The sequence below is a fragment of the Mizuhopecten yessoensis genome, unplaced genomic scaffold, assembly GCF_002113885.1.
Source record: "Mizuhopecten yessoensis strain PY_sf001 unplaced genomic scaffold, ASM211388v2 scaffold11047, whole genome shotgun sequence".
NCBI classification, from domain to species: domain Eukaryota; kingdom Metazoa; phylum Mollusca; class Bivalvia; order Pectinida; family Pectinidae; genus Mizuhopecten; species Mizuhopecten yessoensis.
The window spans coordinates 1,398,476-1,470,564 of record NW_018408852.1 but is presented as its reverse complement, the minus strand read 5'-3'; the positions used below and the strand labels follow the sequence as shown (position 1 = coordinate 1,470,564).

General features: G+C 35.8%; 2 protein-coding genes and 1 long non-coding RNA gene across 5 annotated transcripts in view; all 3 read left to right on the top strand.

Moving 5' to 3' along the window:
• Positions 1-716, top strand: part of LOC110465005 — a 3,371-nt gene extending 2,655 nt beyond the window's left edge. The window contains exon 2 of the mRNA XM_021520548.1: positions 9-716. Coding sequence (XP_021376223.1) covers positions 9-57 — 49 coding nt within the window. The 3' untranslated portion in view covers positions 58-716. The remainder of the gene's footprint in view (positions 1-8) is intronic.
• Positions 717-28,395: 27,679 nt separating this feature from the next.
• LOC110465041 lies at positions 28,396-42,968 on the top strand. Of its 2 annotated transcripts, none has more exons than XM_021520615.1 (3): positions 28,396-28,454; positions 41,162-41,248; positions 42,327-42,968. In XM_021520615.1, the coding sequence occupies exons 2-3, from the start codon at positions 41,182-41,184 to the stop codon at positions 42,662-42,664; spliced, it is 405 nt and encodes a 134-aa protein (XP_021376290.1). In that variant the 5' UTR covers positions 28,396-28,454; positions 41,162-41,181; the 3' UTR covers positions 42,665-42,968. The 2 variants fall into 2 exon arrangements, with proteins under 2 accessions (XP_021376290.1, XP_021376291.1); XM_021520616.1 differs by lacking the exon at positions 28,396-28,454 and adding an exon at positions 36,404-36,532.
• A 346-nt stretch (positions 42,969-43,314) lies between these two features.
• On the top strand, positions 43,315-58,990 carry LOC110465028. 2 transcript variants are annotated; one of them, XR_002464571.1, is made up of 3 exons: positions 43,315-44,187; positions 56,525-56,632; positions 58,784-58,990. It is a non-coding gene; the product is annotated as an uncharacterized LOC110465028 (long non-coding RNA). The 2 variants fall into 2 exon arrangements; XR_002464572.1 differs by lacking the exon at positions 43,315-44,187 and adding an exon at positions 51,898-51,995.
• The last annotated feature ends 13,099 nt before the right edge of the window (positions 58,991-72,089 follow it).

Here is a 72,089-nt window from a genome sequence, read left to right as displayed (position 1 = left end):
AGCTGCAAGGATTATCACAGGTCTAAGGAAAGGTACATCACACCAAACTCTATATAAAGAACTAGGTTGGGAATCCCTGTCTGATCGAAGGATGAACCATAAGCTAACTCAGATGTATAAAATAACTAACAATTTATCACCCACATACCTCCATGACATAATTGATCCTCTTACTCATAACCCAGAAAATGATAGGTATACTCTAAGAAATGTAAGAATGTTTAACCCACCACTATGTCGTACAGAATCCTATGCTAAAAGCTTCTTCCCAGTAATGTGCAACAAGTTCAATGGACTTGAAAATGATATAGTACATTCCCCTACTCTTAATAAATTTAAGGCCAAGGTGTATAATAAAATATGTTGTAATAATGATATCTCGGATGTATTTAAAAATTGTGAAAGCAGAAAGGATAACATAATCCTATGTCAACTGAGAAATGAGGCGAGTAACCTGAACTATGATCTATTCAAAGATCACTTGAAAGAGTCTCCATCTTGTCTGTGTGGTGATGCTTATGAAACTGCTACACATTATCTTTCACAATGTCCAATGTATACTAATGAGAGACAAACTTTAATAAATGAGATTTTTGAAGTGTGTCCGGTTAATCTTGATACTAAAACACTTCTTAATGGAAGCACTGTGTTAAACAATACTGAAAATAAATCTATACTTGATAGTGTTCTAAAATATATATACAACACAAGAAGACTTGTTTAACTAATTAAAACAATCTATAAATTTTGTTATATATAGTCATAAATGATAAAATTACTGTCCTTAAACCATTATGTGATTCTACTGATTGTTATATTTACATTGATGTTTTAATATTATACACCTAAGGGATTAAGCTTTGTAAGCTGTTTTTACTGATGGGTGCAATAAAGTAAAACATAAATGTGCTAAGTTTGAATGCTTAGTGTTCTGTGGTTTAATCTGGATTCTTCTCGAGTGGATGATATGTGAACGGTAAAGGCCGTTAGAGACTTTTTGTCTGAAACTCGATGGGATGAAAGATTTACACATAGAACACTGGCAATACATCTTACACATATACTACATTATCAAAATCTTCTAGCTGAATTGCCTCATTTTATTTTTTCATATTTTGATGTTGTTGTATCCCTTACTTTTTATCACTCCTACCAATGATATATATATTGATACTAAATGGTTCTATACTTCTAACTACTTCATGCAACAGCAGCAGGGTATGAACAGGGGGCACTAATGACTTGCAAAACAAAAAACAAAAAAACAATTGTAGCAATTTCTCTGTTTAATATATCATTAGGGCATTGCTTTCCTATTACTAATTAATTATGATTGACTTTTTAATATGAGCATTGTATAGCTAAAAATATCAATTAAATATTTATATGTAATTGAAACATACATGGAATTATCTCCCCTATACCATCTGCTATATATATATATATGTCTATGCTACCTATTATATATGATTTGCATCAATATTTTCTTACAAACCATTTCATTCATCTTTGTCTTTGTCATGTCAACCAAAGGAGAGAACTTATATAGGCCTAGCCTGCTGTTCAATCCTATTGTTTACTCAATAAAATATGATGAAATCTAAAAAACAAAAAATAACGATTTGAAAGCTAAATTTTGAGACAGTAAACTCCAATAATAGATAATAATAACTACACTACATTTCCCTTATGAATCCATATCATATTCTGAAATTTTACAAGAAGTTTATTTCTTGGTTTTCTAGTTAAATGGGAGTTATCGCCCCTACACTGTTTAGTAAAATGTCCAATCCAATTGACATTTAAAGTCAAAACAATTTGTTGAATTGAAATTGGATCTGTTTAAAATGATTGTGGCATGGCTTTTTCTAATTGATTTTGTTGTAAATACGAGATGGCCTCAACGGGGTCAGAATGGCGTAATAAAGCCAAAATGTATAGCCTTCATATGTAAAAACATTTAATGTACATCATTCACTGTATGGCACAAACCTGAGAAAACAAAACAACCTTTGCTTGTTGGTCTGTATCTGTATACTACTGGAAGACCTCGATTCCGAGTATAATATCAGGGCTGGAGGGTTGCGCTAGTGATTATTTTGTTGATAATCGACGTTTAGTAAGATGTTTTGACCAGATCTGGGAGGTTGTTCCAGTCAGTGATCGTTCGTGGGAAGAACGACGCAATTGCCATTACATGATTTATGTGAATGTAGTGAAAACCCTGAAAAACTATTTCAGTTGTTACCATAGTAACGATATCAGCCAGCAACATATACGCAGATCCCAGCTACATTGTTGTTACGACTTGAGGTCTCGCTGTGTTTTACTATAGGATTCTCACATTCGTAGTAATACCTGTCTACAGCGAAATAACAATTCTTTTAATGGGTAACTTAAATGTCTGGATATGATACCATTTAAACAATAATTTCAGAAAAAGGGTTGGACAGCACCGACTTTTTAATTAATTTTTGGAACATGTCGTCATATAATTTGTTTAAAGAAAAGTAAATTCAATTCGACAATACAAATATAAGTGCTGAAGGCACATTGGGATGATTGAAACAGGTTTAATTGCAGAGGATTCAATAACATTTCTTGCAACAAATTGCAATATTTCAACAGATTTTGTTAAAAGAGTCTAACTGTAGTAGCGCGGTCTGATTATGATATTGCTTACACAGCAATAACACTAAACTGCTTTAAGATGCCATTCATAGGCAATATATTAACATCTCTCCCTTCTTCAATTAAGTAAACTCTGGCTGCGTATAAATTAGCGTATACGCAATGAAAAAAGGCTCGGCGGATTTATATCTGTTTCAAATATGTTCCTGTAATGCAGTGAGCATTCAAATTGTCTATGAATTGCATCCTAAAGCAGTTTAATACTTATATTTACATTTTATTTCGTTTCTGTCCTTAAAATAAATAATTACGATATGAAATATTTGAATATCCCGCCAATATCTTCTGGAATGTTTACCTGTTTGAATAGCCCCTACGCACGCGCCTTTTCCTGTGATGGAGATTGCCCAATATAGTAAGTCTCGCTCAACCAGACGCTCCACTCGTGTTTCGATAGAGAGTCTTGTAAGATTCGTATTTGATTTTTGTAACCAGTGGAGGGCGCTGAAAATAACAAACAAATATGGCAACCCCCGTCAAACAACACGAGAGAAAAACGCTCCACGGACAGTGATAATGTGTTTCTTGTTGTTTGAATAACAAACAAAGGTCCGGGTTTTGACATTGTACACGCATGTTATTATTGCCACAAAAGCCTAAGTATTGAGGCAAATATAGGGACCTATATATGTTCGCTATGTTTTAAATTGCTAAATCGGATAAAAGACATGGACTGTAGACGTGCCGAGTTATTTGACAAAATAATGATGTTATCCCAGTCGTGCAGAGTGATGTCTGTGAAGAAGCGTGGTATGCAAACGCCTGGGACTTAAAGATAATAGAGGTCCCTGCCCCATGCGGAGTGTTTACAACAGAACAGTTCATGTAGTCAATAACGTCGTCATATTTTGTGACGTAGAAACTAGTTTATACGAAATTAACCTAAAAATTTAGAATAGATGTTATTGAAAGAATGAATATATATACAAACTGTAAATATTCGCTGATAATTTTTAGCCTGTACTTTTAGTTTTTAGGTTCTCTTAAAAAACAGCCAAAACCACAAACTAAAAGGAATCCATCCACAATATCGTTATTTCTAACTCCTTCAAAAAAAGAGACAGAAGGTCTTGCTGTTCCTTTATCACCTTTAAGAAACAAACAACAACAAGATTATAAATCTTCGAGGGCTTCGGGTAAAACAAAACAGAAACATAATGTCATTCCGATCCTCCCACCTACGTGAACAGTTGCTTCCAGTCATAAAGTCATTAGCAAATGGAAGTATTAGAATGGCATGTCCATTACTATTAAGTTCTACAGACACTGCAACAAAAGAAAATGTAAAAAAAAGGCAGCTCGAAAATTAATAGAAAAGGAATGCCGCATTTTTCCAAAGCAAACTATTGAAATAAATCTGCAAAAAAAGGAATACTTGTGAGCTGGAGAATTTTGAAATGAAGCAAGTTCAAGAGGATTTTGAAAATCATGCACCAATGTTATGAGCATGTGCTGTTCAAGCAGCAACCTCTGCATTCAACAAGACATTTAATTGTGTCAAGGTTTGTGCAGCTTTGTGTGTACTACTTCAGGGGCGATCAAAAAATCTGAATTATCTGCAACATGTTGTTGCCATAACCATGTATAATAACCAATTACAGACAGATGGAATCTTAGTGTTGCCAAAACTTGGATTTTGTGTAGCCCATACCACAATGAATGCGAAGTTGAACACAGCTTAAACATTTAATGATAAATTTATGAGAACATATCAGAGGAGTTCAGCAGACTCTATTGCTTCTAAAATTAACAAATGTGTTCAAAGGGTAAAAACCGAGCACTCATATGCTGGTGGACTTGATAGATCATCAAGTAGAATGAATGACCATTCATCTTCAACCTACCATTCAGAACTGCAACAAGACAGTGCACCTCTAAGCTACAGATTCAATCTTGATTATCTAGGTTTTAATATTAGAGTTCGGGAAATGACACAAGAACATCAAAATGTATCGAGACATTTGATGAATGTTGAAAACAAGGAATTTCTTCCAACTGTTGAAGAATAATACACACTGAGAAAAGACACGATTCAGGTTGTATCAAACATTCACATTGAAAATCTCGCTTGAGGCAGTCTCGAGAGAGGGCAAGAATCTGGGGAATGCGAGACTACAATATAGTCCGTGGAAAACAACAAAAAAGAGAAATTTCATGTCAATTCGTACAGTTTGTTTGGATAGTTTTCATTGTTAATATCATGCAAGTGCATTTTAAGCACAATAATAACATTAGGCTAGTGCTGATTAACATCGCATTTTGATGACGTCACACAGCAGAGGCTGTTTGCGAAATTCACAAATCAGTAATTCGGTCGCGATGGGAAAACATGTCGCCATCCAGTTATTTATTGAAATTGAATTCAAAACTGTTGAATGTTGAGCTGGCAAAGAACCCCGGAGTAGACCTTATATTGCTAGTAGACTGCATTGTGAATGCAGGAACAACAAACCTATCTTCATTCGTGGTATTCGAGCCGTGTGATATTGAAAGCGACATTTCAGACATCTGTTAATGAGTGTAGGACGGTTTGTTAGAAACAAGTCCAGTGTGTTGTCCCTTCTAGTCGTGAAAAGCGCTGTCTGGTCGAGGCCGCAGATTTGTGAAATCTACAGTTTATGGCAGCTAGGTTTTGGGTACCGACCACTAATGTTCAAATCAATATCTGGGAGGCTCAGGTCTCCTCCAATCCACATTACTGCATTTTTGTAGGTTTATAGGGGGGTGGGGGCGATATAGTGCTCCAACTATAAGGGACCCTCCTCTGTCGCGTGATAGTTTAACGAACACAGATTCGGTGTCATCAATAGGGGGTGCGATACGGTCATAGATAAGGTCCGTCTTAACAGCAAGTAAAACACCACCAAAGCCGTCAGTTCGATCCTTTCGGATTACATCGTAGTTTGGAGGAAAAAATTCGGCACTGTGAATGCTGCTGTTTAACCAGGTTTCTGTGAGAAATTATTGTAACCATGGATCAAATAGTAAAAGATAGAAGGACATACAAAAGAGATTAGGGATTATTTTGTCACAGCAACTCTTCTTCATTTTCGATCCTCAACATTCATCAAGCTATCGTCATACATTCTGTCATATTAGCTACGGGTGTACGTCATACTGTTGAAGTGGTCACTAGGGGAGATATGACCAAAAGAATGCCGTAATTGTCAACAAAAGCCTGACTTAAAATCGATATTACTAGGGGAAAATGTGAACAGAGAAAAAAAATACACAGACACTATTTAAAACTACAAGGAAAATAAGACTAGGTGTTACGGAAAGGTAAGCGTCATTTGCTTCATCGACGGCACCGGCCGTGTGAGACCAAAGCGTGTTGACATAGGGCATTGAGGAGAATGTTGATTATACAAAAAATAGTTAGGACCAACCGGGGGGAGGTGGACGTAGTATAGAGACCCTCTAGTGTTGTGTGAAAGGGGGCTAGTTCATTGTACACCACTTAGTGTTGGCATTGCGTGGTATTGTAGGGGATTTAAAAGGATTTGTAGATTGTACTACGAAGAAAAGGGATGGGTGTTCGTGGATTGATGGGACTAGGACATAGCACGAGATCTCGAGAGGATAAAGTATGGTGTTTTGAGGAATAAGGCTTTTTTAACGGCATCTCGTTAAACCAAAATATGGCGTAAAGGGGAATGCGGGGCGGGGACTAGTTAATGTAAGGAACATGTGTGTGAGGGGACACTTGTTAGAGCACGGGTCTTTGAGAGGTCATAGCATGGTGTTTTGAGGAAATTAAAGGATTGGTATACTGTCATGGACCTCTTGAGGATAAAGTGTAGGTATGGATCACGCGATCTAGTTTCCTTTGTGAGACATCGAGAAGACAGAGCGTTGTGTGTAGGGGAAGGAGAGGTCGAATTAGTGTACGGCACATCTTGAAAACAAAGCGTTGTGTGGTAGGGTACTGAGGTGTCTGTTTTATTGTACGGGATGTCGTTAAGACAAAGCGTTGTGTGAAGGGGAAGGAAAAGTCGGGTTTCTTGTTCGGAACCATGTGAGGATTAAGCCTTGTTTGGTAGGGGAAGGAGAGAGTGAGTTTATTGTTCAGGACCTTCTGGTGACGAAGCCTTGTGTGTATACGCGACTTCTGTGTGGTTGGGGAAGGAGAGGATAAGATTATTGTACGGCACCACTTGTCTATACACAAGTACACAGTAAAAACATCACTTTATTCTAATGACGTAAACCTCACAATCCCGATTTTCGTCATGCTGATGGAAGCTACATCAAAGTACAATCACTTTCCCGCCAAATGATCATACAATCGAGTTCTCAGTCTACTGCCATAACTGTTCATAGAGCTTCACCGTTCGGCAGATGTTTTTATGCACTGGCGGTTATATGTGAATTTACACCAGACGAGTAATCAAAACCTTCTTTGGCATAAATAATGTATGTAATGAGTTTCTATTTCCTTTGATATTGAAAAAAAACAAATTAGTCTAAAATTTGAATTTCTTCTAAAAGAGTTTAAATGAATCTTCGTGACGGTTTTCATAAATCTTTTATAAACGAAAAAGATTGAAATAATCTCTCTATCATATATTTGCGATAGCAAACAAAATTCACCGGCTTTTTGTCGTGACGTCACCTCGGAAACAATGGGATCATTGAGCCAATCACAGAATCATCAAGTGTTCTTAACCGTATTAACACAGTCATGGCACTGATTTCAATGCACTTATGTGATGAAAATGTTTTGTATCACTTCATTTCAAACATTAGTTTAAAACTATTATGTGTAGCCTAGGTCAAGCAGTCTGTATCGTATTTATCTATGTTCTTTGGCCATTGGCCTTCATCGTGGGCATCGATGCTATTGATTGTCTGAAAGTTGTTGAAATGTTGGATGTGCGCATATTTGTAACCCTTGCGCTCAGCTACGTAAAGATGGGGAAGTACTTTGCTAACAAGAAAATGTCAACGAATATACTGTACTATATAATAACACAGTGCTGACATCTACCGGAGACATCTTCCTCCCGATCTGGAACGCGACGTCAGAATATGGAATTGTAAGCAAATGATAATAGTATATAATATAAAGCAGATTCAAAACATCCAATAAATCACTATTTGAAAGCATGTTTTCAAAAAATCCTTGATTTAAGAAAAAATGTCAGATATTTTATCTGTATGTTGAAGAACTCACTTTTCCGTTTTTTCGTTCTCATAATTTGTCCAATGAAGATTCCATATGTATAGCCCACGTTTGATTGGCAATATGATTTATGTTAAGTATATAATGATCAACAGTTAAACAATATTTTTGAATATTCCTATATTAAGTATTACAAGTGATCGGGTAAGATACACGCATTATACCAATAAATTCCTTCACGTGTATTTGTTCACCTACTTATACAATGAATCGATTATCCCCGATTTGATATAAATATAATACTATAACCTGTTATCACTGATTACTTTACTGATTTCAGTACCGCTCTGAGCTGATCGGCACATACGCCATGTGTTGGTTCGCCAGTATTCCCTCTGCTGGGATTTCTCCCGGATCCGTTGCGACCCTTGCCCCAGGCCCACTGGGCGAATTATCCAGAATGGCGATAAGAGGACGGATAGCTGTAGAAGTTGGAAGGTATAATATTATACCTAGAGAACGTAGCTATTGTAAACAGTGTAACTCCCCCTCTGAAATAGAGGACGATTTTCATTTTTTATTAGTCTGTGCTAAATTCCAAAATCTCAGATCACGTTTTATCAAAAGCTATTATTGGAAAAAAACATATGTGTTTAAAGTCGTTCAATTATTGAGTGTCCATAATATTAAAGAATTGTGTATACTAGGAAAATTCATCTATGAGGCAAACAAATTCAGGGTATTATAATGGAATAGGATTGTCTTCATTCTCTGTACATTGTCCATGATTTGTATATAATATGTATTGTATACTGATGGGCCAATGGCCTAAAGTTCGAATAAAATTTGAAACTTGATAGCCGGAACAATGGCTAGTTACCTAACCGATTGCATAGTTGGTAGGTGTCACTAAAGTATATCCCCCCCCCCCCCCCCCCCATATAATATCCGGGCCATACACATATCTACCATTACTCTACACAGTTGAATACATTTTTATCACTTCACATAATAAAACTACGAGTGTATTAAACAAATAAGAATGGGCTTGCAGCAGTATCCGGTGGTCTATAATTTTGTTGTCTACAGAATAAATAGGCCAGTTGCGCATGTACCACACGCTGCCTCTTGCACCGTACATCAACTACCGAGGGAAATATGCCTCATGCAAGGAGGATACGACTTGTTGTAGGATACCGCATGGTGCGTTTTGACAGCGAAATGCATTCGAAAATAAAGCAATACATTTTTTCTATTTCCTTGTTTTTTCTTTTTTTCTTTTTTTTTTTCTTTTTTTTTCTTTTTTTCTTTTTTTCTTTTTTTCTTTACTCTGACATTTTCATCAGCTTTAAATTTTTGCGATTCAATTTATTGTGCTATACATACTAGACATCTACAAAAAATTCGTGTCAATGCAATGAACTGCTTGTCAAACTTCAATTTCATTTAAACAAAAAAAACCATAAGGAAATAGAATACAATAAAGATGTTTAGTCAAACGGCCTATAATCCGCAATTATGTAACGGTGGCAATTGTTACAGATCCAGCATGACCATCGTCGCGATTAGATGCACTTAGTTCATGTAAAATTAAAAAAAATCCATGTAAGTTTACTTATTTCAAAAATGATACAACTCAATACATCCTGCAACCACCTAAGAGGGGAAATGTTCATATTTGTTTTGATCAGTAAAATGATCTTAGTTTTAACAAGCGTTACACTGGCTTCAAAAACATGTAAGTTCTTTGAATTGGACTGGGTTTACATTTGCATTGTTCGTTTCTCTGACTCAAAATAGAAACAAGTGTCCCCTTGAAGAATCTAAAACTGAGTCCAGCCTTAAGAGTATGTTGATTCTTAACATGCTTTTGAAACGTTTGTTCTGGACATGACAGATTCTGATAAGTTTCTATATATATTTTGAATGAAATTAAATATTCTATGATCATTTGTCCTATACATTTATTTTGGTCTTTTTAGGATTACTGTTTGCCTGGGGAGTACCGAATTGTTTCTGTTTCAGTAGAATATATTACTCTGAAATAAAAAAAAGTACCATACTTAAATTCTCCTTTGGAGAGGCAGTGTTGCTTTCTTGAAAAAAAATAGTTAAGATAATCTAATTTTATATACTCAAAGAAGGCGACTGCATAATGATTTTCTATATGTATTTTGCATAGGGTTATGTTCTTTTGCAAGTGAACAATTTTATTTTACGGTAGTCTTAAACAAAATCAACAACACTCTGACCTTTTCATCAACAAATAACCCATCGTCGTCATGTCAAAAATGACGCATAAACAATTCCGTAATCTATTTTTTTGTACTTGATTAAATATTTCTTTACAAACGACTAAACAAAAAATACTCGCAGTGTTTATATCTTTTATTGTGTATAACGTATTTATACAGCCATATAATCCTTTACCTTTACTTATGTTAATGGCTTGTGAACTGTTCTCTTTAATAAACATTTTATTCTAATTCTCTTATTCTTACCGTGTTTCAAATCAATGAGCACGTTATGCAAGATGAAGTCCGAACTCGGATATCATAAGTGTCGAGGATATCATAAGTGTCGAGGTTACCATAAGTGTCGAGGATATCATAAGTGTCGAGGATATCATATTGATGTTGCCTTTGTCCAATTAAACAATGATAAACGTTGGTTTTCTGGATCTGGCGCTGAACATCATACGAGTGTATCACATAATTAGTGTAATGCCACACTAATTGTATAAAGATATATCCCCAATAGTCTACTCAGGACTGTTCATTTGGCAACACATCGTCTGTAACATTCGTCACTCTTCTCTGTACAGTACACTGCGCATGGCCGGCGTTCCTCTTCCATAGTGTGAATAAAGCATTTGTAGAATAACTTGCACTCCTCAAAGTAAGTTCTGTAATTGGAAAAGACCAGCCAAACATTACTTATAAATCTAACTGAAAATTTAAATCCAACTTATGTTGCTGAATGTATCATTAAATGCTAATTTTATCTACATGTGTAATGCATGACCAAAACGTTTAAGTAAATGAAAAGATCGTTTTGACAATTTCAACACAAAAACTATTTCAAATAGTCAGTTTTTAGCAAAATCATTGATCTAGTCAGTACAAATGGTATTTTCAACCTGTTTAAGGAATCTATTTTATGTGAAACAGTAATAAATACCTCTAAAATGCATCTGCTGGTCATAATTAAATGTGAAATTAGTACAATTTGTATTAGTTCTTTTAGCACTGATCCTTATATTTTCCATACCGAAGTTTTAACAAAACCGTAATTCGAATTCAAAATGGATTACAATTAAGACAAAATGGATGACATTAAGACAAAATATGAATCCAATGAAAGATGTACATGGAGACCCTCAGTGAAAGTACGAGGAAAATAAAACAAGGAAAAGCGTCTATCGCTGTATCGACGAAACCCTCCTTGTAATCCAGATCCAATCCATATAATGTAACATAAAAAAATAACAAGGCCCAATAATAAGCATAAAAAGAAGTGACGCTTAAGATAATCTGTAATGATTTGTAATTAAATACTTCTTGAAATAACAATCACACGACTCATTCAAATCGAGACTATTCCGGTCAAGACAAAATTATATGAACACAACATATTTCTTAGAGTCTAAATTACATACGTCTCAAGTGCACAAAATTTAGCAAAATTATCGGATAATAATTTTTTTTACTTATTTGGGATGACATAACGTTATATGTAACTCAACATTTATGTTTTGTCTGAAGAGCAATGCTTTACACAAAGTTATGCGATATAGAAACCTCACAAAATATAAGTATTCTGCATTTTATTTAGATGATATACTGTATCTCATCAAGGTGATATGAAACACGTAGAAATGTGACAATATGCTGTACTTACCTACAGTGAGACCAGCATTCGTGCTGCAGACTTTGACCCGTAGTAGATTCAGTTGTACTTTTGGCGTGCCCACACACTATCATGGTAACTAAGAGTACCAATGTTATCAAAGTTCCCTTCATTCTAAACACAGAATAAACTCATTACTACTGATTTGCAAACATGTAAAACCGCATACCTAATTAGCTTCCCTACAGTGGTACATCTACGATTTTCTGAACAACAATAAACATGTTATACCTAACAATAAATCACGAATCCTTGATAATATCATTATAAACATAATGGTATATTCCGGTTAAAACGGAGCAAATAGCACTGATGTAAATCATATCATTATATTATATATTATATACAGAAATATTTTGGACAGCAAGCTATTTGGTTTTATTAAAACAAATTAAGATAATAGTTTTTATCGAATATATGCAACATCTTATTTTCGCCCGTTTGAGTATGTACATCACATAAAGTACGAAACTTACGGGTAATATATATATAAAAGTGTACCTTTCAGTAATGACTTACCTGACTTGCAGCTGGTACCAGTGGAACATGGACAAATCGAGAGTTTCAAATACTGCTGCGATTTACGAGTTTTTGATTAAATATATACTAGCTATATTTAATTAATTTAATGGGCTAATATTTAAGTGCCCACGTATCTTGTTTACAACACAGAGCAGGTGACCGGTCAACACAACATGTCATTAAATCAATAAACGCCGATAGTATTCCAATTTTTATAATAGAGCGATCAATACAACATTAAATCTTGATTACTGCCGCAGGGATGGACATTTGATTAATGCAAGGTATTTAACTGACCATCAGTATGGACATTCGATACATAAAATTGAATCATGTCCATCGGTGGACACGTGTATCACTTTCTGATATTTTGATCTAAGATATGGTGCAAGCTTAATAACTTAATCTGACTGATTGGATGGAAATAAATCTTATGAAAAATCACTTTAATCAAGAAGGCATTCCATGCACAATATAGAACAATTTGTTTCAGAATCTATGCATTGGTTGTTATATGCCAAAATGTGAAGCATGTCGTTTACTGAATACTTATTCCATCAAGATATCAACTGAAGAATATAAACAGGAAGCAATGACAAATACATATGCAAGACCACGCACTTGTGTTTTTCTAACGAATCAGAAAGCACGAGTTTATTGCGCGGACGAATATATACGTCCGCGCAATAAATGAGTGCTTTCTGATTCGTTAGAAAAAAACAAGTGTGTGGTCTTGCTTTTATCACATAACTTCCGTATTTGGTAGAGATCGATAAAAAGATTGTATAACCTTTGATATTTATTGCAAATACCGGGAACGTTTCAGTTCGCCATGACAAGGGGATTCCCATAAAAAGTAGTGTGCAATACAGAAGGTTGTATTTCATGGTCTGATAATTGCTTGTACTACTAAAACAAAATTCAACAGGTATGTGATTAAGCGCTATAAATACCTTTAGGTGATTATTGATATTCATAAAAAGATGACGTCATGATGATGATGTTAGATACCGCCGAGAATTGATGTCAGATTTATTTGTTTTCCTGATATATTGCCGCACGCTTATTGATATTGTTATTATTTTATTTTGGTTTTGCTGTTCCGAATTTATATATATAGCGTAACACGTGCCATTTTAGCACAAATGACACCCATGTTGATTATACTAGTCATTTTGAATCAGCTTCAGTGATTTAATAAATGTGACAATAAAGTATGACTATAAGCGGTACTTTGTGATACCTCCACTTTATCATCACACAATGGACGTGTTCTAAAATTATATTTAAACGTTAGCTAAGTGTTTATTTTGACCAAGATTAATTGATGTCGAGTTCGAGATAAAAAAAGGTATGTTCACACGTTGGTATTCCTTCTTTTACGTCACCATATGTTACACTGTACATATAAACATACTAATGACTTATCAAATAAATCACGTGGGCACAAATGTTTTAAACTTCGATTTTTACTATCAGAAAAATTCCCCTGCCAATGAAACACCGCGTTTGAATAACAGCAAGGGTGACTACGATATCACGAGAGAGGACATCCATACAGAATAGAATGGAATAATAAAAGGCAATATTGAGAAAACGGATTAAACGTTTACAGAGATCATTGAGGATAGTACCAAAAGATACATCCCAAAAAGTAAACCGAAAAACCCCCACCAATCTTCCGGAAAAGATGAACCACCTGAATAAAAATATATTGAAAACAAATCAATAAAAAGCAGAGCTTTGCACCGATACATGGAAAAGAAACATAAGATTAAATACAAAAAAACACCCAAAGAACGAACCAGCAGCTTAAATGGGAGATACGGAAAGATAGGCGAGAAACGGAAAAAAGTATAACAGATTATATCAAGCTCCACACGAAGTGTGTTAACTCTAAAAGAAAAGTAAAAACTGGGATTTCAGAATCAAAGGGACTGAACGCGGAAGACCAGCAGATATCAGTATAAGAGAAAGCGACAAAGTTGGAGTTCTAGCCGGACTAGAATTACCAGAGTTTAATATCCGGCATGTTGTTGAAATGTTCATTTCACAAGCTAAATTGGAGTTATCTCCCCTGCACTGTTTAATTGGATTGTTATGACAGAATATGTTCAATGTTTGTAAATAAGTTTGTAAAGGACTTAAATAAGCCTGATGTCCAATCCAATTGACATATATAAAGTCAATAAAATCTGTTGAAATGTTGTTGGAAAACTACTCAATAATCTAAATGAAAATAAAGCACAAGTGCACCTTTAGCTGATATATTCAACAAATCCTTAGCAGAAAAAAACTACCATAATCTTGGAAGGAGGTAAACAAAACGGCCATTCTTAAAAAGGGATCAAAGTCGGACCCGTGAAATTACAGACCCGTAAGCTTAACGAGCATCATCGTAAAGACACTAGAAAAGCTGTTGAGGGATAGTATTGTAAAACATATGGACAAACACGATATTTAAAATCCCAAACAGTTTGACAAATTAAACTGTCAAATACAAGGTACCGAGAATATACCAGTCCTTCAAAATGATCTTGATAATCTTCAAAGATGGTCAGCGAAATGGTTATTGATGTTCCACCCGATGAAATGCAAGGTTCTTTCAATTAAAGCAGACGATGAAAGGAAGAACTTTATGACAGGTGCTGAAGGAGATAAATATACGTTAGAAAATATATCGACGGAAAAAGATCTAGGGGTCACAGTAGATGAAAATTTGATCAACCGGTTTATATTCAACAATACGTAAACAAAGCAAACAGTATAGTAGAACTAGTAAGGAGAATGTTTGTATATCTTGATTACTATTTAAAATTTTAGTTAGGCCACATCTCTGGAGTACGCTGTCAGTGTCTGGGAGTCCACACAGAGCAAACGATATAGATATCCATGACCATTTTCAACGAAGAGCAACAAAACTAATACCGGGGCTAAAGCAGCTAACATAAATTGAGCGTCTACAAACATTAACCTTGCCAACATGAAGGTACCATAGAATGAGAGGAGACCTGATTCATGTTTATAAAGTAATTAATAATATTTAGAATTATAGTCACTTCAAATATGCTTGAAATTGACAATAACAGAAAAATAAGAGGACACTCCAAGACAATCTTCAAACGACGTAGCTGTCTAGCTATAAGAAAAACTTTTTTTTTTCAGTTTCCGAATTGTAGATATATGGAACAATTTGCCTAAACTTGGCATTAATACACCCACAGTTATGACATTTGAAATTCTCATAGACGAACACTGGAAAAGAATATTTGTAATTATAATATTTATGAACATTAATTTCACCTGAATTGTATTTTACCTGAAGTAGTATATGTAATATTGTGTAATTGTATTTAACCTGAAGTAGTATATGTAATATTGTGTAATTGTATTTAACCTGAAGTAGTATATGTAATAGTGTGTAATTGTATTTTGGATATGGATACAGAGGCTTTAAGCCTGCGTCCATTACAATTCCTAATAAATCTTATTTTAAAAAAGTCTGAACGAAAAAAATGCGAAAAACAACCTTGCGTACAGTACACTATGAATTTACTTGGATCGCGGTCGTTGTCACCAACTTTCACGTCGTGAATGTGTTCACACAGGACGTCGTTACATATGGCTTCAATACGCGTTGACATATGGTCGACTAAAGACGCAGAGGAAGGTTCACACAGGTCTCAAGGTGAATGTCCACACAAGACTCGTTAAATGTTCACACAAGTCTCCTACAATACATCCTTAAAAAAGTCCGAAAGAATGTTCACACAAGTCTCAATAACAAGTGTTCTCACAGGACAAACCGCTTTACTGTCCACGTAGGGCATCTGGTGTTGAAATGCACGACCGCGTTGCCACCATCAAAATAGTTCTGATCTTAATTACACCTGGTTCTACTTTATATCCGGTTTACTTTCATATTTTTTCTCCACTGACTAAAGTATTGCTTCTCGGCTATCCCATCATGGTTTGTTGTCGAACAAGGTGACAGATGTAAATCCTAACCTTCTGTACTATTTCAATATCCTTATACAACTAACACACAGCCCGGTAAAAAAATTGCTGCCATTTAATGTAATTAACCATTTTGAAAACTTTATATGTCAAGTATTTAATGATTATTCAAAGTCATTAATAATAACCAGAAATACATAAAAATAATTTAACGAAAATGTATAAATTACTTAACAGTCCCAACGCCGCTCTTGCATATTTCCATCAAGCGGGAAGCTAGGAGACGACCATGATTAGATATATAACTAGAACATGTCACAAAATATCTATGACCATCTCGAGCTTACATACATTTCAAATACTCTTATGCGCACAAGAATTCGGTTAATTGTTTAGCAGCACCAAATATACGACCCATACATGATACATACATATGTAAGATAGTTTTGCGAAGTGTCAAAAATTATCACGCTTCGGTAACCAGCATATCCAAACAAACATATGACACTATTTATCATACAATAGGATAAATAACAAGTGATAAATTAACACTCAAAACAGCCAATCTCTGTGCCATCTCATGTATAGAGGAGGCACGGACCGTACAATAGGTTAATGACAGAAAAAGACATTGTCTAAATCTTCCACGTTCCTGACACGTGATATATACACTCATCTCCGGGCTGTTAACCTCTACAGTGGCCTGCCATGACGCATAGAAACAACACAGAACATACACAAAATATGACAAAGCTACATATATACACTACCATTATATAAATAAAGATATATTGTTAGAAATTAACATCATCGTATAATCATTTCCTTTTCTTTTCCATTCTAGGAGACAATTCACTAGTCCTGATGTCCACTGTATGTGATGGTTACTTTCAAAACATCATTATAACATACAATGTCATGAGAACACAGCCTTTACCTAGAAAGTTATTGTCTAGCTATGCCCTATATTTCTAAAAAAAAACACCGTTTAAGTGAATGACCGGACTAATGGGAAGAGCAGCAGCACTCTCTTCTATATTCTCCCTGATAGTACAATCAACTGGATGCAAGTCTCGTGGTATTCCATTTCATGGATGATTCTCTTGTAGTGGTACTGACTTGATTCTTAGTTACTAGTAGGCAATTTGATAAGTATTCCCTAAGTCATCTTATAACTTCTTGATCAACAAGAACAATGACTGACAAAATAGGAAATCGCCTACTGTTTACATATGTAATGACAATGCTAGTGAATATGGCAGGCGACAGTATCACTTCAGAATAAACATGTTAAACATAACATGATGAGGCTTTGATCACAAGTCACACAAAAAAAACATTTACTGTTGACATGCCTCAGTCTTTACATTCACTGTTATACCTTGTTCAGTATACAATATTTTAGAAAATTTTGTTCACTTTTATAACATTGGGCAAATTATAATGATTCAAGACTTGTATAATTTTAAACTGCCTCACCTATTAACTATATAGTACAGAAATGTGATCTCCAGAATTTACTGCAAACTACTTTGCTTATTCACCGCCCTCTTTTTCCATACTGTATAAGTACAATTTTGGTATATTTAAAATGCATTTGACGTGACTTAATGACCTTTAAATAGTTTACCACGCGCTATAACAGTGCCATCTGTCGACATCAATTGTAGTTCGTTGTTTACGGATATGTAAAGTGGATTTTAATGACGGTATATGACGTGTGACAGTATACTATTGATTTTTGTATTAAACACTATTACTGCCTACTCATATAATTAACAGATCATCTATTATATATATCGGAGGAATTGCAAAGAGGAATTAATGAATCTAAATCCCCGAAGACCTCTAGTTTGTCATTGCTGTGACCATGACACAGAAACAGATAAGTATTGGAAAGCTGATAGTTAAATTTGGAGTACAGGAGAAAATAATTAATTTTCTTCATCTGACAACTCATCATCGCGAAACAGCAGCACTTTACTTAAAATTGGACGATTTGTCTTAGTGAAGACAAGTAAACGGAGCTGTGAAAAAAGGCGGCAGTGTAACACATATTGTTCATTTGTCTCGATATTTTCCATACATGAACATTAAGGACTATCAATAAGGTTTCTATTTTTTTTTAGGGAACTGCACTCAATTCTAAGTCTAGCTGGGTGAATCTGACCCAGCCTAAAGTAGAAAGGTGGGACTTTGTGGGGTGGTTCATACAGGTAATATTTTAATCTAGATGCAGAGGGAGCACCTTTTATTGAGTCTGACAATAAGTTCCAAAGATAAATTACGGAAGGCAGGAAAGACTTCCTGTATAGACTTGTACGACATAAGAGAGGACGAAAATTGTTGCCTTTCACGGGTGTTGTATTCGTGAATGCTGTTGTTACGCCGAGGGAAAATACAATAACTTCTTTGTATTTCAGGAGTGAGCCAGCTCGTTTCAAGGTAAAGTTTAACTGTACTAGTGAGCCTAGTACCACCAGTTACTCTCTAATAAGTCGGGCTGCGATTTAGTAAGACAGTCCCAAATAATATCTCCAAAAATCCAATATACTCGAATAATAGTGATATACAAAGTTTGAAGACAAATTTCTGTAAAATGTTAATTTTTGCTTATATCTTTGATTTTAGATAGTTAACAGATATTTTACATAACTTCAGTAATGACTATATTATTCATGATAAGAGGAGAATGAAGAGAGGTTATAGATTTGCCTTCTTATTAGTAGGGTTTCTTTTTTAACAGGATTAAAATTTACCAACCATCTCTTGGACCATTCATGGATTTTATTTAAGTCAATATTTAGAATTCCGGTGTAACGTTTAAAATGGACCCCTGTTGAAAATGGAACCGGGAGCCGTATAAAACTGACTCTCCCGTTGAAAATGGTCCCGATTAGAGGTCAACTTTCCACGTGTAGGCCGTTAAAAGCTGACCCGTTGAAAACGGACCCTCACTTTGTCTAAAGTACCAATATGATCTCATGCACCAATCCGTCCATCGCCGGAACAAATCTATTCAGTGTGACCTATTTCTCAATATTTGAAATACACTAACAGAAATTATCATTCTGTTTTCACTAAATAGGTAAATTTGACCTACTTTTTGAAAAATTGACCTACATTACTAAAAAGTGTCATTGGGTTCAGAAATGAACTCAGAATTGTTGTTTCGCCTAATTTGGTCAATGTGACCTACTTTTGAAAATTGACCTAGATTACTAAAAATTGCCATTGGGTTCATAAATGAACTTAACACTGTTTTTTCACCTAATAAGGTAAATTTGAGCTGCTTTTGAAAAATTGAACTAGGTTAATAAAAATTGCCATTGGGTTCAAAAATGAACCTAGAACTGTTTTTTCACCTAATTAGGTAAATTTGACCTACTTTTGAAAAATGGACCTACATTATTAAAAACTGCCTTTGGGTACAGAAATGAACCCAAAACTGTTGTTTCACCTAATTAGGTAAATTTAACCTACATTTGATAAATTGACCTGCATTATTAAAAATTGTCATTGGGTTCGGAAATGAACTTAGAACCGTTATTTCGCCTAATTAGGTCACAGACTTAAATTTAGTATGTTGCCGATTTTAGTAAAAGATGTTAACATGATGGTACTCGTTACCTCAGTGTTCACCTCATACATAATGTATGCCACGATAAATATGCCTTCATACGTATCGTTTGATAATTAAATATGTATGGGGTTGATTAATCCTTTTTTTTTTTTAACTTTGTGGGACTACGATAATCAGCTAGATATGATATGCGAAATATTACAGGTATTGCAATAATTTCTCTTAATAAATAGTCGGAGGTTGAATACGATAACTGCTATTGCATATAATTTATTTCTGAATAGGAGAATTAAGATGGTAGATTTAGCTATTGTTGATTAAGCTGTCCAAATGATCTACCAGCGTTTTTCACTAATCTTAAAAAAAGACAAAATCTTTCGGAAATGGCACAATTCTAGCAAAATCCCTTTTAGAGACATACACATTCTTTGGAATCACTGTGAAGCATTAGCCGTAAACATACATAATACTTGGTAACGGACATCGGTTCTTCTTATATTTAAAATCAAAATCATATTTCAAGTACATACACAGGTGGTAACATCTCATCTACGTACAGCAATAGCAACTCATGCGTTCTGTTTGTAGATGGACCGTGCTTCCAACGGCATCTTTTACTTGAATGCTACATCACATGTACCGCAACATCGACCCCAGACCATTTTATACTCCATCTGAGTTGTTGGGGTTCCGTGGGCAGGAGAAAAACACTTTCTCTGATATTTCATGCGTGCGACGACTTCAGGGAATCGAACCTCGGCCGCCTGCGTGGAAGACCGAAGTGTTAACCACTCGACCAATCTGCCCAAGACTATCTTAGAGAGATAAGAATGGACAAAGTCAGGGTTTATTATGCTCACCAAATACATTTTATTATCAATTGTTATCACATCGCGATCCATAGAATATTTTGTTTGAGATAAAAGGATTCCGAGATCTTATAGATCGGAGATATATGTTTAAATTGTATACCGTATATCGTTAAAACCGAGTATAGGATAGAGAAAATTGTAGAACACGGTATAAGTAAGATGTCTGTTAACTGTGCCAGACACATGGTAAATATAGTCAGGTAAGTATTAATCGGTCAACCGTCCACTGGAGGTTTAAAATACCAAGACTGACATTAACGACTTGTTTTTATCAACAACAATAAATTATCTGTCACATTTTTAGTCAACACGATGTCGTACGAAGAGGAGTTAAACAACAACAGGGCTGTAGGTTCATTCTACTGTAATACAATATGATAATTATCTGAACAAGTTTACAAATAACAAATCATTTCAAAAATTAAGATATGACAATGAATTATTTCAAAATATCATCTATCATTTCTTTTTCATTGCCATTTTTTTATTCAAACAAATGACTGATATTTTGATTGCTTATATTTTTTAAGCTGCATTTGATATCCAGTTTTACAAAATCGTTAAGTATTTCACATTTTTTTTTTATTTTACTGTCTTTCAAACCGTATATCGTTAGCCATGACACGTTTATTGGCTGATTTAAGAAGAGGAACGGTTTTCTTATTTTCATAGTGATGATCCTCAAATCAATTTCTATTTTAACTAGTCCCTGCAGGTAGGGGGTAAGAGTTGTACCTGCTGCCCCCATTGCATGATCGTAAGAGGCGACTAAATTTGGGATCTTATCTTTTCTCTTCTTTCTAAACAACTTTCTTCTTCCTAATGTCTCCCTTGACAATGCCTCACTTTTGGCCTTTAGTTGAGCGTTTCACCCCTGTGATGAAGGCTTTTGGTCCTGTCCCCTGGCCGAGACATACCAGAGTCTGTAAAAATGGTAGTTTCTACTCCTGCTTAACGCTCAGCAGTTTAGGAGTGGGACGACTGGTTCGCCCGTTGTCAGTATAATGTGACCGGGTGGGGTGTCCTAATGGGTGTGTTCGGCAATATGTTTCAGTGAGGTAGCACTATAAAGTTGGCATCAGTTCCACACTATCACAGGGAAACAAACACGAACATATCGCAGCCTCCAAAAACACACACGCATACTCTACACGCTAGCATCTTGCACACAAGAGAGGCCGTCCTTAAATGACCATAGCTGTTGATAGGACCTTAAACAATACTAAACCTAACCAAACCAAACCAAACTATTTTAACTGAAAGAAAAAGAAATAGACAACATTGTAAGAATATTGAATAAATTCACCGTGAAAGTCTTACCTAAAGGGGAATGTATTACTACACTGTGAAAGTCTTACCGAGCTGTGAAGGTATAACTGCACCGATAAAGTCTTACCAAACTGTGAATGCATAACTTCACCATGAAAGTCGTACCTAAAAGGGAAGGTATTACTACACTCTGAAAGTCTTACTGAGCTGTGAAGGAATTACTATAACGTGAAAGTCTTACCAAACTGTGTAGGTATTACTGCACCATGAAAGTCTTACTGAACTTTGAAGGTATTACTACACAATGAAAGTCTTACCGAACTGTGAAGTAATCACTAAAACGTAAAAGTCTCACCGAACTCTGAAGGTGTTTACTACGTATTTAAAGTCGTTAAAACAGTGAATGTATTACTACACCGTGAAAATCATACCGAACTCTGAAGGTATAACTACACTGTGAAAGTCTTACCGAACTGTGAAGGTATTACTACAACGTAAAAGTCTTACCGAACTGTGAAGGTGTATACTACATATTTTAAGTCGTTAAAACAGTGAATACCGAACTGTGAAGGTATAGCTAAACTGTGAAAGTCTTACTGAGCTGGGAAGGTGGTACTACACCGTGAAAGTCTTACCGAACTGTGAAGTAATTACTACAACGTAAAAGTCTTACTGAGCTGTGAAGGTGGTACTACACCGTGAAAGTCCTACCGATCTGTGAAGGTTTAACTGCACCGATACAGCCTTACTAAACTGTGAATGTATAACTTCACCGTGAAAGTCTTACCTAAAAGGGAAGGTATTACTACACGGTGAAAGTCTTACCGAGCTGTGAAGGTATAACTACACTGTGAAAGTCTTACCGAACTGTGAAGGTATTATTTCACTGTGAAGTCCTTACCGAACTGTGAAGGTAGTACTATATCGTGAAAGTCTTACCTAACTGTAAAGGTATAACTGCATCGTGAAAGTCTTACCAAACTGTGCAGGTATAACTGCACTGTGACAGTTTTACCGAATTGTGAAGGTATAACTGCACCGTGAAAGTCTTACCGATATGTGAAGGTGGTACTACACCGTGAAAATCATACCGAACTATGAAGGTATAACTACACCGTGAAAGTCTAACTGAGCTGTGGAGGTGGTACTACACCGTGAAAATCATACCGAACTGTGGAGGTTTACTACACTGTGAAAGTATTACTGAGCTGTGAAAGTATTACTACATCATGAAAGTCTTACCGAATTGTGAAGGAATTACTACAGCGTGAAAGTTTTATAGAACTGTGAAGGTGGTACTACATCGTGAAAATCATACCGAACTGTGAAGGTATTAAATACACTGTGAAAGTATTACTGAGCTGTGAAGGTGGTACTACACCGTAAAAGTATGATTACACAGTGAAAGTCTTACCGAACTGTGGAGTAATTACTACACCGTGAAAGTCTAACCAAACAACGAATGTATTACTACACCATGAAAGGTTTACCGAACTGTGAAAGTATGACTTCTCCGTGAAAACCTAACTGAACTGTGAATGCATTACTTCACCATGAAAGTATTACTGAACAGTGAATGTATTACTTCACCGATAAAGTCTTATTGAACTGTGAAGGTATAAATACACGTGAAAGTCTTACCAAATTGTGAAGGTATTACTGCACCGTGAAAGTCTTGTCAAACTGTGAAGATATTATATACACTGTGCAAGTCTTACCGAACTGTGAAGGTATTACTACACCGTGAAAGTCTTACCGAGCTGTGAAGGTGTATACTACATATTTTAAGTCGTTAAAACAGTGAATACCGAACTGTGAAGGTATAGCTAAACTGTGAAAGTCTTACTGAGCTGGAAAGGTGGTACTACACCGTGAAAGTCTTACCGAACTGTGAAGGTATTACTACAACGTAAAAGTCTCACCGAACTGTGAAGGTGTATACTACATATTTTAAGTCGTTAAAACAGTGAATACCCAACTGTGAAGGTATAGCTAAACTGTGAAAGTCTTACTGAGCTGGTAAGGTGGTACTACACCGTGAAAATCCTACCGAACTGTGCAGGTATAACTACAATGTGAAAGTCTTACTGAGCTGTGAAGGTGGTACTACACCGTGAAAGTCCTACCGATCTGTGAAGGTTTAACTGCACCGATACATCCTTACTAAACTGTGAATGTATAACTTCACCGTGAAAGTCCTACCTAAAAGGGAAGGTATTATTTCACTGTGAAGTCCTTACCGAACTGTGAAGGTAGTACTATATCGTGAAAGTCTTACCTAACTGTGAAGGTAAAACTGCATCGTGAAAGTCTTACCAAACTATGCAGGTATAACTGCACTGTGACAGTTTTACCGAATTGTGAAGGTATAACTGCACCGTGAAAGTCTTACCGATATGTGAAGGTGGTACTACACCGTGAAAATCATACCGAACTATGAAGGTATAACTACACCGTGAAAGTCTAACTGAGCTGTGAAGGTGGTACTACACCGTGAAAATTATACCGAACTGTGGAGGTTTACTACAATGTGAAAGTATTACTGAGCTGTGAAAGTATTACTACATCATGAAAGTCTTACCGAACTGTGAAGGAATTACTACAGCGTGAAAGTTTTATAGAACTGTGAAGGTGGTACTACATCGTGAAAATCATACCGAACTGTGAAGGTATTAAATACACTGTGAAAGTATTACTGAGCTGTGAAGGTGGTACTACACCGTAAAAGTATGATTACACAGTGAAAGTCTTACCGAACTGTGGAGTAATTACTACACCGTGAAAGTCTAACCAAACAACGAATGTATTACTACACCATGAAAGGTTTACCGAACTGTGAAAGTATGACTTCTCCGTGAAAAACTAACTGCACTGTGAATGCATTACTTCACCATGAAAGTCTTACTGAACAGTGAATGTATTACTTCACCGATAAAGTCTTATTGAACTGTGAAGGTATAAATACACGTGAAAGTCTTACCAAACTGTGAAGGTATTATTGCACCGTGAAAGTCTTGCCAAACTATGAAGGTATTACCCAACCGTGAAAGTCCTACCGATCTGTGAAGTTATAACTAACCGTAAAATCCTTATCGAAATGTAATGGTTAAGTTACATTTTGAAAAATTAAAAAGATATAACTGTACAGAATATGTTTAAAAAAAAAATCTTTCGTAGAGCAACAGTATTGCCGTACTATGACTCGCTTGGACTCCGGTTTTGAGAATGAGTCAAAAAGGACCCGTATTTCGCAAGCAGTTCTCATCCTGAAACTCTAACGATGGGTTAAGGTGTATGTAAACACCATTGTCCGACAGATACAAGTCTGTTTAAAAAAATCCATTGTCCTAGGAGTTACTTCAGGTATTCCGGTATAATACGGCCACTGGTTACTAGGCTGCGCTGTTGAATTCGATCTTCCCGTAACAGAGGGCTGCTGGTTCTGCGTTGCAACCGCTGCATGATTTTGCCTTCGTGGTTCAGTAATCGGTCCTATAGGCAACTGATGAGGGACAATTCTTTCTCCCACACCTGACAGATTTATCTCCCGTTTTGCCGGTGCTAGATTTATCTGTCTCCGCCCTAGGGTTGAGACGGGGGGATTCCCCTATTCATAACAATGGCATGACGTCACTTCAGCAATACAATGACGTCGCGTCAACAATCCATCAACAAATTGCCTGTATGTGTTTTGGGTCCATGTTTACCTTTATTTCACATTAAAATACTGTTAGAAATGGGAGAAAAATAATCAATCGCTACTGGTTGTGTAAGATAGAGAAATCTTAACCCTCGGGGAAAGATTCTTTAGTTGTCAAACACTCGGCAAAGCCTCGTGTTTGGCAACTTAAGAATCCTCCCCCTCGGGTTGAGATTCTCCTATCTCACCCCCAAGGGGGTGAAAGACTCTATTAATCTCACCCTAGGGTTGAGACAAGCTACACGTGTTCTTTGCACGTTCTCAACAATTGTATGACGTCATAGCAACAATACCATGACGCCACGGAAACACTACAATGACGTCACGTCGACAATTCAGCCGCATCACATCAACATAGTCTTGCATTGATGTAACGTCTATATAAAATACAAGGGTAAACAGGGTAAGAGAAAAATAATCATTCACCTCCTTGGGAGTGAGACATGGTGATCTCAACCCTCGGGGTAAGATTCTTAAGCTGTCAAACACTCGGCAAGCCTCGTGTTTGACAACTTAAGAATATTACCCCTTGGGTTGAGATTACCCTGTCTCACCCCCAAGAGGGTGAAAGATTATATTACTCTCTGGTGCCTAGAAAAACAATCCACATTGTCATCTTCTGGATATTAAGAACAAATTTAGTCATATGCGGAAAGTACATTTGTTTTATAGACAGTTCACACTTGAGTGGCGCGCACGTCAAATTTTACGTTTGAGCTGTCAACATAGAAATGTTCCGTCGTTTTTAATGATTGAATTAATGGTCATAAACCACATATCTTCTGACAAATACAACACGGAATTCGTAAAGTGTGATGTTTAAATCACACACATCCCCACTCAAACATATGTTCCGTCTTTGCCAACAATATAAATAAGTCTGAAAATTGTAGGAACTCATCCAGGATACCCGCCAGTTCACAACTGAGGAAACTCGTTCAGCGTTACATCTACAAGCAGGTAAGTTTTAAAAGGCATTGCTAGTTTTATTGAAAGCTCTCTTTATCTATGATATCCTATATGATATTATGATTTTGTTATGGAGTTATCTGAAACATATATAAATCCTCTACAACGTTTCATTATATTGTATGAAAAACCAAATAAACCTGCATGATGATGGAGAAGTGAGCATAGCGCGTGAAAGAAAAACAGATGTCATTATGCTCAATTATAGCATTAAAGCAAAGAGAAGTGGAACTTTGTTGACAATTGACATTAGGCTGAAAATGCAGCAAACAAACGAGAGGAATTTAATCTAAAATTCATCATATGTCTCAATAACGTCTTTCCTCACACACACAACGTTGGATGTGATAGCGATATCTATCACTATGAACAGAAATCCACAATGAAAGATCCATACACAGTGCAAAGCATAAACGATCTTTATATGTATTACACCAACACAACAATATAACGAGTGAACGATGATCAGTTGTCATTTTCGATTTTAATGGACCTATACTTTCATGTTGTACCGCCTAAAGTAGTTATGAGAGGACCATCTGCAAGGGACAATTCAGAGAATGACGTCAGTACCAACCGGGACAATGGCAATATAAACTATGATGAGGACGACGATGACTCCATGATCGGAATGTACAGTGCCTGTGCCACAAACGATATCGACTGGTATCCAATGTTCATTGCTGGTTTATACAGGACTTCCCATTCGTTCAACGGTTGTTTCATGCACCGTTATGTGTTACATGAAGTCTCGCATGCGAGGCGTGCGAAGTTGTGCGAGGCGTGTGAGACGAGCGAGGCGTGTGAAGTTGTGCGAGGCGTGTGAGACGAGCGAGGCATGCGAAGATGGGGAGCCTATTATGTATCTACTACGATGTACTTAAAAACTTTGAAATAGCCCCCAGCTACAATTTTAGATAATTACAACATACACTTCGGTAGCAGAGTAGAGTAGAATCGGCTTGACCCTAAAAATAAAGGGCATGTCTCGGATAGACATGGATAGCGTATTCATCCTGCACACCTACATATATAGATATATCTATAAACTACATTTTGAATACGGTCTTTTTAGAAGAATGATTCTTTTTCAAAAGGTGATTTGGGACTTGTGAAAACCATGGTTACCACATCAAAAAACGCCAAAAAGTGTTAAAAATCATGGTTTTTAACCCAAAATTTGACCCACGCAAGTAGTATTTTTTTTCTTAAAACCTGTCTTAAATTAAATATCCAATACTCGGTCGCAGAAACTCACGTTTTAGCATAGGTCCTCAAACTGGATTTTTCACAATATTTACACATGTGCTGAGTACAAAAAAAAGACTACATGAAAAGCTAGCTTTTGTTGTGTAGACACAGCTTCGTAAATGGCCAAAAACGTAGTCTGAAACCAAATTAGATTTTTTTTTTCTAAATGTGAAGCCCACATAGTCCAATTCATCATGAATATGCCAATTTTAGAGCTGGTTTTTTTTTAAAGTTTTGATATATGTTATAGGACAGAGGTTATTCATTGTACAAAAATATCACCCATGGCCACCGTACGCTACTGTACACTGCTACCTTAATATTATCAGATTTGATAAAACCCTTTTATCTCTATATATTAATTGCTGCGTTTGAACAAATGTTCTTAGATTGAGCGTATTCTTCCGTTGCTTTTGTTTTTCTTTGTATCCCATAGAACAAGTTCCTTTGATAAATGTGCCTGTCAAATGAAATGCTTTTTCAGTGTCACATGTCCCTTGTCAACAAAACTCACATCTGTCTGGACCGTATGTCCTCATAAACACAAGTATACAGCTTTAGCTCTTCAACGGGGACACCTCTCTGCGGTTTCCTGGCATTGAAAAAGTATGGACGTAAATTCAAATGGGCTATATACATACCAACCTTTATATAATCATTTATATGCATATTACGATAAGTGTTTTGTTACTTAATGTATAATGCTGATTTGTATGCCTTTTTATCTACTATATCTATAACGGTCACTGCAAAAAAACAAATCATGTATTGAAGAGTGCTTTAGAGTAATTTTACGAATTCTATAGGGCACTATAAAAATGTTGTATAGTATTGTAAGTATTGTTACATAAACACTGATTTCATTACTTCAGTAAAATAGTTGACTGATATCGGCTATTGGCTGTTCTAGTTATCTACCTCATACATTAATAGCCTTATAACTATAGTGTTAAACGGGATTACTGACAAACTATCTTAACGAACCTACGGGCGTGCAGTCCTTAATTTTTATATTATATTGTTTTACAGGGGCGGGTCCAGGTGAGGGCGTAATGGGCGTACGCCCCCCCCCCCCCACCCCCTTTAAAAAAAACAAATGAAAAAAACATCGTAATCTGCTAATATTGTATTGAATATGGCAATTAATCATATTTATTAAATAAACACATAAACACCCTGACACTTTATCTATAAAATATACATGCTCCAAGTCAGGAATCGTTACATTAGTGCATTTCACAATTATTTTATGTTTTTTAGCCAAACAAAAGGTCCAAATTTTTTTCCGCTTTGTATCTATGAATTATTACTACGGACGACATGCAGTTGAATGTTTAAGTATATAGTCGTACATAGAACGATTTCGATATTACTTGAAAAAAAATCCATTGGTTTATCTCTGTTACAAACAAAGAAAGGATCGCAATGCTGTTTGGAGAAACGTGTATTGTACAATATCAAACACTACTTTCTAAACAGAAAATTATTGTAAATAACTAGATATAGTTATGTATTAATATTTTTTTCACTTTTCAGCTCGAAATTAGGGTTATTACCGAAAAACTGCCCTAATTTAAACGTTGAACCAGAGTAAATTTAATTTGCAGACTATTAATTATACCTTTCTCTTTAACAAGGATATAACCTGGGTACGCATGTGGAAAATTTCAACCTTATTAGTCTCAAATAATTTCATACGGTTTTTGCGCGGGGCCTGAGCCCCGGGCAGGTTATATATCGGTGAGTTAAGAAAGGGCCTGTTTCCAGTAATGTTAATTCTCCATAGGAGCCTGCCCCCGTATAATTTCTTATCTAGCTCAACTACTGTTTTTCTCTTTTCCGAAGAATAATTTGACACCTTTCCGACACCCAGATTTCATAATTTCAGTAAAAATGTATTTTTATAAAGTTGTCAATTTCAGCATCAAAGACATAAGTTCGTAAATAAAAGAAGGTTATCTCGAAATTGTAATTCGCAACATAGTATAAATTTCTTTTGATAAATATTTCCAAAACATCGTGTTTATTCATAAAACATAAAAAAAAAAATTCTCGGATGAAAATGCACTTGCAGAGACACAATTATGAAGAAAAATGCCATAAAATTGCAATTTTCTCCCGTTATATAGTTTTGGATGCAAATTTCCATCAGAAAATCGGATAGAGCTTTACTTGTTTCATATGTGTACCAAAAATCAGCTAATTCCATGTGGTGGAACGTTCTCATATCGCCGCCTGAATGTGGTTGTAAATTGAAAGAAAAGGGGAAATGAGTAACAACCTTGTCTGAAACCCTATTATATAGCTTATTATATACAAACTTTTATATTGAATATCAGAGCGGATATTTTCATGACAGTTTTATGATGTGTAACGACTAAATAAACAGTATCGATATAAAGATTTACACTGAGGACACCCTGATACATGAATACTGTTCTATCTCAAGTTGTCCTCTTCTGAATTTTCTGATCGTGTGGCCTTGTACATTTATCCGTATCTTCTTGTCTTTGTCTATACGTTTACGGAATCATTGACTCGACGCTAGCTATTCTTGTCTCACTTTCCTTGTTTTATTGTCCCATCTCCAAAGCGTTGTGGCTCTGTCAGGGTTGGGACCCTGACTTGTCTCACTTTCTTTGTGCCTGCCGACCACGCCACATCGAATAGATAGATTATCCATATGAAATACTTTATTTTGTTCTAAGTAATCAATCAATTCTGCGCTTCTTGGAGGTATTGAATGTGATTTATTATATTGTCTTGTTATTTTGTGTAATTAGTTGTTCGTTATTTATCACACATTTTCGCATAATTGTACCAAACTACTAAGTATTAGCTGTTTACAGCAATCATCGGTGGCTTGCTATTTTGTTACTTTATCGACGCTTCATAAACCAATCGTTATTGTTTCAAGATGGAGGGTAAATGTGTTGGAGAAGGGTGTCAAGTATACTTCAAGAAACGTAGTGGCAATAAGAACAGAAGTGCACGCAATGTAAATAGTCCACAATATAAATGGCTCCTAGATACGCTGGTGCAACAAGGATTGATGTCAGCAAAGGAACAAGCACTTATTTGCCAGAAGTGCTACATGAAGTATCTTCGGAACAAAAATCAGCCTGAACCTGAACCCGAGCAGAACCAGGAAATAGAGGAAGAAGACGACTCCCCGTCCCATATCCTGCCGTTGCTGACCCTTCATGATCTTTTGAATGGATCATCTTCACACAAAAAATGCTGTCTCTGTCTTGTTACCTTTGCAAGAAATGGAACAAAATCATCAGTCTTACCAAAACGTGCAAGACATCACCTGATCTATTCACACAAACTGTGGTGTCCCACCTCATCCCGCGTCTGCTCCATTCACCTTATTGGTAACGACTTAGATCCGTCTACAGAGGTTGTCCTTGATGGTAGAGGTTCCTTGGAATCTCAGTTACCATCAAAATCGTCCGAAATCATTAATGACCTCCTAGAGGTGTCGCACGTCCTTTCACAGAACCAGTCTGCGTTTACAATAAGCTTTTCTTCTCTTGATGACTCGGCATGCATGGCCTGGACAGGTTGGTCCAAAGATCAGTTCCTCGAAATCCACTCGCACTGTTCCCCATATCTTTCATCTGGTATATATACCAAGACTACACACGATGCTCTATTACTGTTCTGGGTAAAACTGAAAACCGACATTTCCTGGAGTCAGTGTTCTTCTCTTTTTGGAATTTCCAAGTCAAGTGTGTCCAAAACTTTCCACTCCATAGTACAGGCATTAGACACATCGATAGTCCCACAATTTCTAGGTCCGGATCACTTGACAAGAGAACAGTTGCTCGGGCACAATACTGTCTTTTCAGAAGCATTTTTTGGAGATAAAGCCACTGCCATATTAGATGGCACCTATATTTATATCCAGAAAAGCTCCGACCACAAGCTCCAGAGAATGTCCTACTGTGGCCAGAAGAAGAGAAACTATCTCAAATTCATGAGCATCGCCTTACCAGATGGCTACATTCTGGACACAGTAGGACCATTCACTGGCAGCGAAAATGATGCTACAATTACAAAAAAAGTCATGGACAAGCTAGTTACTTGGCTACAACCAGACGACAACGTTGTCGTTGACCGAGGTTTTAGAGATGTCCTACCAGTTCTCGAAGCCTCTGGCCTCAATGCTAGCATGCCGTCATACCTGAAACCCGGTCAAAGTCAACATTCTGACGTCCAAGCAAATCTTGACAGAACTATCACCAAATCGAGGTGGATTGTGGAATCCTATCATGGTCGTCTGAAACACTGGACGTTCTTCCGAACGCAATTGGTGTCTAACAGCTTTATCAATGTCATCGAGGCTTTGCTTCGAACCGTCACAGCCTGTCTGAATGGTATTAGAGGACCGATCTACCAGAGATCTCCAGAGAGAGATGCCAAAGATAGGCTAATGGCTGAACGTATGAAGGACCGTTTGACAACACCGAATGGTTTAGCTCAGAGAGTCAAGACAGATCCGGATCTATCTAGACGGGCAAGGTCCGAGTTTGTCAAGATGGATGCATCTTCCGTACTGTTTCCCCGTCTCGATCTTGATTACTTGAGAACCATTACGTGTGGAACGTATCAGATATCTCTGGCTCCTGGTTACATCGCCGAACATTTAAGTGATGACGGAGACTATGAGGTGTGGCTTTACCAGCACTCCCCAGACCTTCTCCGATGTCAAATACATTCTCGACACAAAAGCCAAACGAAATATAACGTTTGGATACGGTTCACCGTTTCACCCGATGTTGAGGCCCCAATAAAGGACTACTACTGCCAGTGCCCAGTTGGAGAGAGAACGATGGGAATGTGTGCGCACATCTCCAGTATCTTGTACTACCTTGGGTATTACAGGACGCTGGAAAACCCTCGACCATTACAACCACAGGTAAAGAAATTCCGACAAAACTTGAAATAGTTTTCCATGCGGCAACGGAGTGCATATGTCGAAAGTATGTTTGGGGCTCGATATGAAAGATCCCCGTTACCATGTGACTAACCAAACTTATAAATATAGGTATTATACAATCGCCCGTAGCTATGAACACTCCCGTAAATGCGAAAACCAACCAAAATCATAAGGAACACGTTTTGTTTGTTGTTCTGTCTATTTGTCAGCCAATGTCTTCAACCACGGGGACTTGTGAAGTAGCCATCTTGGATTTTTTTTATGAAAAAGTGTTTCTCTCACTTTTTTTCATATCTGTGTACATATTCTCAACATACCGAGCAAATACTCTCGTTTTTTTGTTAATTATCTAAAGAAAGTCGAAAATCGGCAATTCAACCATAGGCTAATTCAACCCAACATTTGAAAATGTTCCACCACTTACATTTTGATGATTTTTCCTCTCATCAATAGCATATTACGTACTGTTTAATAGGATAAAAATTGGTTTGCATCCAACGCCCATAAAAGGGTGTATTCTCTAAAAAACACAGTTTTTGTGTCTAAAATGTTATCATCGAAAATGGCATTTTTGAGATTGTTTCTTCCATAAAACAGCCAAATGGCGCGATGGAAACATGATTTTTTGTCACAATCATGCCATGAATGTATTCTTTACGGTGACCATCATTTGATTAGATTTTCATTAATATTTTACATAACATGCACATTTTATCAACACTTAGACAGCTTCTGAAAGGTACAACTTTGAGGAGCCATAAAAAACAAACCAAGTGACCTAAATCTTTATACTTTATAGATTTGTGACCACAACGGCATGGGCAATGCACCACCAACAGGAAATTTGAATCAGAGAAGGGGCCGTTTTGGAAACCGGCCCTTTGATCCTTTTTGCCTGTAGAGAAAAGCGACTATGCGCTACGACACTGTTTGGTAAATAAAGGTGAGATGTGCTGTCTATAATTGTCATGGTAAAACTGTTGTATCATTGTTAGTCTTGCAATATATATAATATAGAAAGTATTGTTTTTTAATTTTTAATCACTGCTAAATATACCACCGGCAGCATCAGCTACCTATACGTGTCAAACTGAGATGATAAATTATCACAAGATTTTCTAAGTAAGGTCACAACAAGTGAGACAAGTTTATGAGATATTTTATCACAGAATTGTCAAGTTATATACACTTAAATTCTTAGTGATGACAGCTTGCTTGGACGTATGTACGTGTATATTATCAAGATCATCTCAAGTCAATGCAGTCAAAAGGCATCGTGGTATCAGTATTACGTACAATTATTTCCGGAATCCGTCTATTGAACAAAAATATACTTGAGCAAAAATCAGTTTGCTTGTTTGTGTTTTACGTCCTATTAACAGCTATGGTCATTTAGGGACGTGCCACACATGTTTGTTGTCGCCAAAGCCTGCAAACCACCGACCTGCGGCTAGTACCTGACAACTGCCGTTGAACCCTCGACCCATGAGGCCACCGCGGCCACTTACATTATGTAATCTTAAATTACTGTTTGATTGATGATGTCAGATGAAATACTAGCGTGATGTTTTATTTCCCCGGCCGAAAAACTCACCTTTGCCCCGACAGTAATTCGTAAAAATGTCTACATGATAGGCATCCTCATTTTAAGGGGGACATATCAGGATCGCGGATACCGAGACAAAAGTTCATCTCCGAAATGTTAGTGTTCTCAGCTGTTAACAAAGAGGTATATCATATTCGGACATATTTACTCGACTTTTCCACAAATCTTGGTACAAAATAGTGTGCCCAACGGCAGTAGCCTCCTCTGTTAATATACTTATTGGCAGACAATTCGTTGTTAGATCTAACAACCCGACATATCAGTCAACGGGAGCGATGCGAAGAGCTAATTTTCAATAGATTTGTGGCGGATGACAATGTAAAGTATATTGTCATTTTTGGCGAATGTTTTTTTCTGTCGCTCACCTTTGCTTATATTTCATAGACATTTTAATTTGTTTGAAGAAATAATTGGATTTTTTAGAAAGCATGTGTTACTCAGATCAAGAATTAGTAAAGAAGTTTTTATCCAAATTTTTCAGAATATGAATAAAAAATTGCGGCCACTTCCTAAAAAGTGAGCCAATTTTTCGCCAATCACAAATGTTTTGGTGTTATTTTGTTGGAGAATTGATGAGACATTAAGCAAACAGAGCTTCACAGCATGGAGATAGTTATAATCACTTGACAGATACATATATAATTATATAGAAGGTATTGGGAGGAGGTCATGAGACAGCACGTGAACTTTTAAGATCGTCAGCACAATATTTAGGTTTTGCAGTAAAAGCAAAAATAGATTGGGCTAATAGCTGCGACAGGACTACTGACTATTGCCATATAAAACAACTAAAAAGATCTTTGTCGGCTCACTGCAAGTGCTTTACAATGTCCACACGCAATATGTATACACTATGCGTAGAAAATTATATGAAATCTTTTTAAAACGTATGAAAATAACAGGTGACCAAAAAAGAGTGACATTACGTCAATATGAAAATAATAACAAAAAGACTGTCATGATATTTAAATCCTGTAATTTGAACAAAGAACAATAAGTAAGAAAGATTCTATACCGAATGGATATAAACCCTCGTAATATCTGTAATAACCCTATGAAACGAAGACGTCAAATATACCAACATATATTCTTATGAGTATTACTTTAATCAAAGACTCTTTTTGACAGGAGATAGGATTTATGCCTGACAGACTTTGTTATTCCGTCTTTTCGTATTGCAGAGTTATCTTCTCTTGTGAGCAGGTATTGATTGTTACGTCATTAGTTTGTGAGAGTAACGTCATCAATTTTTGAGAAAACGACGTAATTTTCTCACACAAACCAATGACGTTACAATCAATACCTGCTCACAAGAGAAGATATTTTACATTTTTAGTTCTATTTTATTGTCTTTCAAACTGTATATCGTGAACTATGATACGTTTCTTGGCTGTTTTAAGACTGTATATCGTGAACTATGATACGTTTCTTGGCCGTTTTAAGACTGTATATCGTGAACCGTGACACGTTTCTTGGCTGTTTTAAGACCGTGTATCGTAAACCATGGCACGTTTCTTGGCTGTCTTAAGACTGTAAAGCGTGAATCATGACTCATTTCTTGGCTATTTTAAGACCGTATATCATGAACGATAACACGTTTCTTGGCTGTTTAAGACCGTATATCGTGAACCCAGACACGTTTCTTGACTGTTTTGAGTCAAACGGGACCCGTATTTTGCAAGCATTTCTCATCCTGAAACTCAAACGATGCTCTTAATACATCCTGTTGTAACTCTCTGATTCCTGTGACGAGATCCAAAAGTAAACTCCTGACTTTGAAATAGCCCCCAGCTACAATTTTAAATAATTACAACATACTTAATATCATCAGATTTGATGAAGCCCTTTTTATCTATATATTAATTGCTGTGTTTGAGCACATGTTCTTAGATTGAGCGTATTGATGGTATTCTTTCGTTGCTTTTCTTTTTCTTTTTATCTCATAAAACAAGTTCCTTTGATAAATGTGCCTGTCAAATGAAATCCTATCCCAGAGTCACATGTCCCTTGTCAACAAACCGCACATCTGTCAGGACCGTATGTCCTCATAAACACACAGCGTGTAAACAGGCCTGTATACAGCTTTAGCTCTTCAACGGGGACACCTCTCTGCGGTTTCCTGTCATTGAAAAGGTATGGACGTAAATTCAAATGGGCTAAATTCAAGAGTATCAAAAGATGTCATATACATACCAACCTTTATATAATCATTTATATGCATATTACGATAATTGTCTTGTTACTTAATGTATAATGTCGATTTAGATGCCTTTTTATTTACTATATCTAAAACGGTCACTGTAAACAAAAACAAAAACATGTATTGAATAACCCTTTAGAGTAAGTTTACGAATTTTATAGGGCGCTATATAAATCTTGTATAGTATTGGTAGCATTGTTACATATTCACTGATTTCATTACTTCAGTAAAATAGTTGACTGATATCGGCTATTGGCTGTTCTAGCTATCTACCTCATACATGAATATATAGATCGAAGGATTAACATAGGTACTGTTTATAGCCTTATAACTATAATGTTAAACGGGATTACAGACAAATTATCATTACGAACCTATGGGCGTGTAGTCCTTAATTTGTATATTATATTGTTTTATATCTATGAATTATTACTACGGACGACATGCAGTTGAATGTTTAAATATATAGTCGTACATAGAACGATTTCGATACTTGAAAAAAACCACATTGGTTTATCTCTGCTACAAACAAAGAAAGGATCGCAATGTTGCTTGGAGAAACGTGTATTAAACAATCTCAAACACTACTTTCTAAACAGAAAACTTTACAATTATTGTAAATAACTAGATATAGGCATATATTAATATTTTTTCACTTTTCAGCTCGAAATTAGGGTTATTACCGGAAAACTACCCTAATTTAAACGTTGAACCAGAGTAAATTTAATTTGCAAACCATTAATTATAATTTTCCCTTTAACAAGGATATATATATCCTGAGTACGTATGCGGAAAATTTCAACCTTATTAGTCTCAAATATTTTCAAACGGTTTTTGCGTGGGGCCTGAGCCCCGGGCATGTTATATATCGGCGAGTTAAGAAATTTGATCCTTTTTGCCTGTAGAGAAAAGCGACTATGCGCATGTGCTAATCTTGGAACTTCTGTGAAAACGTCAGTTAATTATCTGAAATGGCAAGCTTCAATTTTATTTACATTCAACAGATGCAAATGCTGTATAATTTACCATAGCGAGATAGTTTCTGGTTATCATGGCGAGACAGCGTCTGGTTACCATGGCTAGACAGTGTGCTACAAGTGTATATATACCAATATATAAATACGACACTATTTGGTAAATAAAGGTGAGATGTGCTTAAATTCTTAAATTCTTAGTGATGACAGCTTGCTTGGACGCATGTACGTGTATATTATCAAGATCATCTCAAGTCAATGCAGTCAAAGGCATCGTGGTATCAGTATTACGTACAATTATTTCATGAATCCGTCTAATGAACAAAAATATACTTGAGCAAAAATCAGTTTGCCTGTTTGTGTTTTACGTCCTATTAACAGCTATGGTCATTTAGGGACGTGCCACACATGTTTGTTGTCGCCAAAGCCTGCAAACCACCGACCTGCGGCCAGTACCTGACAACTGCCGTTGAACCCTCACCCATGAGGCCACCGCGGCCACTTACATTATGTAATCTTAAATCACTGTTTGATTGATGTTCTATTTCCCCGGCCGAAAAACTCACCTTTGCCCCGACAGTAATTCGTAAAAATGTTTACATGATAGGCATCCTCATTTTAAGGGGGACATATCAGGATCGCGGAGCCGAGACAAAAGTTCATCTCCGAAATGTAATTGTTCTCAGCTGTTAACAAAGAGGTATATCATATTCGGACATATTTACTCGACTTTTCCACAAAGCTTGGTACAAAATAGTGTGCCCAACGGCAGTAGCCTCCTCTGTTAATATACTTATTGGCAGACAATGCGTTGTTAGATCTAACAACCCGACATATCAGTCAACAGGAGCGATGCGAAGAGCTAATTTTAAATAGATTTGTGGCGGATGACAATATAAAGTATATTGTCATTTTTGGCGGATGTTTTTTTCTTCCGCTCACCTTTGCTTATATTTCATAGACATTTTAATTTGTTTGAAGAAATAATTGGATTTTTTCGAAATCATGTGTTACTCAGATCAAGAATTAGTAAAAAAAAGTTTTTATCCAAATTTTTCAGAATATGAATAGAAAATTGCGGCCACTTCCTAAAAAGTCGGCCAATTTTTCGCCAATCACAAATGTTTTGGTGTTATTTTGTTGGAGAATTGATGAGACAGTAAGCAAACAGAGCTTCACAGCATGGAGATGGTTATAATCACTTGACAGATACATATATAATTATATAGAAGGTATTGGGAGGAGGTCAAGAGACAGCACGTGAACTTTTATGATCGTCAGCACAATATTTAGGTTTTGCAGTAAAAGCAAAAATAGATTGGGCTAATAGCTGCGACAGGACTACTGACTATTGCCATTTAAAACAACTGAAAAGATCTTTATCGGCTCACTGCAAGTGCTTTACAATGTCCACACGCAATATGTATACACTATGCGTAGAAAATTATATGAAATCTTTTTAAAACGTATGAAAATAACAGGTGACCAAAAAAGAGTGACATTACGTCAATATGAAAATAATAACAAAAAGACTGTCATGATATTTAAATCCTGTAATTTGAACGAAGAACAATAAGTAAGAAAGATTCTATACCGAATGGATATAAACCCTCGTGATATCTGTACATGTAATAACCCTATAAAACGAAGACGTCAAATATACCAACATATATTCTTTAATTAAAGACTCTTTTTGACAGGAGATAGGATTTATGCCTGACAGACTTTGTTATTCCGTCTTTTCGTATTGCAGAGTTATCTTCTCTTGTGAGCAGGTATTGATTGTTACGTCATTGGTTTGTGAGAGTAACGTCATCAATTTTTGAGAAAACGACGTAATTTTCTCACACATTCAAGACTATGGAGTATATATATGTACATGCACAATTGTTTTTCATTGTCTACTGTTGTATACACTCAGAACACTAAGTAAGTCCTAAGTGGCGCCACACACAATAGACATTTCTGGTATAGCCAATACATTTACAGGTAGATGGTGTCACGATATGGAACCCACATTTATATCCTATGTTTTCAACACTTTCAGTGTTGACGTACGCATATTTGTAAACGAATCTTTTTTATGATGATGTAAACTTTTCTTTTTAGAATTTGTTCATCTTGTTATTATATAACATTGTTTTTCGCAATACCGCTGTACGCAAATGGCAGATAGTTTTTATTTCATGGCCAAAAGTATGCAAATGTTTTTGTTTTAATAAAAAATGTTGTACCAGCCCCATCCCGGTAATAAATATTGCCTCGTCCTACGTATCTAAATTTGTATAAATGAAAGTATTTCCATAGTGTTTTATAATTCCTATTCTCAGTATCACGCGCCGTATTTACAACTGAAGCAAAAAAAAATCAGTTCGCAATACGTATTATGATCCTTTTGTACTCTTCAATAAATTATCTGCAGAAGAAAACATGGCTTTGCATTCAACAGCTGCATGTTTAGTAAATATTTCAAAAAATATATTTTAACGTATGTGATCAGTTTGTTATCCTAAAACTTTTCGTGTGAATGAAATTTGCTTCTTTTTCAAGAATATCACAAAACCATTCCCATATTCCATTTGTTATTATACATTTTTATGAATCTATTACAGCAAACTCCGGTCGTCGTTTCCATAAGGAGGTACTATTGAGATATTTATACAGAATTTGAAAGAAAAGATATTAAAATATAGTCCATCGTGGTGTCGCTTTAACTGTTTAACATTTACCTTTAATATTGCACACAAAAAAAGAAACCATCAAGTTTGTCATTTTTCCTACTCAAATTTTTGGGCAAGTCATTTTTATAGCAAATAGCAACAATCATTCATAAATGTATCTATATGTGATATATTTGTTTAATAACTTTCAAAGGAAACATATCAAGATGTAACTTTTTAAAATCAAACAATGTATTTACAAGATTTTAAAATCAAACAATTCATTTACAAGACTTTAAAATCAAACAATGTATTTACAAGACTTTAAAATCAAACAATGTATTTACAAGACTTTAAAATCAAACAATGCATTTACAAGACTTTAAAATCAAACAATGCATTTACAAGACTTTAAAATCAAACAATGCATTTACAAGACTTTAAAATCAAACAATGCATTTACAAGACTTTAAAATCAAACAATGCATTTACAAGACTTTAAAATCAAACAATGCATTTACAAGACTTTAAAATCAAACAATGCATTTACAAGACTTTAAAATCAAACAATGCATTTACAAGACTTTAAAATCAAACAATGCATTTACAAGACTTTAAAATCAAACAATGCATTTACAAGACTTTAAAATCAAACAATGCATTTACAAGACTTTAAAATCAAACAATGCATTTACAAGACTTTAAAATCAAACAATGCATTTACAAGACTTTAACATGACAAGTCTATCTATTTGTTTAAAGGTTCTGTTCAAACACTCCACAAGTTTAAAGTTTGATGATAAAGTGGTATCTACTTTCTATAAGACTGGTGAGTTAAGGTAAACAGGTCAATGAATGTGAAGACGTATATTGCAGAACCGTCTTAACGTATCGAATCTACTCTTGCTTTTCTTTTCACATATTTCAGATTTTTTATCGACATTACCAATGACAAGAATGGGTGTGTTTACCGCCCTGACCCTGCTCTGTTTGTGTGGTGTGGCCAGTATCGATGGTGAGTATTGAAAAGAAATCCGCAACAAGGAAAAGCTCATGATGTAATTCTTAGTTATTAAGAGTTAAAGATGAGATATGCACTTTAAAACATAGACATTGACATTAAATACATCAGGACACATCAGCTATAGCGCTGGGTACACAGAGATATTAAACACGTTTATATCATAAAAAGCAGTTCGTTGTACTTTTCCTGTCCATTTTTTGTTTACGACTTGAAAACAATCACCTGGTTCTCGCATCCGTATTGTCTTGTAGCTTGGTAGTAATTTCCCGCCAAACAACTTTGGAACATTTCTATTACTAATACGTTTTGTTTGTCGTTATTTTGTAAGGGAAATACTCCACATAGTTCAAATACAGCACGACCGAGAAGTAAAAGGCCTAGTTAATGGTGGCAATAATATCTTTGCTATAAAAACGATCAAGCAACTCGTAAGTGAGTTATTCCGTCTTTGCATATTGCAGAGTTATCTTCTCTTGTGAGCAGGTATTGATTGTTACGTCATTGGTTTGTGTGAGAAAATTAGGTCGTTTTCCCAAAAAAGGATGACGTTACTCTCACAAACAAATGACGTAACAATCAATACCTTCTCTCAAGAGCAGATAACTCCGCAATACGCAAAGACGGAATAGGGTCATGATATCAGTGTCGTACCGAGTCGTCGGATTATTTCGTTATAATTGTTCTCGTCGTTACGATGCATATATCTTTCCAATGAACAAAATTAGACCAAACATGATTCATGACAAATGCAGGTGTGTTTTTTAGTATAATCAACTAGTATTTCACAAAGAAAGTTTCGTAAACGGATCAGAAAGTAATGTTGACATTGTAATATAGCTAACACCGATGTGAAAAGGGGATATCAAGCATGATAAAAAACGTTTAAGTTAATTTATTCACTCTTTTAAATGAAATATTCACCCTATTAAATGATATTTTGAAAGCCGATGAAAAAAATAGCAAAATGCAATCATTAGTAAAATAATTGTACTGAATATGAAGGACAATGATAGATATATTTTAAGTAAAAGAAACATGAATGTTGTCTGTATTCCTTTTTTTTTATCAGGAACATCGGATCCCAATCTTGAGCTAGAACTATTCAAGTCAGCACCAAAGGAGATTGTTCCTCAGTATCCAGAATATAAAAGTCTTACGAAAGACAAGTCTGACGCTTCAGCAATTCCTTACTCTGCGCAGAAAAGGCGGGAACTTGGCTATACTGCGCAACGAAGAAGGGACATTGGATATACTGCACGGAAAAGGCGAGATCTCGCATACACTGCGGAAAAAAGAAATGATCTCGGGTATACTGCACGCAAGAGGCGAGATCTTGCCTACACTGCAAACAAAAGAAAAGATCTCGGATATACTGCGCGGAAGAGGCGGGATCTCGCAAAACAATAAGACCTTAATACCATGATCCATTGATGAATTCATCGATATGGAAAACATAAATTTTGTTTTCATTCATGTCTGTTATATGTGCTTATGTAAACAGATACAGATATAACGATATAAAGGACACTTTACTCGAAGTACACTATGAATATATATATGAAGTTTAAGAGCACTCCCGCGGTACAACGTGCATCAATGATGTACCGTAAAGCGGAATGATGAGCATTAGTAAATGTTCTTCAAAAGCAGAGAATCTGTTTTACTTAATACAATTGTAATAAAAATCATTAAAGAATAACAGTAAAAAGAACCTATGGCGTATGTTATTTTTAATATCGATAATCGAAAGTTACATATATCAACTCGAACTAGTACGAAATTTCCAAATTTCAAGATCATCTGAAATTACATTTTGACTGGCTAATTCAGTAACGCGACAAACGAACTCGGAATGTCGAATACAAAACGTTATATTTACTTTTGCGCTACAGCCTACCATATGAACATTACCAGCAGAATTGCGTTTCATTTGAGAATATTTCAATTCCTACTCAAGTTGGACTCAATACAACCACCTAATGTAACCTGTTTCATTTGCCGATGAATTTGACCAGATTAGCATTTTGCCTGTGCGTATGATTTTGCGAAGAGAGATAACTATTGACATGTTTATACAAAGATACCACTTGATAGATTTCATATTTTTATTGAAGCAACACAAATAACCAAAAACGACCAATCAGCAAAGGGCTTCATGTTTAATATGGATGTAACCGATTTGCGTTCATACCGGCATGAACATTTAAAAAACGCCATTCAATCCCTTTATGTTGACATTAGTGAAATGTTATCATGGGAAATTAGCATAACATAATATGTATATATGAACACATTGTATTTCGTCAAATGTAATGATTAAAGATGAATTATAAATACAGTACGGATATCATATATTACATCAATGTAGTGCTTAACCATTACAATTATAACGTATATAAGGATAAATACTATTTGACTAGAAATAAATCTTCATTCCAAATGAAACCTACTATACCATTCATATTACAATGCTGCTATGTTTGCTACAGTGTATATAAAGCGCTGAGGTCGCTACACCTACACTTATATGAGATTAACGCGGGCACTACCTGTGTGTTAGAAATCACATGACCGGTACACGCATATTTGTGTAAGCGTTATACATGTTGACAAAATACGTATGTTCTTATTCAATACCAGATCAATTTCTCAGAATTCGCAATAGACAACATCAGATTAATTGAAAATAACACGGCTACGTTTCAATTTTCGAACAAACTATTTAAGGATTCATGTTTTGTATGTGGTGTAGGCAGGTCGTTTATAACTTAGTTTGACGTGTCCTTACATGTCCTTTATAACCTTGGTAGTCGTGTCTTATTGATTAATTAATTAATCAACGTGCAATGTTTTGTTACCAATGTCTATTTTAACATAGAGTGGTAGGTGGACGAAGCCTTTAGAAGTAACATGTATACAGAATTGCTAAGGTGAGTCTGAACGCTTAGATACAGTAGGTCCGGTAGGAAGCAAACTCAAATGATGAGTGTCAGATGAAAAGGGAATGACTCAAACCATTAAGGCAGATAACTCAAACGTAAACCAATGTATTATGAAAAAGTGCAGCATATTACTTTAATATTGACGATTGATAAAAATGGATACTAATGTAATATAGATATTCTCTATAATATATGTATACTTCGAGGTTCATTATATAATGAACATCGACAGCTGCACACTATTACGTCTGACAAACAATCCATATGTATATGTTGCTTTCGCGAGGACTTATCAACGTATTTAGTACTTTTCTTTTCATGGCACTGTCAAATATATTCTATTTCATTCCATGCGTATTCTTTTCAGTGAAGTAATTAAGTATTGGTATTTGTGAATAGGAAAACAAAATATGCAAACTTAAATATTATTTTTTTGACTTTTAACAAATTTCGTCTGAGCGAAGTCGAATCTTAGATTATTACTTGTTAACCTGACCTAATATATGGGGTTAGTATCTCGATATTTCGAGCTATAAAGTCTAATTTTGAATTAGCGAGTCAAACATATACGTGATTTTCTTGAGTTAATATCTTTAAAATTATTGTATCTTGAACTTCAACCTAGAAAACCGCAATATCGAGTATCCTGAAATGTCGCTTGTTTGCGGTAAGAAAAAAAATATTGGAAATATGTTTGTAAGCTTAATTTTCCATGGTTAATATAACACGTAGAGCAGCTGCACCTCCAAATCAATTGTTGGATGGGGTTCTTTGCCGCAAACTTTTCCATCTAAATAGCTTCGCATGAGACTTAACAGGACTGGAAAGGATCGCTGTATTTAGCAACAGAGGAACCCATCCAGTCATAACGAACGCTTCAGAAGACCTTCCCGTTGCAGCCGTGTGTTTGTTCCATTCCACACAAATGTACAGTGTTGGCATATTTCTGTTAATGTCGAACAATCTACTTAATGTTTAGAAATGGACTGAATTTGAATAATGTCATATGCATTTATTTACCCTTAGTTGACGTCACATTGGATGTAGGAAGTGCAAAGACAAACACAGAACTGTTACGTCTAGACAACCATGTCCTTGACCAGCAAGCGGTTTCATTTGGTCATTGTAAGAATTTTGAATAGGTTATTATGAAGCCTAACGACAAAGAACCAAGAAAAAAACACAAAATCCATACTTTTAAATGACATATTCAATTTTTGTTAATGAATTTATAAGATATCAAATTGTCTGACTCGTCATCGCGGAAGAATAAAGTCTAGACGCGGTGCGCAGGCTCAGCTTCGAGTCTACGGCAGCTCGAAGTGGAGAGCTGCTAAATTTCGAGGTTCTACATCTCCTAGAATGTAAAGCTGCGGCATTTGAATGTCGAATTAGACAGGAAACCAGACGTGGCTTTAAAGTACAAAACAATTTGATACGGCGGTTGGTTGTTCGACTGCATTTCATATACGACGGGACCATATCGATCTACGTTTTTCGTTTTGTACCGGGGGTTGATACATGACAAACAAGCAGAATGGGTAGCTGGATGGAGAGTTTCTAGGGCAGTACATGACTTGTCACTTGACTTGTAACCGAGAGCTGGTAACATTTTGCTGATTGATCGTTTTTGGTTGTTTAAACAATTTTTTTGTGTTGCTTCAATAAAAGTGCAAAATCTCATCAAGTGGTATCTTCTTTGTTTAAACATGTCAATAGTTATCTCCCTTTAAAAAATTCATACGCAGAGGCAATGTTAATCTGTTCAAATTCATCGGCAAATGAAACAAGTTACATTTGGTAGTTGCATTGTGTCCGACTTGAGTAGGAATTGAAATATTTTTTTCAATTAATGGCAAACTATCCTCTGAGAAGTCGAATTTTTTCTTAATTAAACTGTTATTTTTCTGAGCTATGATCGGTCAAAGCTACCAATTTAACACAATATGTGATGTTAGGTGATGTTTTGGGTTTGGAACAATTTCATATATATATCAATGTTTTCACCTTTGAATGAAGGAAGATATTATTTTAACTCAACATAGCGATATTTGTTATGTAAACAAATACTCATTTCTTAACCATTCTTTATAGACTTAACGCTTGATATAAAAAACATCTCCTTTGAATTATTTTTTTTGAATTTTATTATGGATAAAAAAAACCGTGTTTTTCTCCTAAAACAGTCACAAAAATGGAAAATTCGTGTGCTTCTTTTTCTGTCCCTTTAGTATTTTCAGTGTTTTTTTGCACCTTCTCGGGGTCAAAAATCAAATATGCTTCATTTACACTAAATCTAAAAAAAATACCAATTAGGAATAATCTTCAACTTTGTTGCCTATTATTGTTTCATATTGACCATGATAAGCTTGTACTGCAAAAATGAACTTGCTACAATTAAAAATGTTTGTTTACAAAATTGAGTGTGTTATACACAGCAATACAGACATATTGTGGTGAATGGACAATATACATGTAATTATTCATTTGATTTCAATTGTGAAGCAGCAATAAAAACATTGGAAAAATTATTCAGTTTCTCCTTTTTTTAACTGAATGAGAGTTCACTAATTTAAATATAGAAGGTCTATTTCTGTAATAACTTTCAATGTATTGTGTTCTTAATTCTCTGACAAACAAGAATAAGATGTAATTCGTCCTCTATATCGTATATAGTCTTTCATTTCGAGATTATTTCTCATATCTGCCTCTTTCTATACGAAGGTCGTGTACATTTCGGAATGGTTAAAAAACAAGATTAAGATTTGCCACTTTTACGGAAGTTTATCACGGCTGCCTATATACGACGAACCGTGCTAAAATAATGATATGATTACCATCAACAAAACCACTCAGATAGCATACTGATTATAAACATTTACCGTACAACTCAGTCACAATAACGTCGCTATGTAGCATACCTTACCGAGTTCTTGCTTACATAAATACGATATTGGTGTCGCTAATATTTCCTTGTCGTTGCCTCGCCTGTTAAGCCTCGCCTGTAAACAGCTCTTAACTCTAAGTTAATCTGCAGGTGACTCAGTACCTTTTCACGTACCCATGGTTCTACTAGCAGTCAAAAAACTCACCCACGTCGCTGATACAGTATAACCCTACACAATTAGTGAAAAATGAATAAAATACACAGAAAAACCAAGACTATGTATACTGCATCGCTTCGACTTTACCCGCGATAAGAAGTTAAACTTTTTCCGAGCATGCGCAGAAAAAAACCCCGAAACTGTGCATAAACTGTGCTAAAAAAAGCTGAATTAAAATTAGAGAGGTGCAATGTTCATACTTGAACTTGTTCTTCGAATATTAATGGCATTACTTTTATCATTCAGAATATTCTGTTCATGCCTAAAACCCTCACATGTTGCACTCTTGTCACTCAATAATTGTCCAAAGGCATGAAAATGTACATTTTAATGCATGTTTAAATGCCAACAATTCGGTTACAGATGTATAACGTCATCTTCTGGAGAGAGAGAGAGAGAGAGAGAGAGAGAGAGAGAGAGAGAGATTTAAGTGTCAATTGTATCCCTTCCTTCATTGAATAATATATAAAATGTTAATATCTAGTTAAGGCAATTGTCAGGTAAGTTGCTACCTATCGAATATTCTACGAAGACACTCTTAGCCATAACGTTAGTTTTCTGTTTGCTATAACATATTAATCTTAAACCGGTAAAATATATCTGGTGTTTATTAAGGATTAACTTCAACATAGTTCTCATGTTATGGAGATATAACACACAAAAAACGGAGAGTACTCTAAATAAACCGCAAAGCGGTTTATGATGAGAGTACACTCCGTTTTTCTGTGTTATAGCTCCATAACATGAAAAATATATTCAAGTTAATCCTTATAATTTAATCCACTATACACATTCCCTGTGGGAATCCACTTTTATTGGTGGACTCTTTTCTCTTACAAATTATTACGCTGCTTCATAAGCCAATCAAAATCGACGTTACAAACGGCGACGTCATAATTAAATGTACTTCGGTTTAACGTTACATTAGGGAAACAGGCTTGTTAATGTATATATATGAAGTAGATTTGACAGATTTGAGTATTTTGTTTGGCATTGACCTACTGTTTTGACAGATGGGAGTATTTTGACAAAGGAAATATGATACCACATTAGCATCTCATCTGACAAACACATTAAATCAATAACTATTTTATGTAGATAACATGGATAATAAGTACACAAACAGTGACGGTATATCATCATTATGTTCCATTTCAGATCATGTCTTCAAAAGCTATACTAGTTATACTAAACATCTAGTGTCTAATCAAATCTGATCTAATTTTACACGTTTAAGGTACACTACATCCTTAGCTAAGTATGAGTTCCAGGTACATCCTTGGTCGTTAATGATACTTGTTAGATAGTGTAGTAGATGTTAAAGATGACATCATCCTGATTCATTAAAATCAGATTTTGAGATTTTTCGAAATAAACGGGGTTTTTTTTGTCTGTTGATCTGATATTATTTATACTTGCTGGTCACTGGTATTAGCCGGCTAACATAAAAGTATAATGATTAATTAGCAACACTATGCTATCAATTCTGTAAAGTGATTTTCAGGAACATTTGGGATCATGCATAGGGTGGGACTATCACTGACCTGTCCGTGATTTAGTCAGTGATCAACTGATAAACAGATGTTTAAAGAAAAGCATGTAATGATGTGAGCAAAACTCAAATATAATCTAATTTCTACGTCATTTGTTTTCTCGATTTGCTATAGGGTCATCACTTTCGCAGACACAGTAAAGCTATTCACCTTGATGATGGTAGTGATAGTGATAGTGATGCATTGATATTTAATTGATATTTAATCATTGAAAGAGAAGTTAATGTATCGAATGATAAGATCGACATTTATTACTTTTTATTGGATTAAAGGCACGATATATGCAATAATGAATTGGTCTATTAATAAATAGTTTGCACAATGATAACTGTTTTCAAATTATATGTAATGTTTGTGTAGTGATGATAAATCAGGTATACATATTTTGCTTTTGCTTTTTTTTTTATTCAAGAACAATATATTGTAGCAATAATAAAACAAAATTGTAAAAAAACAAAAAATCGACAGTTGGTATCGTTTTAGTAAATGATGTAGACAAACGGTCATGTTTTGTACAACATATGGTAACTACAATGTTATCAGAACTAGGAAACAAAAACAACTCTAATACTGCAGACAGTCAGAGGACGGGTAATGTGTCTACCCATTCCATCCCTTAGTGGATGTTAAAATGGGATCATAAAGATGTCACAGCTAGTCGCCACTCGTCTCTGTTCATCCATTCACCCTCCAACCTAACCCAGACGGATACTTTGATTTTCCTGACTTTTCTTTTGTCCTCCCTTTCAGGCACTTTAGAGTTGTGCCAGTCTAAGATGTGGTTGTGTGTGTAAGCATGGTCTGTCATGGCTGGTTTATTGTACTTCCGATCTTCTTCAGGGCTATATTCCCTGCGTTAGATGACAGATATTTCAGAAGGTATTGGACAATCGTAACATCTCTCTACACTCCAGAGCTAATTAACTCAGATGATAAATCTGTAAGTAACACAACACTTTCGTCTCATGCTGCAAGATATTCCCGCCCTTTAGCAAACAACACAATGATAAATAGTTGCCACATAAGACGTCAAGCTTTTCCGTCGGTTAGAGGTTTGTCTCGAAACCTAAGAATCGTCAATCATCATTTGAGAAATGTATTTAATTTGATTCATTATCCAACAAGCCTGATTCATTTACAAGAAGCAAACGTGATCCGAGATAAGTCGATAACAGTAATTAAATTTGCATTATGATACCTTACCTATTAAATTCCAACAATTTTGTATGGGTTTTAAAAACATGCTTATTCAGTGCGCTAATTTAGGTCCATTCACGTTCGATCAAGATTGCTTTTGATTTGATGTGCTCCGTAATTTTCTGTTAATGATTGTCTTCAAAATCGTACAGATAGTTTTTATATAAAAATATCGTGATGTAGGAAATGAGAGATGTTGCCACATCAAGGCAGGTCGTTAATAAAACATAATTTCTAGGTGAAAGGTGAAATGGAGTATCTAGGTCTCAATCCGTCATAATTCAAATCAATAATTACCGGTTGAAACTTACCACAGCCAGCTGGTGCCAATTTTTAGTTGATAAACAAGTTACGTAATAACCTGTGAGTCATGTTTGGTAGGAACCTATACAATCAAAATCGTTACGGCGTCAACAAGTCGTGATCAAAAAGAACACGCCTACACACCGAACGGTTGTTTTAGCGTCTCACTCACTGTGTCTGGCTCGTCGATTGGTCAAAAGAACGTTTGAGGTCGGTGTCGTCCTTGATTTCAGAAGCAGTGTACAACATTGTATCTTTTTCGGAGACCTGTTGTTTGCGCGCTTTGTCAACTTACGATTACGCATACACGTATATGGAAATGTAAAATTTACATTGCATGTACATGTTTCAAACCATGTGTCATGACTTGAATGTTTCGTTTGTTGTGTACTTATCCACAATTTCACCATTTCGGATGGAAATACCTATTGTTATTGTTATGTTTTTTCTTCTTCTTATTATTATTAGGGATTTCCATTTCGGATGGAAATACCTATTGTTATTGTTATGTTTTTTCTTTTTCTTATTATTATTAGGGATTTCCGTGACCTTGACCTTTGGAGTTACGATCATGCTTTTGTTCGGGTATCGTGAGGTCGTTGTCCGTTATCACATACCAAAATATGAACGTTATAAACGTGTTCGTTCTTGAGATAAAGTGTTTACAATATCTGTGGAAATAAGAATAATAATAATAAAAAGAGGAAAAAACATCACAATAACAAAAGGTATTTCCATCCGAAATGGAAATCCCTAATAATAATAATACTACTAATAAAAAAACATAACAATATCAATTGGTATTTCCATCCGAAATGGAAATCCCTAATAATAATAACAAAAACCATAACAATAACAATAGGTATTTCCATCCAAAATGGAAATCCCTAATAATAGTAAGAAGAAAAAACATAATAATATCAACAGGTATTTCCATCCGAAATGGAAATCCCTAATAATAATAAGAAGAAAAAACATAACAATAACAAAAGGTATTTCCATCCGAAATGGAAATCCCTAATAATAATAATAAGAAAAAACATAACAATATCAATAGGTATTTCCATCCGAAATGAAAATCCTTAATAATTTTAAGAAAAATCATAACAATAACAATAGGTATTTCCATCCGAAATGGAAATCTCAAATAATAATAATAAGAAGAAAAAACCCACAATAACAATAGGTATTAACATCCGAAACATATACGTCATGACACATGGTTTGAAACATGTACATGCAATGTAAATTTTATATTTCCCTATACGTGTATGCGTAATCGTAAGTTGACAATGCGCGCAAACAACAGGTCTCCGAAAAAGATACAATGTTGTACACTGCTTCTGAAATCAAGGACGACACCGACCTCAAACGTTTTATTGACCAATCGACGAGCCAGATGCAATGAGTGACACGCTGAAACAACCGTCCGGTTTGTGGGCGTGTTCTTTTTGAACACAGCTTGTTGACGCCGTATCGATTTTGATTGTATAATACATCGAACAATTGGTAGTTCACACATTCTACTTACAGATCGACTGCTGAAGTCTGATCCACCGTTTTGTTGTAAGTTCTTATTTAGTGCCTCGTCAGTTCCTAGCGGCTGTTTTCCTATCGAAGTTGAATCCTGATTCAGTCGGTATGTATTGCTACTATGGTTAAGTCCGGAGTGTGACGCTGCAAAATTACATCTTGGTATTTTTGACCCTGTGCTGTGTGGGAAAATTTGTCTCCGTGAAGTTATAGTATTGAATACCTTTGTACCTGTGTATTAATATTGTGGTATTTGTGTACCTGTGTAATGATACTCTGGTATTTTTGTACCGGTGTATTGATACTTTGATATTTGTGTACCTGTGTATTAATACTGTGGTATTTGTGTACCTGTGTATTGATACTATGGTATGTTTATACCTGTGTATTGATACTGTGGTATTTTTGTACCTGTGTATTGATACTGTGGTATGTTTGAACCTGTGTATTGATACTGTGGTGTTCGTGTACCTGTGAATTGATACTGTGGTATTTTTGAACCCGTGTATTGATACCGTGGGATGTTTGTCCCTGTGTATTGATACTGTGGTATTTTTGTACCTGTGTATTGATACTGTGGTATTTTTGAACCTTTGTATTGATACTGTGGTGTTTGTGTACTTGTGTATTGATACTGTGGTATGTTTATACCTATGTATTGATACCTTGGGACGTTTGTCCCTGTGTATTGATACTGTGGTATTTTTGAACCTGTGTATTGATACTGTGGTATTTTTGAACCCGTGTATTGATACCTTGGGACGTTTGTCCCTGTGTATTGATACTGTGGTATTTTTGAACCTTTGTATTGATACTGTGGTGTTTGTGTACTTGTGTATTGATACTGTGGCATGTTTATACCTATGTATTGATACCTTGGGACGTTTGTCCCTGTGTATTGATACCGTGGGACGTTTGTCCCTGTGTATTGATACTGTTTTTGTTTCGTTAGCACCATAGGGAAAAAAGATATATATATATCGCATGAAAAAGTTAGCTTGATAATATAACAGAAATGCTCAACATGCACTCGCCAAGTATTTGAAAATAAAACCAGAATATCAAAACAATCAAACACTGCAAATTGATACATCATTTGAATATCATTGTAATAAATCAAGAAAAGCGATCAACATTCAATTGACATGTTTGACATGAATAGTAGATCTGAATAGGCATTAAAATTCAACTGTCAGAGGTATGGTGAATCCATGAATCTGAATACAATTCAAACAATATTTAATCAATAAATTCAAGGCACATGATTATGAGTTCTAGTTAAATCAATAATTTGGAATAAAATTCAACTAGTATACAAATAGTCATACTAGAAATGTCATTAACCTTTCTTTAACAGTGTCAAACGCTGTCTGTTGAGCCTCAACCCATGTCCACTCAACCTTCTGTGCGCTTTTTGACTTTTTAGACTTAGCAACACTAGCATTTTTAGACTTTTCAGTCTGTCTTACTAGACCTACTTGCTTTCTTTGTGTAGTCATGACCTTGTAGAAGAAAGTTAAGTGGTTTGACTATTTTTGCATAGTCTTTTACAAACCGCCGATAGTATCCGTTAAATCACAAAAACTGACGCAGCTCTTCACCTAATGCTGGCCAAGTTTTGACAGCAGACACTTTGTCGGGGTCGGTAGCTATACCTTCTTCTGACACGACATGTCCGAGATACGTAACTTTGGATTTGAGGAACTCGCATTTTGATGGTTTGAGTTTCAAGCCGTGTTGGACGAGTTTGGCGGGTACTGATTCTAGTCTGTCCAGGTGTTCGTCAAAGGTACGGGAAAATATGAGAATTTCATCTAAAATGATGAGGCGTTCCCTCAAATGCATATCCCCCATGCACTTTTCCATCAAGCGTTGGAAAGTAGCTGGAGCACAAGTAAGGCCAAAACCCATTCTATTGGGTCCCAGAGTCCCAGGTTACCAACCGAGAATGCAGTTTTCTCCTTATCTGACTCGTCAACCTCTACTTTCCAAAACCTGATCGCAGTCTAACTTTGAAAAATAATGGGAACCATTTATGGTATCAACCGTATCATCAAAGCGAGGGAGCATATATGTATCTTTTCTGGTACGTAAATTAAGCACCCGATAGTCGATGCAGAATATAAGGCTTCCATCTTTGTTTCGTACAAGTTCAATATTTAAAGAGAAAGGACTGTTAGACTATCTCATCACACCAGCTTGGAACATTTCCTTGACATGTTGACGAACCTCCTCATACATGCCAGGTAGTTTCTTGCGATATAGCTGTTTGAAGGGCCGTTCGTCAAGAAGGTCAATCTTATGTTTGACAAGATCAGTTTTAACCAAATCAAACTGATTTTTGGAAAATGCGTGTTTCCAATTTCCTAAGACTTGTCGGACACGTAACAGTTGCTCCTCGGTGATATTGGTTTGATCTATATGTACACCAAGTTCCTCAGGTAAAGATAACTTTTCCTCTCGTACTGTAGGAAGCTCAGAAGCTAGATTATCTACTACCTTAACTTGGTTGACTGTACAAAATATTGACCTTGATTTAAGAATAATAGGTTTAGCTGAGGTGTTACACAGCTTAACTGGTACTTTAACTGTAGTTAAATTTTGTTTCACTTTAACCACACGAGGACAAACTGTATACTGGAGAACAGAATTTCCAAATTTCTCCGTGACTTGATCAGTGATATCGGGTTCTAACCCGCGGGCTATACCATTCAGTACAGCAGTGGCATAGGGAGCAATGGTGGTGGGTTTTTTATTCCTAACATTCTCACTGTGTATGAGCAGGAGACACTGTCAACCGCAGCCTTCCACTCCTGAGGTATATTTGAATTCTCATGAGTTTTGTCTTTCACCAATCGAATAACATTGGTGCCCAATATAGCAAGGCTAGTAATATTGTACTCAGTATCGGGCACAACCAGCATGAGAATATCAAAGACTTTTGACATGAAAGGAATCTTGACTTCACACTCACTATAACCCAAGTAGTTCAGAGTAGATCCATTGGCCACTGTAATTTTAAATCCAAGAGTGTCTAAGTCCTGAAGGGTTGGTCTATTAGGTAGACTTTCATAAAATGCCTTTGAAAGGGTCGAAATCATAGAACCACTGTCTATTAATGCCTTGACCTTTTGACCTGCAACCAAAACTTCACTTTCATTCGAGACCCCTAGTAGTCTATGTAGGATATCATTAACATGACTTTGGCCTTTTGACAGATGTTCAGCCCCCGCTCGGCCACTAGCAGAGACTGGCCTTAGTTTGGGTGATCTTTTTCATCCTTCTTACTCTTTTTATTATTCCAGTTACGAGACTTATTAAATCCCTTGTGTCCTTGACCTGACTTCTGACCCGAAATTTGTTTTTCGCTGGAAGAATTCGAACCAAGTTTGTTTAAGATCTTGTCTAACTTATTCTCTATCTGAGAACTAAGTTTTTCCTTAAGATCATTAAGTTTCTTATCAAACTTTTTCTCTAAATTGTCTGAAGAAATAACCTGCTGGTCAGATTCAACAATGACTACATGCTGGTGTCCATTTTTACTTTGTTTAGGCCCTGTTGTAGTGTTGGTAGAAGAGATGTGTAGCTCTCTCTCTACTATCCGGATTTCCCTTAGCAGCTCATCAAAGCTGGTTATGGTGTCATACATTGACGAGTTTGACTTTTAAGTTTGTCAGAACTCAGGGAAGTCCAAAACTTGTGTCGCATTAAATCCTTTTAGCTGACTTATGCAGGGAACCATTCTCGACGACTGTTTCCAGTAAGGATTCAAGTCTACAGCCAAATGTAGTGCCTGATTCATTGTGTTTCTGCGCCGAGATAAAAAAAAAATCTCCAGCATTAACATGCCATGCGTCGTGAAAGTCAGCTTAGAAGATTAAATTGCTGCACGTGCCTCATTACTTATGTACAGTAGATGGTACCTACTCATGAATAGTTAATTTTGTACAGATTGTTAAAAGTACTTGGGGAGAATTTCATAGATAGTCTGGGAGTTTGGAGTTTGGAGTCTAGAGTGTAGAGTCGGTATTCGAGGTTCGAGAATGTGAGCCTCTGGAGAGAGCGGCCAGGAAAGGTGGGGCCTGTGATGGCCCGGGCACAGCACTTGGTGTGCTTTAGAACTATGTGTTTGATGTTGTAACTCTACATAATCTGTGTGCAGGTAGATTTGGTGTCGTGTTCAAGAACTGTTGTTAAAAAGGGCCTACACTTGGACTCTGACTGTCGCGACCACAACGTGAAGTGAATAAAATACTACAGCCATTCCGGTATGATCGTATCCAAACTCCGAACGGTAGATCTTTGCAACATTTCTTTGAAACTCGGGATGCTACCATGTTTGTGTACGTAACAGAAGCCGTTTCCCCTCAGGTACAGCAGTTGACCTGACCCAATGTGTATACATTATGTAGCTTGGACCAAATGCACCATGTAATTTAGGGTTTAGGCTATATTTTACTTTTTTTCTGTGATCATTGACACAGTCAGTCGTGCCGACTTTATGGTTAAAGAGACCACTCATAACGATTTGTAAACCTGCGATTTATTTCCGTCAAAATATCATTTTGATAGTTTTCATATGAACAGTTACATATAGATAAATATATGCATTCCTGATTCTCTTTTGTTTTCCAGAAGATGAGTGCCAGAGCCATATTCTGTCTACAGCTGCTTTTTGTGTTATGTACGATGTTCTTTAGCAGGAGTGAAGTTGAATCACCTGTGCTAACCTCGAGTGTCAAGGTAATGTATACAAACAACTTCTAATCTGTCGAATTTTTATTCTCAATATTCATACACTATATCATTTATGGCAGTAAGTACAAAACAAACAAGAAACGAGAATACTGAAGTGTCTACAAAATAGTACTTCAAATTCAAAGCCAACTAGCTAAAAATATAAACAAAGGAAAGAATTACATGGAGGCCAGGAAAAGGGACAATGAATATAGGAATAGGTTAAGCGTTTTCGACTTCCTCTGTGGTCCCTGCAGGTAGGGCGCAATAATTGTACCTGCTGCCCCATTGCATGATCGTAAGAGGCGACTAAATTTGGGATCACTTTTGGCCTTTAGTTGAGCATTCGCCCCTGTTAGGAAGGGTTCTGTCCCCCGGTCGAGACATACCAGAGTCTGTTAAAATGGTAGTTTCTACTCCTGCTTAACGCTCAGCAATTTAGGAGTGGGACGACTGGTTCGCCCGTTGTCAGTATAATATGACCGGGTGGGGTGTCCTGCTAGGTGTCTTCGGCAGTATATTTCAGTGAGGTAGCACTATAAAGTCGGCATCAGTTCTGCGCTATCACAGGGAGACACACACGAACATATCGCAGCCTCCCAAAACTCACACACGCATACACTACACGCAGGCATCTTGCACACAAGGGAGGCCGTCCTTAAATGACCATAGCTGTTGATAGGACGTTAAACAATACTAAACCAAACCAAACCACTTTCTCTATGACACTCGCCATGTAAATCTAAGTCAAATTCAAGTAATACCACGTTCCCGTAGTGAAAACGCGGCAGTGACAACAAAACAACGCGGCACTTTATGAGAATAACCAAATCGTAGGCCTTCTTGTAACACAGCGAAATAGCATATATCAAAATGAGATAATGATGTCGAGCATGAAATTTGTCCATAGACTTCGGCAACGTGTATCTTTAGAAACGTTTAGGGATGTTACAAACAAGCAAGGGAAAGCGCCAAATAGGAAAATCGCAGTCGTCCCGATCATCGTTCAACTTATTAGTAAGCTGTCTCTGTTGGTTATGAAATAAAAAGAGCTGTAGGAGAACAGCATAGCTCGTCTATTAAAATCATTTTTGTAAAAAGTGCTTATAGTAATTTGGCCATTACATGATGTCCCATCTTAGATAATAGATCAGGAAACTAGAACTAAATTGTCGATGGCAGACTCCCGCTATCCCCCCATTGTGTATCGCGAAATGATCCGTTTTGTTACATTTAGTTCGCATCTTGTGCTCATGTATAACGGACTGGTACTTTTTGTAAAGACATTCAGTTCTTATCTCGTCCTTGTGTTTTACAAACTGAAACTTTTTGTAACGACATTCAGTTCTTATCTCGTCCTTGTATATTACAAACTGAAAGTTACTGTAACGACATTCAGTTCCTATATCGTCCTTGTGTATTACAAACTGAAGCTTTTTGTAACGACATTCAGTTCCTATATCGTCCTTGTGTTTTACAAACTGAAACTTTTTGTAACGACATTCAGTTCCCATCTCGTCCTTGTGTATTACAAACTGAAACCTTTTGTAACGACATTCAGTTCCTATCTCGTCCTTGTGTTTTACAAACTGAAGCTTTTTGTAAGACATTCAGTTCCCATCTCGTCCATGTGTATTACAAACTGAAACTTTTTTGTAACGACATCCAGTTCTTATCTCGTCCTTGTATATTACAAACTGAAACTTTTAGTAACGACATTCAGTTCTTATCTCGTCCTTGTGTTTTACAAACCATTTAGTTCTTATCTCGTCCTTGTGTATTACAAACTGAAACTTTTTGTAACGACATTCAGTTCTTATCTCGTCCTTGTGTATAACAAACTGAAACTTTTAATACCGACATTCAGTTCTTATCTCGTCCTTGTGTATTACAAACTGAAAGTTACTGTAACGACATTCAGTTCCTATTGGCCATGTTTTTTGATGGTGTGGTATTTTATTTTCAACCCCGTTATTACGGATGTTTTTCTTGAGTATTTAATACTTTATTTAGCGACTTTTAGTTCAGATATCGTCCTTGCGTATTGACAATGTAGTATTGTTTTTAACGACATTAAATGTGTGTTGGCCGCCTGTTTGGATCTTATCTTGTATCTTAGCAATCAGAATGTTACTTAGTCTTTGATTTTATTTACAGAAAAATGGTTTGGACAATTTGGGGAGTTTACGATCAAAACATGTGACAAAATTGGAGGAAAGACAACGCAACGCTGGAGTGAAACACATTTTGTATAACATGCTACATCTAACAGATGTTGGAAAAAGGCATTGATCAATCTCTTTATATCTATTTCTTATTACGGGAGAAGTCAATTGATAAGTTGGAAAAACTTACCGACTAATCCCTTTGTCAATATGTTGTCAATAAAATATGTTTAAACTATTCCTTGTTTGTGTTCCACAAGTTTAACGTTAGTGTGAACAGGTATTTTATCAGATTTATTAAAACAAAATTCAAAACAAATTTAATTTTCTTGAACGATCTATCATGATATTCGGAGCAAACTCTGATACCAAATCAACATCGAAGGTTGAAAAATCAGATGTTGCTGTCAAGAAAGGGAAAGTTCACGATCTGAATTCGTCACACTTACGGTTCAGCCTGGTATCAAGTCATCCCTGTTGGTTATGTCGTAAGTGTAAGTGAAGATCGTGGTAAGCGGCTGGCGAAGAAGACTTCAGAATACATATTTGTTTTAATAATGAAATGGTCGGAGTGGTCCGTAAATTTCTAGTCGGCTTAAGGCAGCATATCGTAGATAAATTTGAAAGTGAAATTAGAGCGTGCCAAAGTGTACTTGTGCGATCTGAAGTTCAAGCCTTTCCTAACCTAGACACCGGATGAAAGCGAAAACATCTTGACACAAAGTATCCAAAATTTACGACAAAAAAATGGAATTAGGAAATGACAAGTTCAAGTAATGCGGTTAATAAAATGAAGTGAATCGAAAGTTGTACGCCGGGCTCGAGACCGAAGGGTTGCGGGTTCGTGTCACGTCACGGCACTGTGTTGTATCATTGAGCAAGATACTTTACTCCGCTTGATCCAGTCTACCCAGCTGTATATGAGTACGTGGTTGGGCAGTGCATGAGTTGCAGAATGCTAGCTGTGAGCGCCGAAAAGGCAGCACCAACTGTATGCTCCCTAGGGAGTTGAGAAAGATATTGGCTGGTTGCAAAGGCCCTATAACCACGGATAATAATTTGTGAACCGCTTTGAGACGACCTACAGGTTGTGATTAAGAGGTATATTATAAACACTGCTTTGTCAAGCATGGCAATGTTAATCACTATAAACCCCGTTCGAAGAGAATAGCAGTAGAATGGCTAGAGTAAAGAGAGTTAAATAATTCAATAAGAAGACTGTGCTATAAGTTTTATTTCATTGCTTACATAGACTACGAAAAGAGAAAATGAATCAAGTAGTGATGCCATATATACAATAAGAAACATCTATAAATTATTTATAAAAAAAAATTTTATTTGATAATTGTACCAAAACAATGACCATACACATTAGAATAAAAACCTATTTAGGAATTAAGCATGTCGGTGTCCAATAGGTCAATGTATTGTTGCCCTCGTAACACCAACTGAAAAATTAAATTCTGCATATTAATGCGTGAATATTATATTAACATTTAGCCGGGCAGATAGCCGCACTCTTTCATATCATTCCATTTCTTGATGATCAGTGTCATACTATTTCCCAGTCTTTAATTAATGAGAAGTACATGGATGGTTTGGATTACATTAAATATCGGATTTTTAATACCATTACTCGACATTGAACGGTGACGTTTTTACATAGAATTCTATGTTAAGTCACCATTTTAAAAATATTTTTGCTGACTTCGTTTTTCGTCCTTCTCCATGTTTTATATAATAATATTGATGAAATACAATCTACATCACATTTCATAACAATCGTTGAGTCACCACAAAATTATTAAAATTAATTTACAAATAAGAAATTACATTTTCATGTCAAAAATGCGTAAATGAAATATGTTTCTTTTACAACCATTATTAGAAACGGCTCTAACGTCCATTCAGTTGTTGTTGTTGACATCAGGGCTTATTACGACATCAGCAAGTATAATAATCAGTATTGGTTGGGGAGCGATGGAGAGAGTGTTTGATTAAACACTCGTTCTAGGATAAAAAAAAATTGAAAAATGTGTTTGAACTTAAGTGACAAAAAGCTGGACATAATGGCAGAAAACCCCACTAATATCAAGGGAATTGTTATGTAGGGAAATCTAGAAGGCGGTCAAAAGGCTAAAGTTTCTCATTTGGATATTAGTTATAAGTGCAAAAGAGCAAAATGTTAAAGATTACTACATAATGACAAATATGAAGTGTGTGCATTCGAGTACAAAAACAAAAAACAAAAAAGTGAAAAAAAATGTTTGCACTTGACATCGAGGTTCTAATCAGTGGCATAAACCTTTAGGTACAAAAAAAAAACACTTTTTTTACACGGAAGTGAAACAAGTCGTTTGTGTATTTAACTACCAAAATAATCCTTTTTTCCACTAAAGTGCAAAATCTTGACATAATGGCAAACACTTTTTGTCAGCATGTAGGCCTAGACTTTTACATTTTGTTTTAAGACTAGAATACATAGATTTGTACAGCGCATACCATTACGCAAATTAAACTCTTGAAAAAAAGGCAAATACTTATATGAATTGATGGGAAAATCTTAGTCGAGATATGAGTAGTATTTCCTTCCGGAAAGTTCAAGCGATCACGGCTTTCAATGGGTAAAAAATAGTGTTCTTAAACTGAACGTATTTAACATTTTAGCCACGTGGGCTTCAACACGAAAAGAAATCCTTCGGATTGGCTCTACTACCTAGCCCAGGTCTTTCCTATTTTTCTCAAGGTACAAGACACAAGATACAAGATACAAGACACAAAATACAAGACACAAGATACAAGATATAAGATACAAGACACAAAATACAAGACACAAGATACAAGATACAAGACACAAGATACAAGATACAAGATACAAGACACAAAATACAAGATACAAGACACAAGATACAAGATACAAGACACAAAATACAAGATACAAGATTCAAGACACAAAATACAAGACACAAGATACAAGATACAAGATATAAGACACAAAATACAAGACACAAGATACAAGACACAAGATACAAGATACAAGACACAAAATACAAGATACAAGACACAAGATACAAGATACAAGATACAAGACACAAAATACAAGACACAAGATACAAGATACAAGATACAAGACACAAAATACAAGACACAAGATACAAGATACAAGACACAAGATACAAGATACAAGACACAAAATACAAGATACAAGATACAAGACACAAAATACAAGATACAAGATTAAAGACACAAAATACAAGACACAAGATACAAGATACAAGACACAAAATACAAGATACAAGATTCTAGACACAAAATACAAGATACAAGATACAAGAATATTTATGTCAGCTTGGATAATTAATGTTCAGAGACTGAAGCTTGTTTTGTTGCACTATTTAACGTCACAAAAAAACCAACTAAGATTAAAATGTGGTTAAAGGTCATTTTATTAATGACAAATAGAAATTGTGACATTTTAAGTTCACAATTTTTGAAGACGAGATGAATAATAAACCAATATGAAGTACAATGACTTCTATTAGTAATGTTGCAACAAAGATGGGATACAGAAATTGACCAAATCGTTTTAGTACATGTAGGTAATACATAATACAACACAATATATATGTAGACATGTTAACAGTGATATAGCTAAAGCTGTTGCATTCGGAAATAAATTGAATTGAATTGTAAAGGCTCAAAGCTAGACAACGTAATTATAAGTATTGGTTATATCATAGGAACCGAGCAATATGTTAGTTATTGTACGAGAGGGGCGGAGCTACTTCTCGAGCGCGTAGCGCGAGAGATGTAAGCTCCGCCCCTCGAGTACGATAACTGACATATTGCGAGGCCTATGATGTAACCGACTTGTCGCATAAAGTTCCACGTAAAAAATTTAAGAGAACATTTGAACATTTGATAATGTTCAGAACTGGTCACAGGAGCACAGCAGTTCAAGCTTCAAGAGACTGTGTGCTGCACCGCTGTTAGAAGTGAGCAAATTATTGGAAACTCCGAAGGAGAAAATGGCAAAAATTGAGGGCGCTACATGTAAAAATGGTAATTCAGATACTAAGCCTACTAATGTGAATATTAACATGCCTACAGAAAAGGACCATGTTCCATTTGCTGTATTTCTAATATGTCCAGAAATGTGTTTCACAATTGCCACGTGTCTTTTAATTACGAGACCGACTGGTACCAGTTTATGCTAAGACTTTAACTTACAAAACGGAAAAAAGATCGACCGTGGAACCTGTCTGTAAAGGCGAAATTTGTTGAATTGTTTGCAACAATGTTGCTTTATAAAATGTGTTTGAACTTCCTGTATTTGTATTTTTATTTATTTCCCACGGTGTCAATATCCTATTAACATCACTAATTGGCCACTGTACACTTTCATTGGCTGACCAATGAGAATGGAGAATTCTATTGTATTCAGTATAGGGGAGGAGCCTCACTAATACCATATGGTATTAGTAAAACTGTGTAAAATAAGTTGGTTATACCATAGCTAGATCAAAGGGAAAGTGACACGTCTATGCGACAAGGAAATTAGAAGCACGGATTTAGTTCTAATCTAATTCCGTGTTAGAAGGGAGGGATGGTGGGTTTTAATAGAGTTGAGATGTCCAGCTGGATAGGGGAAATTACTTCATCAAACAAAATTATCCCAAAGGAGGCTGCTACAGTGAATCTACAAGTGAGGAAGGGGCCGCCTCTGTGTCCAGACCCCAGTAGTGCGCGCCGCGCTGATTGGTACAGAAGGGAGAAATGCGTGACGCTGATTGGTCAAGCAGATTACTCACACAAAGGTCACATGTAGATCACGCATCCACTAGCCCCTAAGGGTCCAGGCATAGTATATATGACAATGACAAGTTTTTATTCTCGCAAACTTGTTACAGTGTACAGAATTATATACATATATATATAGTACAGTTTACATATAAATCATGGTGTTAATGGACATTGTTAATTCGCTCAATTATGTGCTTAAGGAATTTCATAAGTGAAATTAATTCTTCATTATTGACATAATTAAATAATGTAATAAACTTGAAAGTACTAGGACTTTCAGAATAATATCTCGACATAAATTTTCTTCTGTTTTGCATTATCTGGTGGTCATTAAAATTAAACAAATAATGATATTCGTCTCCAAAAGAAAATCACCCTTAGTTCACGTGATAGTTTAAAAATAGCAATGACGCGATGGGCATTCATGATCTAACTGCTGGGTTGCATACCAGACATAAAACATTTAGCTTCTTAAATTAGATCATTAAAGCTAAGAGCCTGTACATATCCATGAAGATACAAATATTGACATAATTATAATTATTTAATATTTATGGTAATTGCCAACTTACTTAAAATCATTTATTGTTCCAATAAATTACATTTATTTAACGTCGAATACCATAAACATGCAAACATTAGCTTGGTAGAGCTATTTCAACAACAAGCAAAATAAGCATAAGCCTACATGGATGAATAAAATACAGGTGAGCTAAATAAAATACACTAAAGTTATATAAGAAAGGTTAATGTTAACATTACAATATATACAGGCTACTGCACTAAAAGATTAAATGATATAAGTGTGGTGTGTCGCAGGACAGGTGGTTGGGCCAATCCCTACCTACCTAGCCATATAACACCAAATTATAAAATAATAATGCAGTCATTTTAAATGGACTTTAAAGAGAACACAAAATAAGAATAAGCAACACAATAAAAGCAACATTCAATGACAAAAACAGCGGTTTAAAAGGTGTATTGCATTAACACAGAGACATATAAGGACATATGTATATACGTCTCTGATTAACACTGATATAAAACCCATGACAATTAATAAAAGCATTTAGTCATAGAGGATATCACAGAGTTCAAACAAATTTAGCATGCAAACAAAAAATGAAAACACCTATTCCAGTCAGCTAGGTGAACTGATATAAATAAGGAGTCATGCAGGAACATGGAGAGCATTTGCAGAGTTCACCATCCCATGTGCGCAACGGTCTACAAAACATTCCGTAGTTTTTAGCTTGACGTATCTCATAAGGTAGACTGTTCCACACCTGGGCGGCTTCAAAGCGAATAGACCTCTTACCAAAAGTAGTGGTATTTACCCTTGGTATCTTGACTCATATCTTGAGACATATAAAGCCAGAGACTGGCCACTCGAGCAGATCTCGCAAACGCACGCATGAGCCTATTGTTCTCGGAGATCCGTCGCGAGACTTGGGCTGCAGTCGCGCATACAGGCGGTATCATCCTCGATATCCAGGGGTTATGCTCACTTTCGCTCTCTGCACGCCTGGAAGATGTCATAGCAAAATTGAAGGCTCCGTGTGCGCTACATTGCTGATGAGACAAGAAGACTAGTTCGATCCTTTGATGTACATCAAAAGAATTTCGCGGTCACGTAACGGTAAAAATTGACAGGCTTTGAAGCTGGGTGTCTCTCCTTTGTAATCTTCAAAGGACATGTTTCGGCCTAGCGATTAGTCAGTTTATTTTACCAGAGACCAATCAAACAGCTATCTTTGTGCCTTTAATTTTGCTATGACATATTCCAGGGGTGTAGAGAGCGAAAGTGAGCGTAACCCCTGGATATCGAGGAGGAGGCGGTATCGGCTTTCGTTATAGATTTTATTTTTATAAGTATCGGAGACAATTTTTATTTACGGAACGCAACAATTATTTATATGATAATAGAAGTCCATCTGAATACTGTAGTATATACGTACGTCTCTGCTTGACTGTATCTTTCTTCCTGAAATTATATAAAACTTGGTTTCTATCTATAAGATCTTTTAAAAAATAAAGTGCAATATTATTTAAAATTTTGAAGACCTCCCTAGCCGTTTCTTGAGCCTGCAATTATGTAAAAAATGTAAGTTGTTTCTAATTCTAACACGATTCGTTTGCAACGCGTGATTTGAATGGATACGGACCATGTTCTAATCTGCGATAGAATCATGATCAATCGTGTTAAGCTCCTCCCATCGCACTTAAGCCACGTCCCGTTTCTAACCAAAACAATACGGCGTCAAGCTCGCCTCTTAGCGAAATCCCGCTGATAATGCTAGCAAGCAACATAACAGAAACGACCGATGAAATGTATTTGTTGAATGAATTAATAAGTTAAAAAGAAACACTCCTTGTTCTTACCATCATTTATTATTGCAACGTTCGTTCCATCCGTGTGAAGGCATCTAGTTAGATCCGAAATCAAATGAAACATTTCACATGTGTCGACGGTATGAATTTACACAAAACTCTTCACAAATCTATACAAATAATCACCGATTTTGTCGATAAGCACAGATTGGTATGCTGACATCGAAATGTAAGAATTTGGTCAATATTAATCCAAATGTGTCGTATAAACTTTGGTAACAGGACGTACAGATCGAGCGCTCGCCAGTATGGGCGGGGCCAAATGACCGACTTTTGAAAGCTTCTTTCCGATTGGTCAATCCGCTGCAGAATGGCACGTCGCCAATTCAGGTTACAGAGTACTTTACTACGTACAAGGAAATACAATGTTTCTAAACATATTAGCGTAGTATATGTGTTAAGGTGTGTTAGAATGGGGAGAGTACGTTGTTTTTCGTGTCTATACTGGCGATAAGAACATGAAATTTGGTTTAAACTCACGACCTATCGGTTTCGATTTCAAACCAAATTTCATGTTCAAATCGCCAGTATAGCACCTCAAAACAACGTACTATCCCCTAATTCTAACACGATTCGTTTGCAACGCGTGATTTGATTGGATACGGACTATGTTCTTATCTGCGATAGAATCATGATCAATCGTGTTGAGCTCCTCCCGTCGCACTTAAGCTACGCCCCGTTTCTAACCAAAACAACATGGAGTTAAGCTCGCCACTCAGCGAAATCCCGCTGATAAAGCTAGTAGGCAACAGAACAGAAAGGACCGATGAAATGTTTTTGTTGAATAAATTAAAAATTAAATATCAAACATTCCTTGTTCTTACCATCATTTATTACTGAAACGTTTGTTTCCATCCGTGTGAAGGCATCTGGTTAGATCCGAAATCAAATGAAACATTAAAATTTTGTTTCGCCTATTATGAATTTTGCACAAAACTCTTCACAGATCTAAACAATTAATCACCGATTTTGTCGATACGCAGAGATTGGCATGCATACTAACATGGAAATGTAAGAATTTGATCAATATTAATCCAAACGTGACGTATTTATCAATAACAGTACGTTCACGAACAATCCAAATAATCCGCCTCGTCAACATACAGATGGAGCGCTCGCCTGTATGGGCGGAGCCAAATGACCGACTTTTGAAAGCCCCTTTCTGATTGGTCAGTCCGCTGTAGAATGACACGTCGCCAACACAGGTCACAAGAGTACTTTACTTCGTACTTGTAACAAGGAAATACAATGTTTTGTTTCTAAACATAATATAATGTAGTTTATTTGTTAGGGTGTGTTAGAATGGGGATAGTGCGTTGTTTTTCGTGTCTATACTCACGGGGGTAATCCCGATACTCGCTATTTCGTTTACGTCACAGTGATACTCGCTGTTTGGATTACGTCGGAGCAAAAAGTTAGTTTTGCGCCAAATACGGCTTACGGCAGAGTAAAATGCTCCCATGATTGAAGAACGTGAGAGGCATTTTTGCGCTTTCTCAGTCTATATACTATAAGTATGTCTTAATTAAGCTGCTATATCATTTATTTATTTTTAAATTGAATTAGTTTTGACAGAATAATCATATATATATATGTACGGACATCAGTTTACATACGGCTTTGTGGAGATTTGAATGTAATAACTATTTAATTAAATTACTTTTACACAACACATGTCTTTGCCAATGACTCATCAACAAAATAACATTGAATAGTCTAAACTAAGCACGTTAATTTCAATTTCAACAAATTTTATTGACAATATAAGCAATAGTCAATAGGATCAGACATCAGGCATAGCCTATCTAAGTCCTCTCCTTAAAGTGACAACAGGTGGTAAGAAACACAGACATATATTTGTACATTGATATGATGTTACTATATCTCAAGAATACTGAACAAGTCTGTTTACATCAAGGAGTTACTTCCCCTTATCCCAAACTAAACACGTTTCAGCGATATTTTCCCAAAAATATGCAGTTGGTATGTGTATGCCGATACTGATTACGTCCCTGTGTGATACGGATTACGTTCATTTACAAACTGGAATGATACGGATTACGGTCAAACAAACATATTTCAACTAAATGAAAATCAATATTTTTTAACAAATTTTAAGATATTTTCTTAGTCACAAAGCATCACATAGGAACAAATAGAATATCTTAATTTTTCTAGATCTGAGACTTCCAAAAAGTTTGATTTTTTCTTCTGTGTTTTAATACTACCCTCATTACAAACTTTGCCGTCATTAGGGGTAGATGTGTATCAGTTATATATCTCACACATATATGGTGTGGCTATCAAAAAATAAAATCACATGACTAAACAAATGATGCATGTTTCCAATGGAAATTTCTATTGTCAAATGAAAACAATTATTCTGTCTCGGAATCACTTAAGTTCAACTAGTAAGTTATAATTAATAACTGGAAAATTGAAAACAAACTTACATAATCAGCTACTTATTAAGGGGCAGTAACTTTTATTTCAAGGGAGGGAGTTCGAAATGCTCAGTGACGCGACCTCACAACCTTTAACAACTAGAACTGTAAGCCAAAGGCTAACTTATAACCCCGCTCCTATATAAACCAGAACTGTAAGGTAAAGCATTGCAAAGCAATCAATTAATAGTCTCCCACCAGTAATGATTTTTTTATTCACTGATCTGTACACTTATTTAAGTATATAGGTAAGTGACATACCTTCTGTACTCCCTCCCAATTGCAAAACATACTTGCAAACCAAATCTTGTTAGCCCAGATGAACCAGTTTTGCTGAAATCGTCATAGTATTTAAGGAAGAGTTGTCTGGAAAAATATTTCAAAAAAGGGCCATAACTCCTTAAAAAGGGTCGAAATGAAAGAAATACTACCCTGATGCACGACATCAGAGATTATTTACCATACATGTAAACTATCATTGAAATCGGACCAGCAGTTTCGGAGACAACGTTTTTTTCTCAACAAAGGATCATAACTCCTTTTTAAAGGGTCGGAATGAAAATAATACTACCCTGATGCACGACATCAAATTAACACCGTAGTTTTGAAGGAGTTGTCCGTACAAAGATTTTTCAACAAAGGGCCATTTTGTAAAAATAAAAGAGGCTCGAAATGGAAAAAAAATAACGCCTGGATGCACAGTTTCAGGTAGTATTTATCATATCTGAGGAGTTTCGTTGGAATCGATCCATAACTTAAGAACGAGTTTGTCCGGACGGACAAAAAGTTTTAGGATTTGTTCAACAAAGGGCCATAACTTTGTCAAAAGTGTCGGAATGAAAAATCAGGGGGTAATTACCATATCTGTAAACTTTCATTGAAATCGGACAAGTAGTTTAGGAGACAGACAAAGTTTTATATTAACAAAGGACCATAACTCCTTTTAAAAGGGTCGGAATGAAAAAGTACTACATGGATTCACAACATCAGGGGACAGTTACCATATCTGTAAACTTCGAAATTAGCCGAGTCGATCCGGAGAAGTTGTCAGGACAAGGATTTTTCAAGAAAAGGCCATAACTCCATAGAAAAGGATTGGAAAAAAAATACCTGGATACACAACACCAAGGGGTAGTTATCATATCTAAAAACTTCCGTTAAAATTGGCCCCATTGTTTTGGAGGAGTTGTCTGGACAAATGTGTTTCAACAAAGGGCCATCACTCCGTAAAAAAGGAAATGAGATTGAACAAATAATACCTGAATGCACACCATCAGGTAGTAGTTATCTTATCTGATTCCTTTGAAATTGGCCGAGTAGATTAGGAGAAGTTTGTTTTTACATATTGACAAGATACATAACTCACCTGAAGAGACGGAGATATAAATACATGTAGTGGTAAAAAACTCTCGCTTGATAATCGATTTAATACATGTCAATGTAATCCGTATCAACATAGAACGTAATCCGTATCAACTAAAATTGAGCACGTTTGTAATCCGTATCACCAGTATTAAATAGCAGTTTATGCACAAATGTAATGTCCACGTGATAAATTAATATACTAAATAACTAAAGTATTATTCGTTCTATTATTGTATCTATTTACTTCATTTCAATGACACGGGGAAGCGTTTTATTCATCTTCATATCAAACACATAGATTTGTGTATTACGTCAAAGTATTCATAATCTTTTTCCATGATTAGGTTTCCTTACAAGCGCCAGCTGTAGAGAATTCCCCCTTTAGCTTAGCGGTAAAGCATTGGGCTGGAGAGTCAAGGGTCGCGGGTTCGAGGCCCATCGACGGCACTATCTTAATCACTATTTCTCGTCCTACTACAAATTGGTACCGTCGACGCTCCCCGTTCAAGGTAGGAGAACCATTGGCGGGGAGTCAAAGAACCTGAGTTTGTTCTTGGGGAATAGTGTAAAAGATGTGGATTAATTATGTTAACTTACAAGCGTCAGCTGTAGGGATCTCTTCAGCTTAGCGGTAGAGCATCTTCGAGCCCCAGCGACGGCACTATCTTTATCACTATTCCTCGTCCTACTACACTAGTATTGCTTTTATTGCAAAATGCCAAGCTAGAGGACAAAAGTTAAAACTTGATAAAATGGGTCCGTCGATTTACCCAATACATGTACAACCCAAAACTGATATACCAAATAAGTTAAATATATATAGATCTTATTCGGGCGTACTTGTAAATGTATTTTCATTATTTATGAAGTAAATTATGACGGGAATGATATACAATAATTCATCGTCGTTATATTGGAAACATTATAGCAATATATATTTCATCATTTATGAAGTAGTTATATCAATTTTCACGGGAATGAAATACAATAATTCATCTTTGTTATATGGATATTGGATAAAATACGAAGTTTATTATCGCGGGAATGATATACAATAATTTATCATTATCATATCGGAAAAAATATATAGAAAAATGAATTTCATTATTTATGAAGACAATCATTGCGGAAAAAAATCAAAGATATACAGAAGTTATTGTTATTTGTAACAGGCATCACCTGTCAATCAATGGTCATGTGTGAAACTGGTTCAGATGACGCGTGGCCAAAGCCATACCTAAATACGTGTCAATCACATCACACGTGGACAAAATCCCTACCTTCATTCGGTGTGTTCTCCTTTCTCCCACTTTTTAAAAAGACCATAGAGGCAGTAATGTTGTGATAGCAGTTATAGTCTGTTTCATATATATTTTACCTGGTTTTTACCTGTGTTCTCCCACATTAACTGTATCATTCATTCATTTTTTATTAACCAAAAGCCTTATATGTACATACATATATACATATAACATATATACATATAATAATATATATACGTATACATACATATATAGATATAACATTATCTAAACATAAGTATAGACAGGAGAGTGACACCGCATTATACATAAAACACCGTTCAATAATGACAATTACAGTTATGAAACACCATAATACATAAACCTATAAGTATCGCCTCTCGAATTCCAATATAGATATTTACCTAAATTGGATAGCTCTCTAACATTATTTATACTAAGTTGTTGTATTATTTTTAAAAATTGGTTTTTTTTGTAATAGTATTTTTCAATTAATCTGTGCCTCAAATCGCTATTAAATGGACAAATCAAAATAAAATGAAACTCGTCTTCTCTCAAATTACATTTGTCACAAATCCTGTTTCTCCGTATGATCTGATGATGTCTACACTGTTGGCTAAATGAAATAGGTGTGCACAGATGTGTAACTTCATGATTTCCATCAGCTTTACAAAAGAAATCACTGGTAATTACATACACATGTTCTGATTGTTTCATGTAAGGAAAAAGTGAAATTACACCGTTAGATAAAGGATAAAATTTAGGATTTGAAAATAGTAATTTTGCCCATTTTTGTAAGGTTATTTCCATTACTTTTAAGCACACTCAGCTGCATGGAGGCCTTTCTACATAAATTTGATAGGACCTATATGAGTGTGAAACTTTAAATCACTATCAATTTCTACTCCTAGTAGCTTAACACTGTTCTCTGCTGCAATTTGAAAGAACTTATTTGCTCCTGGGATTTCTTCCCTATATAAATGGCCTGGAATTTGTCTGGATTGGCCTGCATGCCGTTGTTTGAAAACCATTT

What these genes read in the sequence shown, in the direction of transcription:
- LOC110465041 (XM_021520615.1), top strand. Translation starts at nt 41,182, where the DNA reads ATGACAAGAATGGGTGTGTTTACCGCCCTGACCCTGCTCTGTTTGTGT. An exon ending in TGGTGTGGCCAGTATCGATG is followed by an intron (nt 41,249 to 42,326) that starts GTGAGTATTGAA and finishes TTTTTTTATCAG; the next exon opens with GAACATCGGATCCCAATCTT.